The sequence below is a fragment of the Microcaecilia unicolor genome, chromosome 3 (genome assembly GCF_901765095.1).
Source record: "Microcaecilia unicolor chromosome 3, aMicUni1.1, whole genome shotgun sequence".
Taxonomy (NCBI): Eukaryota; Metazoa; Chordata; class Amphibia; order Gymnophiona; family Siphonopidae; genus Microcaecilia; species Microcaecilia unicolor.
In genome coordinates, this window is record NC_044033.1 from 342,531,159 (window position 1) to 342,589,207 (window position 58,049).

The 58,049-nt window shown below is 44.1% G+C and overlaps 1 protein-coding gene across 1 annotated transcript; it reads left to right on the forward strand.

Annotated features, from left to right (window-relative positions):
- Positions 1-16,988: 16,988 nt before the first annotated feature.
- VNN1 (vanin 1) lies at positions 16,989-54,112 on the forward strand. Its single transcript, XM_030198468.1, has 7 exons — positions 16,989-17,275; positions 24,174-24,304; positions 29,632-29,824; positions 33,181-33,472; positions 48,243-48,613; positions 51,634-51,804; positions 53,641-54,112. Exons 1-7 carry the CDS (start codon positions 17,063-17,065, stop codon positions 53,770-53,772), a joined length of 1,503 nt encoding a protein of 500 aa, XP_030054328.1. The 5' UTR covers positions 16,989-17,062; the 3' UTR covers positions 53,773-54,112.
- Positions 54,113-58,049: the final 3,937 nt, after the last annotated feature.

Genomic DNA, 58,049 nt, shown 5'->3' on the forward strand with positions numbered 1-58,049 from the left:
TCATCTGGTCAATTGGGGCACCTTTTTGAGGCTTGGTCGTGAAAATTAAAGGACCAAGTAAACCTGGCGCTTTTGCGAGATCGCCTGCCATCTCCCGATTTATGTCGGAAGATCGCCGGTGATCACTTTTGAAAATAAGCCTGATAGTATCCCCCCTCCTCCCCTCCCAATATACACGGATAAGCATACACAAACACGCATGCTTTTGCAAATGTCAATCCTTGGATAAAGAAATGGGGAAGATGAACCTTCCAAGTTGATTCAGTTATTCCCACGGCTTTTTGTTTAGACCTTGAAGCAGTCAGCAGTTTTACAATGGGTACCTTGTCACATATTCTTTCCTTGTGGCTCATAAATGGATAAGACTCGGTGTTCTGCAATTCTGTCTCCCATGTGGTTCCAGCTAGACAGGCAAAACTTTTCCTGCTGATTAATAGAAGTCTGGAGCTTTGCCATCCTGAGCCAATTCTTTTCTCTGAGAAAGAGAGCTTCCCTTCCTAAATACAGAATAAGTACCTACAGCTTAGAAACAGAAATATGCATACCAAAATTGAACTGGAAAACTCAGTGAAGCTGGATTCTGCATGCCACACACTCTTGCAGAGATACATACAAAAATTAATCTTCTCCTGTTCAAAATACATATGTTAGAAATTCCTAAAACAAAATAATTTTCACAAACTTCCATAAAGGTTAAAAAAAATTATGTACAGTTTTGGAGAAAACCTGTGTCACCACAGCGATTGCATCAAAATGTATCCTGCTGGCAGGCCAGAACCAAAATCTCATCCAATACTGCTCAGCACTGGAACAAAGAACTGCCCTGGGTCTTGGGGGTTTTTTCACTTTTTTTTCTGTACTCTGTAATTTTTATGGATAGGTATGCAGAAAAATGAGCAAAGACATGGAAGAACAAAACTCCACAAAAAAAAAAAAAAATAGCAACAGCCAAACAAGAGTGGAGTAAAAATGCATAAAAAGAGTTGTGTAATCCAAACAGCCTTTAGTAATGAGACACGACACGGTCACAGACCTGACACGAGCACTGTGTTTCAGCTATGAAGTCTGCATCAGGAAGTCAACGTTTCAGATGGATGTAAAAGAGCCTTCCGATATCTACTGAAACAAAACTGGTTCATAATGTGGTAAAACATAGAAAGCAATAATTAACGTGTCATATGAAAATATTACGTTGTGAGCCCTGTTCTTTGCTAGCTCTGGTGGTTGTTTTGTTTCAGTATATATCATGTTGGGTCTCATTAATAAAGGCTGTTTGGATTTGCACACCTCTTTTTATGTTTTTACTCCACTCTTGTTTGGCTGATGCACAAAGATGAAAGATGGAAAATGCACAAGTGTTTAAAGCTCACTTAGGGACCTTTTTACAAAAGCTTAGCATGCCGTAATGAACATTAGCATGTGCTAAGTGCCACATGGCTCATACTTATGAAATAGGACACACACCATTTAGCTCATGCTAAAGTCCATTATTGTGTGTTAAGCTTTATTAAAAGGGCACACTAGAGGGTGTGGTTGCCTTTTAATAAGTTGTAATAAGCGTTAGTATGTGCTTATGGCAGCTTAAAAGGGCTTAGCGCATGACACACTGAGGCATCATGTGGTAAGTTTCAAATGTGCGCACACAAACCACACGTGAGACGATTTTAAAAAGTTTTCTGGGAGGGGACATTTCTGTGCTAATCACTGCATCTGTACTGCCATGTGTAGGATTAGTATGTGAGCCATTACTGCCTACAAAATAGGTGGTGGTAAGGACTCATGCACTAATTTTTGGTAATGGCTGCACGCTAATGATAATATTAGGGTGTGGCCATTTGGAAAATTGGCCATTTGGTGACAACGGTAAAAATGACCTTGCATGAGAAAGGCCTGCACATGACCTTCTGAAGCAACTTTCCATCGCAGCTTTGTAAAAGAACCTCCCACTGACTAAACCCCCCTATCTACTAAGCCACACTAGGTACACTAATGCCAACACAACCCATTCACTTTGAATGGACTGTCAGTGTTGCCATGTGGCAGCCGCTAGCATGCCTTAGTAAACCGAGGGGTAAACGTTTACAGAGTCACCTCTTGTATATCAATTTTATCTTTCGATCATAATGAATATGCATGAAAGAGATTTGCATATAATGGAGGCAGCGTATACAGATCAAGTTCATGCATATTCATTGTGGATATCCTGAAAACCTGGCTGCCAAGGGGTACTCCAGGACTGGACTTGGGAAACACTTCTATAAAGTACTCCTAAATTTAGGTATACTTTATAGAATACGCTTAGGTGTATTTGTTTTTCAGCACCAATATTTTAAGCGTGATATATAGAATCTAGCAGTAAATGTACAGGATGCCAGCACTTTGACAGGTCAGTACACACTTAGGCATATAAGTGGTTGTAAAGGGTGAGTGTAAGTGGCATAGCTAAATGCAAGGTAGGTGTTTACATGAGTGAAGTACGGGAGGGGCATAGGTGGTGCTAGCAGTCATGCTGTAAGTTATATGCAACCTTGCTGCTTGTACCTGCTCATAGCTGCACCAGGTCTATTATGGCTGATGTAACTGCAGACAGCAGAGGGAGTAGTGAAGGTAGCAGGGCTCTTCCACAAAAACACAGCGGACACAAGTTCTAATGGTCAAAATGTTTATTCTTCAAAACCCGACACAGTACTGTTTCAGCGAAAAGCCTGCATCGGGGTTCTGTATGTAAAGTCACTGCATGCTTCCACGGGATTGTCATCTTTTTAAAGATAGTTATTTTGACCTCTATTTTCATCAGTGACTTTACATACAGAACCCTGATGCAGGCTTTTCGCTGAAACACAGTGCTATGTTGGGTTTTCAAGAATATAGATTTTGACCATTAGAACTTGTCCGTTGTTTTTTTTGTGTGTGAAGAGCCCTGCTACCTTCACTACTCCCTCTGCTGGCTTATCTTCAAGTAGTGACACATGGTCTTCTGCAGTACCCTGTCTGATGTAACTGCAGACACATAAATATTAGGTGTACTGGTGCCTGGTTATGCTAAGACTCTATAATGGAATTTGGGCGCTTTGATGCTGATATAGAGTAGGATCTGTACACAGCAGTGAGTGGATGCCCAGTTATGCTAAGATCATTTAGGGGTCAATTCTCTGAGTGCCCACAAACATTCTGCAGGTAGGGGGAAATAAGAAAAAGAAATAGAGATGTACAAAAACAAAATTACAGGAATAGCTGTTCTGTACCCTTGTGCATTGGTTAGGCCTATCCCACGTAGATTATTGCAGCGGGATTTATGTGGGCTGCAAGATCTCTTTGAGAAAGTTCCAGACAGTCCAGAACACAGCCGCAAGACTGATTCTGGGGAACAACGATTTGCACATGCCCAGCCTCTGCGCTACAACCTACATTGTCTACCTGTAAAGGAACGTATTATTTTTAAAGTCTGCTCCTTAACCCACAAAATCATCTATGGCCTTGCTCCGGACTATATGCTGAACTTGATTGATCTTCCACCAAGGAATGCCACGCCTGCAGCAAGGTCATATCTCCAACTACACTTCCCAAACTGCAAGGGCGTCAAATATAAGCTGATTTTCACATCATCTTTCTGCTACTGGAGTCCTAAACACTGGCATGCTCTTCCGCAGCACCTCAAAACGCAAATGGGCCACATCCTCTTCAAAAAAATTGCTGAAAACTTACTTCTTTGTCAAAACGTACTCCCCTAGTTACTCTCCCCTAGTTACTCTGCTGATTAGTATTCCCATCGCATTCCCCCACCCTGCTTAGTTCCCCAGAGTTAGCTACTGCTCCCCTTGTCTATCCTTTGTCACCTTTAACTGTATTTACTCAATTTGTAATTTTTCTTAATTTATCTGTAAGCCACATTGTGCCTGCATGTGTGGGAAAATGTGGGATACAAACAGTGCTTTTTTTGTGCCGGTACGCAATGGTACGGCATACCGGCACCTTTTTTTTTGCTCCCCCCCGCCCCGTGACGGACGCAGTGCCAACCCCCATTTCCGGCCGCTGCTGCTTCTCCTGTTGAGCAGCAGCGGCCGCTACACACAAAAAAAAGATTTTAAAAAAACTTCAAACCTGGCTGAAACGCGGCACCCCGGCACTGTAGACAGCCATTAGGCATTGGCTGTTGCCCCCCGCAGCCGCTCCTCCTCTTGCCTCTATGTCACTGCGCTCCTCCGGGGTCTTCCTCCAGGGGCAGTGACGTAGAGGCAAGAGGAGGAGCGGCTGCGGGGCAACAGCCAATGCCTAATGGCTGTCTACAGTGCTGGGGTGCCGCGTTTCAGCCAGGTTTCAATTTTTTTTAACTTTTTCTTTGTGTAGCGGCCGCTGCTGCTCAACAGGAGAAGCAGCAGCGGCCGGAAATAGGGGCTGGTGCCGCGTGCATCGCGACTTCGCGCCGTTCGCGGGAAACTTGGCAGGGAGAGGGAAACCAACAGAAGGAAGGATTGGGGAGAGAGAGAGAGGGAAAACAACAGAGGGAAGGATTGGGGAGAGAGAGAAAGAGGGAAACCAACAGAGGGAAGGATTGGGGAGAGAGAAAAGAGGGAAACCAACAGAGGGAAGGATTGGGGAGAGAGAAAACGAGGGAAACCAACAGAGGGAAGGATTGGGGAGAGAGAGGGAAAACAACAGGGAAGGATTGGGGGAGAGAGAGGGGAAAACAACAGAGGGAAGGATTGGGGAGAGAGAAAACGAGGGAATTCAACAGAGGGAAGGATTGGGGAGAGAGAGAAAGAGGGAAACCAACAGAGGGAAGGATTGGGGAGAGAGAGAAAGAGGGAAGGATTGGGGAGAGAGAGAAAGAGGGAAACCAACAGAGGGAAGGATTGGGGAGAGAGAAAAAGAGGGAAGCCAACAGAGGGAAGGATTGGGGAGAGAGAGGGAAAACAACAGGGAAGGATTGGGGGGAGAGAGGGGAAAACAGATGGAAGGATTGGGGAGAGAGGGAAAAACACAGATGGAAGGATGGGGAGAGAGAGGGAAAAACACAGATGGAAGGATTGGGAAAGAGAGAGGGAGGATTGGGGAGAGAGGGGAAAACAGATGGAAGGATGGGGAGAGAGAGGGAAAACAGATGGAAGGATGGGGAAAGAGAGAGGGGAAAAACAGATGGAAGGATTGGGAGAGAGGGGAAAACAGATGGAAGGATGGGGAGAGAGAGGGAAAAACACAGATGGAAGGATTGGGGAGAGAGGGAAAAACAGATGGAAGGATGGGGAGAGAGGGGGAAAAACAGATGGAAGGATGGGGAGAGAGAGAGGGAAAACGGAAAGATGGGGAGAGAAAGAGGGAAGACGCTGGATGGAAGAATGCAGAAAGAAATAGGGGAGAGAAAGCAGAGCTGCTGGATGGAAAAGGGGAATAGAGAAAGACTGGAGAATAAAAGGAAGGGCATGGGGAGAACAAGGGTGAGGAAAAGATGAAAAGCCACAGGTAGATGAAGGAAATTAAAGAATGGATAGTAAGAATGAATTAAATCTGGACAGAGAGAGCCTGAAAAATATTGAAGAAAGCAAAGAAAAAGTAGACAAAAATGACAAATGGCACAGAAGAGTTAAGCGAAAACAAAGGAAAGCAGAATCACAGACTGGGACCAATATGGAAAGAAAAACAGTCACCAGACAACAAAGGTAGAAAAAAAATAATTTTATTTTCATTTTAGTGTTTGTAATATGTCCAATTTGAGAATTTACATTGGCTGTCTTATTTTGCACTGGGTATACGATATTTTTTTTCTCCTATAGTACTGTAATATTTTCAATGATGTCTGTTTATATGCGCCATGGCTGGTGTAGGGGGTGTGGTTAATGTGGGTGTGGCTATCATAGGGGTGGAGCCATATGTGGTGACCCCGCCCATAATGAGTACCGGCACCTTTTTTTCTACAAAAAAAGCACTGGATACAAATGAACCATAAATAAATAAACAATCGAGTGGGATGTTATCAAAGTGGACTACCATTGACATGGGTTATTTTACCACAGGTTCCCATTTTATATAATGAGATCCTGTGCTAAAATAGTATGACTTCTAAAATAACTCTCCTTAGCAGTAACTTCTCCCCTAAATGGCATACTGTAGAGCAGGGTTTCTCAGCCCAATCTTTGGGACATACCTACCCAGTCAAGTTTTCTGGACACCAATAATATGTATGAGATAGATTTGCATACAATGGAGGTAGTACATGCATATTCATCGTGGATAGCCTGAAAACCAGATTCGCTAGATGTGTCCTGAGGACTAAGATGACAACCCATGCTCTAGAGGAAGAAGCAGGGCCGTGCCAACCAAGTAAGCGGGGTAAGCACCGCAGGGGGGCGCCTGCCTTCAAGGGCGCCGCGCCGGCTGCGGTGCTGCCAGTCGAGTTCTATTTCAAAATTTAAAAAATAAACCGTACCACGTTGGCACGTCGGCGCCTATGCGCATGCGCTGCTGCCTTCCCACGCACAGTGCTCGGGCTCGGATCTCCTCCCTCCCTCCCCATCAGTGCCTAGACATGTCCGCCTGCGAGCTCTACACCTGGGTAAGTGAAGCGGGAAATCTATCTCCAGCTGCTCAGCGAGCGGCGGGGGGAGGATCGCGATTTATCTCTTCAGCTTTGCTTAGCAGGCGGGAAGGCATGGCCTTAGCTTCCTTGCTGCTGTTTCCTGAACTAGTACCGGGGCAGGTGTTGCTTGCGGTGTGGCAAGTTCTCACTCTGACTGAGTCGAGGAAGACCAGAAGCGGATGGAGGGCCTTGGGGTGGAGCTGCTGCTTGTCACAGCCAATGTGGACTCCATGTGTGACAAGCTGGGTATCGGGGGAGGGCAGGGTCTGCCCTGAGGAAGGCCTGTAGTGTCCACGCAACTCCGGCTCCTGCAGTTGTGAGTCTGCAGCGGGGGGTGGGGTGGGGGGGGGGGGGACACAAAGCACAAACCAACTTGCCAAACTCTCTTCTGACAGTATGTCTCCCTGGACGTAGTGAACAAGTTTGTACTCTCTGCTGACAGTACTCTTTCCTGGACACGCTTGAACAAGTTTGTGCTATAGTGGTGATGCTCAAGCAACCACTGCACTCATACAGTTGACATTTTTGACAGATAGGACTAGCTGTTCGTTTATGTGCTATTAATTTTACTATTATTTTGTGCAACTAGATTTTGTTTGAGTTTATTATATTTGTTGTGACTCATGGCTTTAGTACTGGGCGCCTGCCTTCAAGGGCGCTGCGCTGGCCGCGGTGCTGGTGGTCAAGTTCTATTTCAAAATTAAAAAAATAAACTGTACCGTACCGCATTGAGAGAAAGGAGATGCCACACGGGGGGGGGGGGGGGGGGGGGGGGAGGGGTGCCAACTGATAGTCTGCAGGGGGGCGCCAGAGACCCTAGGCACGGCACTGGAAGAAGTTATAAATAATGCACAAGATGCAACCATGTTTTTTGATGGAAAGGAAGGTCTGAAGCAAAATTTGAGGCTTTGCATGAATTAGCAAAAAACTATGGCCTAATTGATAGCTAAAGAATATGCCACCCAGGCCTGCAGGATTATTTATGTTTTTCTGTGGTACATACTTTTTATTCACAAATTGCTTTTTTTTCCAAATCAGTTCAAGGCTTGGTGTTAGTTACAACATTGGACTATTACCTTGATCAGATCATACCCCAGTCCTTCTAGGTCTCTCCAGTATGATCTCTCTCAGATTTATTTATTTATGTAATCATTCATTTTATTTTTATTCTACTACACAGTTTCTAGACTGCACTATCCTAGGTGTTTTACCAAAAAATAATATAATACCTACAAACATACACATAACACAGAATCCAGCATAACAACTTATATAATCTTTCACTAGTTAAAAGCCTGAGTAAAAATATATGCCTTGAGACATTTACCAAAAATAAAGTAACTGCTTCATCCATAGTTTTGAGTGGTTTACAATAAAACATACATAAAAGTAATTACAAAGTAAAATAAACAGACAACAGCAGATGTTCCAGATCAACTTTGATATTGAGTCTGCCCTTGGTACTGAATAATTTGATCTGTCAGGGAGTGGAAGAGTTATTAAAGACTACTTAGTACATAATACCAATGAGGAGCCAGAAACAGGAGATGTATGAGATGCACTGGGGGCCCCTTTTATTAAGCCACGTAGGCACCTATACGCGCCAACACGCGTCAATTTTGAGTTACCACGCGGCCATTGCCATAATTTCATTTTTGACGCATGTCCACTACACAAGCCAGAAAATATTTTTATTTTCTGGTGTGTGGGCGGTAATCCGCATTTTATGCACGTAGATCATTACCGGCCAGTTACCGCGTGAGACCTTACCGCTAGGTCAATGGCTGGCGGTAAAGTCTCAGACTCAAAATGGATTCGTGGAAATTTTCATTTTGCCGCATGTCAGCAAAACTTTTAAAAAGGCGTTTTTTTACAAGTGCGCTGAAAAATGATTGTGTGCACCCAAAACATGTGTCTACACTACTGCAGGCCATTTTTCAGCGTGCCTTTGTAAAAGGGCCCCTAAAAGCAATGATGGGGGACTATTTATTGAGATAAGGATCAGAGTGAAAGGGAAGAAGGAAAAGAGGATGAAAGTTTAGAGAGACCTTGTAGGAATTAGAGCAGAAGCACAAGCACCATCGGTATCAGACACCAGTTCGCGAACTTCAGTCCGAAGCCGGGCTCGTCTCGACTCCATGGAAACGTGGCCATGGTGGGTACGCCGAGAGGAAGACTCCCGCACCGGCGGCGATGAAGCTCCCTCCATCGACGTCGTCTGGGAGGCAGCCGAGGCCGGTACCGCAAGCGATACCGGGGTCGGGGACCTCACCATGGGCGAGGAGCCAGCCGCTGCTTCTCTCAACGGCACCGGAGGCGCAAGCACCCTCGGTACTGGAGCAGACGGGCGCAGCAACTCTTCCAGGATTCCTGGAAGGATGGCTCGGAGGCTCTCGTTAAGAGCGGCCGTCGAGGAAGGCAGTGGGGCCGGTGCAGGCGGCGAGCTCAGAATCTGCCTGGGGTGCGGAAGCGGTACCAGGCTGTCCGGAGCAGAGCGCATCGACACCTCTTGTATGGAGGGCAAGCGGTCCTCCCGGCATCGATGCTTAACGGGTGCTGAATCCTTCGGAGCTCTTGGTACCGTGACGGGAAGGCGACCGATGATGATGCTTCTTCGCCTTTGCTCAAAGCACTTCACCGGTACCTCCCGGTACCGAAGAGGAGGACGTTGAATCCAAACGCCTCCTCGGGGCCGGGTCCGAAACAGGTCGACCCCGGGGGGCCTGTACCACGGGAACCCTAGAGGCAGGCAGAGACCTACTTGAGGGCTCACTGCTACCAGCAGGGGAATGGACAGCCCTCACCTGCGCTCCAGATGGTGATGCACCCTCCGACGACATCGATACTGTCGATGACCTCAGTACCGCAGGTGTTGAGGTACTGGATGAGGCTCCGAACAAAAGGTTCCACTGAGCCAATCTCGCTGCCTGGGTCCTCTTCTTCAGCTGAAGACAAAGAATGCAGGCTTGGGGACGATGGTCAGCCCCCAGACACTGAAGACACGAAACGTGCCTATCAGTGAGCAAAATCGCCCGGCTGCACCACATGCACTTTTTGAAGCCGCTGGCAGGCTTTGATGACATGGGCGGAAAAATTGCGCAGGCGAAATCAAAATTTGCGATGATGCCAAACAGAGCACCAAGAAAAAAGGAAAAAACCCGTACGGGTGGCCAAAAAGGCTGCTTCCGACGAACGAAAAGAAACTTAACGGGAAAAAACTAAGAACAAGAGGAAAAGTTTTTTTTTAACAATAACACGAATGGAGAAGTTCAAGAACACTTTCCGAAGAGGATAAAAGGCGGCAAAAACGCGCGAGGCGTCTCCTTGAGGCACAGAACCACCGTAAACAGCCATTCAGAGCCGTGGAAAAAAAGAAGACTGAAGGGCACGCGCTCGTTTCGGGCGGGAAGACAGTCACGCATGCGCGTCATGCATGCGCACGTGAGGACTAGAAAACTTTGTTGCTAGGGAAGATCACCGATGCTGGGGCTGCCGTTGGACGTCACCCACATGTGAGAACAAGCAGCCTGTTTGTCCTCGGAGAAATATAGATAAACTGAGAGCTTGTTGGTTAACAGGTCACTTGTCCAGGCCTTCAGTGATACCCTATTTTTTGGAGGCCGGGTAACCCTGTGTGATTTATTTTCTTATTTGGGAGTAGTTTTGGATATGCAGTTGCGATTTGAACAGTAGATATCGTGAGTGATTCGCTCAGGGTGCTATGCTTTACATAGGTTGTGGAAGGTTTGCCCTTATTTTGATGATGCAACCTTGAACCTGTTTATACACTCCCTAGTCATTTAAAATAGTAATGTAGTCAAATTGGAATTGCCTATTATCTCCTTAAACAATTGCATACTTTGCAAAATGCTGGTATTAGATTATTAGTAGGGATAGGGTGGAGAGAACAAGTTATGCCTTTATATGTCGGTTACCATTGGCTCTGCATGGAGTTCAGAACTTTGTATAAAATTTTGATATTGACTTATAAAATATATGAAGGACACCCACTTTCTTGGTTCCATTGATTCAGTTTTACAATCCACAGCGGACTTTGCGTTCCGTGGATTCTATTTTACTGGCTTTTCCTAGGACGCAGCAAGCACACCTCTCTGTAATGTGAGGCAGTGCCTATTATTGGTGTGCACCTTATTTGTGGCATCAGTTATCATATTCTTTGTGGATTGAGACTTCTTTGAGTTAATTTAAATCAAAATTGAAATCCTATTATTTCTCGCAAGCCTTTGGATCTTGCGGTTAACCTGGGTCATATCTGAGAAGACTTGCAGAATGCTGGTAGTTGGGTTAAGTGGAATAGGGAAGATTTGTTTGTCCTGTGTGAGTGGTGTGAGTGTGTCTTTCCTTTACTGATTTGCTTTCTCTTCTGATTAATTTTTTTGGATTGAAACCACTCTGGTCTTATGAAGAATGGTATCCCTTGCATCAGCCCTATTTTCACTAAAAGATTGTCATTAGCTTTCCAGGTGGGAAGATGCCCTTTTAATCTCTTAGATAAAGTTATGTGGTTCCTGAGTTAGTCCATTTTATTAAGGAAATTAAAACAAAACAGAAGAAAAGGTGATAACTTTTAAAAGTGATAATACATTTTTTTGACTAGGTTTCAAAAAGTTAAAACTTCCTTCCTCATGTCAGGTCAATATGAGCAAACGACAGTGTTAAAATATATGAGTAAATCATAAAAGCATTCCAATGACATTCTTAAGGAGAAAGGGATAGAGGAGGGAGAGATGAATGTGTGATCCCAAGGTGACAAAGAAGAATTTTATGGTTTATAATGTGGTAGGAAACCCAGAAGGTTGATGCTGACAGCACTAGCCATCTCGGCTCTATCTGCTCTTTTGATGGGACAGTGTATAGGACTGAACAGCTCCATTCACAGGCTTGGGGACTCTTGGAAAATGTTCCCAGCCCCTCCATCTGGGTGATATTATCAAGTCATGATTCCTCCCTCTGACTGGCATTACTTGAGTGGTGATGGCCCATAGAAGTTATGAGCCTATTAAAGAACCTGAGGAGAGCTCTGTGGAGGTAAGTTATTTGGGTTGCTGGCAATACTGCCTAGATCCATACGTTGAATTAGGTGGTATATCAAACATGCAATAAACATAAGCATAAACCCATAATGATGGGATTTGGACATTATAAGAGATGCTGGGGAGTGCCTGTAAAGGAGTCTTAATGCACAATCTATTGTTAATGAGCTCAAGTTCATTAATGATTTCAATGAGTAAGAATATCTGGTTATTGCCAGTCATAGAAACCTGGACTACTTGTGAAAGGATGTTTTAGTCTCTCAATATTGTTCTGATGACTGAATTTTTTTCTGGTGAAAAGGGTAGGTAAGTGAGTTGGTGGGGGTGGGGGTGGGGGGGGGGGAGTAGCTGTATATGTTATACAATTTGGAAATTTGGAATCATGAGATGGTAGTTGTACCAAAGGGGATGGAAGCTTTGTTGAGTTATATTAATTGGCAAGGGCAAGGATTATTATCAGTTATGTTCTCCCCCCCCCTACCCCCACCCCTTTGGGGAAAATGCAGAGTATATGGGATCAAGTGTTGGATATGTTAGGAGATTTGGTTTTACATTTTTACCTCTTAGTGGATTGTGTGATTTTAATATGCAAGTGGATGTGAAAGGTGCAAATGTTTGTAATTTTTTGAGAAGGATAGCAGATTTGGCCTTATGTATGTAGGGCTGCCAACTCAATAGGCTGGGTATGTTTTAGGTTTGTTGTTTTGTTCTGATGTTGAGAGAGAGAGAGAGAATTTTAATTTTGATATAATGGAGGTGTGTCCCTTTTCTGATCTAATTCTTTATCTGTTTTATTAGATTTGGCAGGAAAAATGTGTGCAAAGAAGGAACAAGGGCAGGGGAGAAGTGGGTTAACTTGAGAGAAGGTTGAGATAAAAAGGTTGAATGTGGGGTTAAGTGAAAAGGTATTTTTAGATGAATAATAAAATCTCTGAATAAATGGGTATACAACTGAAGTGAGGGGCTAGAATTGACTTTGAAAAAGATCACCCTTAAGTGAAAACAGAAGAGAGATGGACATTACAGCATTAAATCTTGAAAGCATTAAAAAAAAAACCCTTTGCATAAGCAAGAACAGGAATGGGTGGGAAACCCTAAAGTTATAGGTAGGAAAAATGGAGAAAATTGGCTAAACATTGACTTCAAATTTTGAAGGCTAAGAAAGCTTTTTATAGCACATCTATCTCCTCAGCTGCCAATTGTACAAAACAGAACTGTGAATTACACAACAAAACAAATCTTATCTTCAAAAGGCAGCTGCCAGTTTCTCACAGGAGACTGCTAGTGGAATTGGTTATTGCAGAAGGAAAAATCCAAGACTGAGATAGGGATTAGTGGAAATGTTCTAAGTTGGATTAAAGGCTTTCTTTCCTCTAGATCTTATCAAGTAAGCACCAACTCAGTTTTATCACCTCCGTGGAAAGCAGACTGTGGAGTCCCGCAAGGTTCGCTTCTATCTCCCACACTCTTCAACATAATGGTGATCCCATTGGCCAAGACCTTATCTAACCTAGGTGTTAACCCATTCATTTACGCAGATGATGTAACAATTTATATTCCCTTTAGATACAATTTGACCAAGATCTCTACTGAAATTAACCATGGCCTGAACATTATGCACTTGTGGGCATCCTCTTTTTTCAACTTAAACTTAATGCTGAAAAAACACATTGCCTTATCCTATCATCTCAACACAATAAGTTTAAACCTTCAATCTTAATAACTCCCAACCTTACCCTTCCCATCTTAGAGACCCTAAAAATACTGGGAGTTACCCTTGACCGCAACCTTTCACTTGACAGTCACATAAATTCCACTACTAAGAAAATGTTCTTCTCGATGTGGAAACTTAAACGGAAAAAACCTTTTTTTCCCCGAGAGAAGTATTTTGTCAGCTAATACAGTCAATTGTATTATGTCACCTGGATTACTGCAATGGAGTTTATGCAGGATGTAAAGAACAACTCATTAAGAAACTTCAGACCGCCCAAAACACAGCGGCCAGATTAATCTTTGGCAAATCAAAATTTGAAAGTGCTAAACCCCTTCGAGAAAAACTACACTGGCTTCCTGTCAAGGATCGTATCACCTTTAAAATATGTTCACTAGTGCATAAAATTCTTTATGGTGAAGTCCCAGGCTATATGACTAAATTAATCACCCTTCCACCCAGGAATGCATCAAGATTCTCCCGTTCTTACCTAAACCTTCATTATCCAAGCTGCAATGGACTCAAATACAAGTCCACATATGCCTCATCCTTCTCCTTTATTAGCTCACAACTATGGAATGATCTTCTGAAAGCAATAAAAACCAACCAAAATCACTACATTTTAGGAAATCTGTAAAGACCATCTTATATGGAAAAGCCTACCCTAATGACTCATCTTGTGTCTCCACCCCCTGGAAACAAATCAATTTAATGACACTTTTTGGACATATTCACTCTTCCCTCCTTTCCCCCCGTCTTCCTTATTCCTTTTTTTTCTTTCCCCATCCTCTTCACTATTTTCTATTTAGTTTTTATCTTGTATTAGTTTAATTTACCGGATCGGCTTTTGCCTTTGAGGTACGATGTAAGTCACATTGAGCCTGATGCACTTGGGAAAATGTGGGGATGTAAATGTGATAAATAATTTTTTATTTTTATTGATTTTTACAAATTCCACAAAAGAAAATACACATTATATTAAAAGCTACAAACATCTTACCAAAAATGGAAGGAAAAAATTATATAATATATACCACATCATGGAGAGCTGAACTTAACCATGTGAGCTAGGAATCCTATTATTCAATTTTACAATGAGAGTAACAGAAACCTCCCGTCCATACCCATCACTAACTGTTCACTACTTATTCATCAAGAAACCTTCCAGTTGAGCAGGGTCACTATACACATGGGGCCCAATATTCAAAGGGGCCCTTTTACTAAGCCACGGTAAAAAGTGGCCTGCAGTAATGTAGGCGCATGTATTGTGCACGCAGCGGGCCAGTTTTTACCGTATCTACTATAGAAAACATTTTTTTTTTTTTTAAATCATTTATTTATAATTTTTTCATTTTACAAGGATCACTTGCAAAACAGTAAAACAGAGATGATTGTACATTAAAACAATATTAGAAGAAAAAAACAATCTCAACAAGATAAATGGATTTTATACAATCTTTCTCTTTCTTAGACCACAAAATAAATAGGGAGAGTGAAACAAGACAAGGAGATCAATTTAAGCAACAGCAAACAAAGAAAACGTGGTATTAACCCGATTATCCCGCTATTATTTATCTAAATCATTATTCCACATTGATCATCTGGTTGGTTTCTTCAAGACCATAACAGTGCATAGTCCATCAGTTTCATTGGAAACATACTTATTGTCCAATATTAGTGAAAGTAATACACCTGATTTCATTTTTTTTCCCTTTTAAAACCAGAAATTGTTTAACAATACAAACCCTTGAATCTCCAATCCAATTCCCGCTGATTAAAGTAATCCCAGTTTCACAGGCTTCACTCCTTTTGAATTAATATATTAAGAGGAATCATTTCAGAGGAAAAAAAAAAACATTAGGAGTCATACCCGGAACTCTGGGAAAACAACAATCTCGATATTAATCATCTACAACAATATTCATTTTGTTCACATTTTTTCTGGTCTTTTATCATTTTCAAATCTTAACCGTTTCCTACTTCAGTAGAACTTCATTTGCTGTATATTCTCAAAGGATTCGATTAGATTATCCATGTGGCTCATTAACAAGACTATATCTGAAGCAAAGTCATTCTCTACCACCGTCAGGAGAAAACATTTTTTTTTTTTTTTTTTAATGGGATGAGAAAAGGGCCTCCAGTAAAAATGAAACTAGCATGCACCCAAAACCAGCCTGAGCTCTTAACACCACTCATTGATCTAGTGGTAAAGACTTGTGCTCTACACGCATGCCAAGTGCCGATTACTGTTGGAACCGGTGCGTGCAGGAGGAAATAAATAATTCATCCATGCATTATGGGCGCGTGCCAAATCTGAAATTACCGCCAGGAAGGTACGCTGGTCTGGCGGTGTATGGTGTACAGCACTGCGTATGCCTTGTAGCGCTATAGAAATGTTAAATAGTAGTAGTAGTAGTAGTCTCATTTGGGCATGCGCCGCACATGCATAGAGCCTACCATGGCTTAGTAAAAGGGCCCCAAAGTAATTTAAGTGGGCAGGAGAGGCTTCAGCCTGCTTAAATCGCCTGGGGCTGCCCAACTGCCAATATTCAGAAGCACTTAACCATACAGTGCTATTGAATATTAGCTCTGACCAGGGGCGTAGCCAGACATTGGCGGGAGGGGGGTTCAGAGCCCGAGGTGAGGAGGTACATTTTAGCCCCCCCCCCCCCCCCCCCCGCTGCCACCACCAACTTTGACCCCCCCTGCCGACAACCCTCTCGACCCCCCCTCCCGCCGCCAACCCTCTCTCGCTGTCACCATTGGCTACCTTTGCTGGTGGGGGACCCCAACCCTCGCCAGCCGAGGGCCTCTTCTTCCTTCATTCTGTTTCTGAGTCTGACGTCCTGCACGTCAGACTCAGAAAGAAAACGAAGGAAGAAGACGACCTCGGCTGGCGGGGGTGGGGTCCCCTGCCAGCAAAGGTAGGCGACAGCGACAGCGGATTGACGGCGGGAGGGGGTCAAGAGGGTCGTTGGCAGGGGGGTCCAGGGCCAAATCTACAGGGGCCCAGGCCCCCGTGGCCCCATGTAGCTACGCCCCTGGCTCTGACTATCCATAAAAAAAAAAAAATTGGTAGGTCAGAGGCAGTACAGCGGATGGCATTGGAGAGGAGCTGGCGGTTATGTGAATGCCGGCTATATTCAATTCTGGGAACCACACAGCCAACCCAGCCAAGTTAGAACAGCTAAATAGGCCAGGTAACTATGCATGTCACAGCACTGAATATTGATCGGCACCTGCATAACTTTTTAAAAGTCTGGAGATCCCCCTCCCGCCCTCTGAAGCGTCCCCCTCCTTCCTCTCCCCCTCTCCCCAGTGCAGATAACCCCCCCCCCCATGCCTACATTCCATCACTGGTGGTCCAGTGGGGGCAGGAGTGAGTCCTTGTGGCTACCTAAAAAAATGGCTGTCACAACCTCTCACAGCAGCTTGCAGTTTTTGACATGCTCTGACGGAGTGAAATGCTCACAAACTGTCAACAGCCACTCTCATGTATACAGTTAGCATATTCAGTGATAGGAATTTGCACAAAGCTTCCCATTCTCATGGATCCATTGCCTGAAATAGGGCACAGAGGAATTTTGAGTTTATGATGATCACATGGCATAACACTTAATAAAACCTAACGTGGAACTGATAACAGCTGGACTTTGTTCCACTAAGAATCAGGTTATATGAAAGCAGCGCACATTTATTTCTCAGTGACTGCACATTTCAGTCATGTTTTCCTTTCAGCTAAACTTTTGCCTTTTCATTTTCCTTCTATTAGTCTGTAGGACTAGTTCCTTGGATACTTATGTTGCTGCTGTGTATGAGCATGCTGTTATTTTACCACCTTTCACTGAAACTCCTGTTACTTCTGAAGAAGCCTTGATGCAGATGAACAAAAATATAGATATCTTGGAAAAAGCAGTCAGAGCAGCAGCACAAAAGGTAACGTCTGCTTGATTTTTTTCATATATTTGCACAAAAGTAAATTATTGCACCTAGAGGGCAGTGCGCTAACTTGAAAATTTATGTTGCAAAGGGAACTTCACAGAAAATTGCTTAAAATGCAAAAATCCCCAAATACGGAGTTTGTCATGAATTTTTATGTGTGAAATCCTAATTGTAAAAAACAGTGGAAACTTCACAATGTTGCAACAAAATATTACATTCATAGGGGCCCTTTTACTAAGCGGTGGAAAGCACTTGCGCATGCTTACTGCATGCTGAAAAAGCAGTGCTGCTGGACACGCTCAGGAGTTCCACAGTAGTTCTTGGATCACTGCATACCAATCCCCTACTAAGAACTTCAGAGTAGCCATACTGGGCCAGACCAATGGTCCATCTAGCCCAGTATCCTGTTTTCCAAACAGTGCCAAGCCAGGTCACAACTACCTGGCAGAAACCCAAATCGTGGCAACACTCCATACTACAAATCCCAGGGCAATCAGTTGCTTCCCATGTCTGTCTCAATAGCAGACTATGGACTTTTCCTCTAGGAATTTGTCCAAGCCTTTTTAAAATCCAGATACATTAACCACTGTTACCACATCCTCCAGCAAAGAGTTCCAGAGCTTAACTATTCTTTGAGTGAAAAAAATAATTTCCTCCTATTTGTTTTAAAAGTAGTTCTGTGTGTGTGTGTGTGGGGGGGGGGGGGGGGGGGGGGGGGGGGGGAGGTTCTTGAAGCCAAATTTAGGCTGTTAGGTAGAATGCTTAAGTCCAGATCCTCCAGGGCAGCATTTTTAGAGATGCTCCCCGTTCCACGCGCAGGACCCAAAAGGCAGGCAGAGCTCCGAAGTCTCAATGCGTGGTTGAGATGATAGTGCAGGGGATGAGGGATTTAGATTTGTTAGAAATTGGGTGACGTTCTGGGAAAGGGGGAGAATGTTCTGAAAGGATGGGCCCCACCTTAACTGGGATGCGACCAGGCTGCTGGCGTTAACTTTTAAAAAGGAGATAGAGCAGTGCACTGGTCCCCCCCACTACCCACAACTATACACCACTGCCATAGCCCTTACGGATGAAGGGGGCACCTAGATGTGGGTACAGTGGGTTTGTGGTGGGTTTTAGAGGGCTCGCTGTTTCCTCCGCAAACGTAACAGGTAGGGGGGGATGGGTCTGGGTCTGCCTGCCTGAAGTGCACCGCAGTACCCATTAAAACTGCTCCAGGGACCTGCATACTGCTGTCATGGACCTGAGTATGACATCTGAGGCTGGCATAGAGGCTGGCAAGTAATATTTTTAATCATGGTTTTTTGAGGGTGGGAGGGGGTTAGTGACCACTGGGGGAGTAAGGGGAGGTCATCCCCGATTCTCTGTGGTGGTCATCTGGTCATTTCGGGCACCTTTTTGTGCCTTGGTCGTAAGAAAAAAACGACCAGGTAAAGTCGTCCATGTGTTCGTCAGGGACGCCCTTGTTTCTTTTGATTATGGGCTGAGGACATCCAAGTGTTAGGCACGCCTAAGCCCTGCCTTCGCTACGCCTCCAATTCGCCCCCTTGAACTTTGGCCGTCACTGCGATGGAAAGCAGTTGCGGACGTCCAAAATCGACTTTTGATTATACCGATTTGGATGACCCTGTGAGAAGGACGTCCATCTTCCGATTTGTGTCAAAGGATGGGCATCCTTCTGTTTGGAAAATGAGCCTGCAAGGGAGCTTTAGTGTGGAGCAAGGAGACTAGAGGAGAAATGAAGGCAGATGGGAACATAGAAGTGAGAGTTCAAAGGAGAGCAGGAAACAAAGGAGGGGTGAGGCAGGTCCACAAGAAAGTGGGATAAAGGATAAAGAAAGGGATGAGTGAGGGAAGAAAGGGATGGGTGGAGGAGAAAATGTGTGAGAAAAAAAATAAGAGAAAGATTGTAGGAGAGAGGTGATAAAGTGGAGGAAGATACATATAATAGAGATGTAGTGAAATGGAAGAATTAAAGAAGGAAAGGATGAAAGATGTGGGAGAAATGAAGGAGGGACACAAAGGAGAGCTGAGAGAAAGAAGGGGGTGTATGTCTAAGGGCTCAGCTAGTGAACATTGAGGGAGAGCAGGCGTGCTGTGTGTGCAACGCAGGTGGGGAAAGATAATGTGTGATTTAAGAGGGAAGTGTGGTTTGTACGTGTGAATGAGGGATGAATGTATTGTACAACATAAGTTAGAAAAAAGAGGGAAGGGAACAGGAAAGAGTGTAGTAAATACTATGCGATGGAAGAAAGAAATAACCAAAGGAAAGAATACAAAAATGATAAAAAAGAAAGGACATAATGGGATCAAGACAATGAATAAAGGGGTAACAGGGCAGCAACATCTAGAAGAAAGCCTGAGAGAACTGAATGGATAAGAGGAATTAGAGGGGGAAAAGATTTAAATGATTGAAAATATACTGGGTAACATTCAGCTTGTGGCAGGCAGCATTTTTTTTGCAAGGCTGATGGTCGCAGAAGGAATTAAACCCTAGTATTTGGTGACAGGCCATATGTATGATAAGCAGTCAGTGAAAGTTTTCTGAGTACCGTTGATATGTGTTGCTCCTAGCTAGATAATTATCCATGTGTAGGTGGCACTGCTCGTTTTCTGGTCCTATGTACCGGGTTAGTTATCTGGGCATCTGCGCTGAATATTGATGTTACCTGGTAACTTCCAGGTCCACCCTGATTCTGTCCCTGGACTGTCCCAGCACTACCCAGATAGTGTTGTAGAAGTCAGACGTAATATCCAGCAGCACTATCTGGTAAAGTGTCCCTGAATTTTATGCCCTGACCTGATTAGCACTATTTGTTCGGGAAGGAGCCTGTCCTTTCTGGTTAAATAGCGCTGAATATGTAAATAATGACATATAAATACAAGAGTAAAGAAAACATGAAAGAGATCATCAGAAAGGAACAAGAAATAAAGACTGAAGATGAGAATAAATGAGAAAGAAGTATAAAAGTCTGAAAATATATCAGCTGCCCAAGAGTACAAGGCAGTGATGGCCTTAGGTTTGTCAGGGCTTGGGCATGAGAATCATTTAGCTCTCTTAGAGGTTTGGAGGCTCATTTTCAAAGCACATAGATTTACCAAGTTCCATAGGTTGCTATGGGGCTCATTTTCAAAAGAGAAAATCTAAAAAGTGGCATAAATATGCATTTGGACATTTTTCTCACAAAAATGTCCAAATTGATATTTTTGAACCCAATTTTTAGATGTTTTTCTTTGAAGTCCATCAGAGGTGTGTTCAAATCACAAGGGGGCATGTTAAGGGTGGGATCTGGGTGTTCCTAACACTTGGATATTTTTCTGCCATAATGGAACAAAACAAAAACATCCAGGGCTATAAGTTGGATGTTTTGGTCTAGACCTGTTTTATTAACGAATAAGCCACAAAAAAGTGCCCTAAATGACCAGATGACCACTGGAGGGAATCAAGGGTGACCTCTCCTTTCTCCCCCAGTGGTCACTAACCTCCTCCCACCCCCCAAAATGTGATAAAAACATTATTTACCAACCTCTATGCCAGCCTCAGATGTTATACTCAAGTCCATTAGAGCAGCATGCAGGTCCCTGGAGTAGTCTAGTGGTGGGTGCATTGCACTGTAGACAGGTGGACACCCTACCTGTTACACTTGTGGTGGAAACTTTGAGCCCTCTAAAACTCACCAGATACCCACTGTACCCACATATAGGTACCCCCTTCACCCATAAGGGCTATTGAAGTGTGTAATAGTGGGTTTAGTTTGGGTTTTGGAGGGCTCAGAAGACAAGATAAGGGAGCAATGGTAAGATGTATACCTGGGAGCATTTATTTGAAGTCCACTGCAGTGCCCCCTAACGTGCCCCACTGCTCTCCTGGGATGAATATGTGGCCAGTCTACTAAGATTGGTGGCTCCTCCTACATCCTGATGACTTGATTTTCTGTGTTTTTCACTTGGATATTTTTTTCAAAATGAGACCTAAATTATAAACGCACAGAGCACAAAAACATCTAGCAAAAAGCCCTTTAAAAAAAAAAAAAAAAAACAACGATAGACGTTTTCTGCTTTCAAAATGGTTATATTCCCCCACATGAATTTTGGATGTTTTTAGTAAAACATCCAAAGTTGGACTTAGACATCATATCGAAAATGCTCCTCTATGTAACTTTGTAAGTCTAATGGGATTGTTTACTAAAGCGTAGCTCAAGTTTATCTGCAGCAGGGCCAATAGGAATAAAATGGGCCCTGCTGCAGATAACTCAAGCTAAGCTTTAGTAAACAGAGGGGTAAGTGCTTTGGAAATGAGCACCTTAAGCAAATTTGATATTTATTAATATTTCAATTTCACTAAACATTATCCCTAAAACTGCAATGAAACATACATCCTGAATATTTTTAATATTCTTTAGAGGAATGTTAATTTTGGTTTGATGTCAGCAGGAGCTGCCGTCCTGAGTGACCACCTCCTTCCCTCTAAAGATGACTCTGTATATAAGTACTGGAAGGTGTATTGCTCACTCCTGTACTGCTGCTCTTCTTCCTCTGTGTTGCAGCACCAGTGGCCCCACTTCTAACTCAGCAGCTCCAACTAACCACTGGTAGTGCTCCTCCAACCCCTGATCTCCCCCCCCCCCCCCCCCCCCCCACAATGGTTCAGTGAGCTTCTGTTTCAATCTTGTTGGGCTTTGTGGTACAGAAAATTTATGCAGTTCAAACAAATTGAAAAGTGTGTACTTGTAGTGTGACAAAATGGCATATTTCCCCTTTCTCCATTCATGGTCTCAGGTATGTCTGTTCAGGGACTGGATGTGAAAAGACATGCTGAAGTGTGTATTATTAGGATGACAGGGGCTGTATGAGGTACATCTTTCAGTGTATATGTGCATGCATGTATTGTTTGTGTGCGTGTGTCTTTGAGCCTATGCATAGGAATGGACAGATAGACAAAATGATGGATGGAGCCTCCCCAATTGGCAATAGCGCTTTGGTGAATTGCAGCTAAAAAAAAGTCTTGTTGAATCCTGTGGGAGGAAGAAGAATGCCACCATAGGCTACATGGAGATGCTGTATTAGATGCTGGACCACCAGATTCTTCACCTGTTTGGTATTTTGGGCATGGGGAGGGGGCACTATTTCAACCCTCACCTCAAGCAGCAAATTCCCTTCAGCTGTCCCTGGGTGTATGCATGTCTGTGGGCAGGATAATATGTATCTGGACAGTGTGAGTTTTGGGCTCATTTTTGAAAGAGAAGGACGTTCATCTTTCGACATAAAACGGAAGATGGATGTCCTTCTCTCAGGGACATCCAAATCGGTATAATCGAAACCCGATTTTGGATATCTCTAGCGGATGTCCGTTGCAAGGACATCCAAAGTTCAAGGGGGCATGTCGGAAGCATAGCAAAGGTGGGACTTAGGCGTGCCTAACACTTGGGCGTCTTTGACCCATAAAAAAACCAAGGACGTCCCTGACGAACACTTGGACGTTTTCACCTGGACCTGTTTTTGTTACGAATAAGGCACAAAAAGGTGCCCAAAATGACCAGATGACCACCGGAGAGTATCAAGAATGACCTCCCCTTACACCCCCAGTGGTCACTAACCCTCTCCCACCCTCAGAAAACATGATTAAAAATATTACTTGCCAGCCTCTATGCCAGCCTCAGATGTCATACTCAGGTCTATGACAGCAATATGCAGGTCCCTGGAGCAGTTTTAGTGGGTACTGCAGTGCACTTCAGACAGGCGGACCCAGGCCCATACCCCCTACCTGTTACATGTGTGGAGGAAACAGCGAGCTCTCCAAAACTCACCACAAACCCACTGTACCCCCCTTCACCCGTAAGGGCTATGATAGTGTTGTACAGTTGTGGGTAGTGGGTTTTGGAGGGCTCAGCACACAAGGTAAGGGAGCTATGTTCCTGGGAGCATTTTATAAAGTCCACTGCAGGGCCCCCTAGGGTGCCTGGTTGGTGTCCTGGCATGTCAGGGGGACCAGGGCACTAGAAATGCTGGCTCCTCCCATGACCAAGTGGCTTGCATTTGGACGTTTTTGACATGGACGTCTTTGGTTTCGAAAATCACCAAAAGTCAGAAAATCCATGTCTAGGGACATCCAAATCTATGGAAGTCCACATTTAAGGATTTGGGCATTCCTGACGGCATTTTCAAAACGAAAGATGGACGTCCATCTTGTTTCGAAAATACGGATTTTGCCATTTTGTAAGGACGTCCAAATCGGAACTTGGATGTTCCTTTCGAAAATGTCCCTCTATATGTCTATAAGAGGGATGCTTGGTGCTATGGGATTGTGTCTGGATAAGGGGAGATATGTGGTACATGAAGGGTAGTATAGGCTGTGCGGTGAATAAGGAGGGTTGTAGACTATGTGGTGTGTGAGGAAAGGTCTGTGGTTTGTGGCAGATTGCAGGATATAGGCTCTGTGGTAGGTGGGTAAACTTATATAGGGTATTTGGTGGGTGGGTGGTAAGAGTACAAAGGGTATGTGGTAGGGATGGGGGTAAAACCTGTGTGGTAGGTAAAGGGGAGTGTAAGGTGTATGTTGAATGAGAAATAGTATGTGGAGGGTGTGGTTTTTGAGGCAGTCGAGTAGGATGCGTTGCTCAACCTGCAGCACAGAGAGACAGAGACAGATGGGCATATGGCTTGTGCTATTATATCTATCTATCTATCTTTATATATCTATCTTTATATATAGTACTATATATAAAGAGATAAGTTTTGCTTCACAATTTTACAATAGAGACACATTACACTTGCAAAATTTATCATGTTTGTGTTACGGCTCTAGGTCTTTCTGTGGGCCTATTGACTATAAACACTGTCATGTAGCATGAAAGCATCTATGAACAGGATTATCCATTTTATTGTATAATAGGGGGCACATATAATCGTGACACCAGAAGATGGAATTTATGGCTTTAATTTCAAAAGAGAAACTATTTTTCCATACCTGGAAGATATCCCAGATCCACAAGTCAACTGGATTCCGTGCACTGATCCCCAAAGGTATGAACTATGAAAAATAATTATGGTATAGTTGGATAATTTTCTAATGCATTTGCATAGGAAATGCATTGCTTTAGATACAGAACAGAGCTATGATTAAACTGCATGCCTGATATATGCATTCCCAAGAACAGGACTACAATGGAGTCTGCAGTTATTTATGTATTTACTGTTTATATATTAGACATCTCTTGATATACCGCTCAAAATAACAAACGTTACATCATACTGGTTTACAATATCCTAGCAATCAAAACAACCTACAGATAGACAAATGCAGAAGACAACAGACCAACCGATACAAAAGGAGAGGAATGAATAGCACAATAGACAACACCTTAGACAAAAACAAGCATCAGAAAACAAGGTCACCAGCAGAACCAAACAGGCAAACCTGGACCACCAAAATAGTCTGATCAAATAGCCAGGCCTTTAGACACCTTAAACTTAACAAAAAGAATGTTCTGTACTTAAAAGAGGAAGACAAAGATTCCACCTTCTAGGAGCCAAATAAGAAAAGGAACATTGTCTCAAAAACTCACAGGGAAGTGGAAAGTGATGGGATAACAAGTATATGGGCCTGCAAAGACTGTAGCAAGCGAGTGGGTTGATACAGCAACAGTAAAGTGTCCAAACACACCAGAATACCTGTAGACAAAACATGATAAGTAAAGCATAAGTATTTTAAAACATAGCCGACTAAGGGCTCCTTTTACTAAGCAGTGGTCAGCCCACGTGGGCTTACTGCTCGCTATAATGGAAGTACCGCCAAGCTACTGCAGCAGCCTGGTGGTATTCCCCCCCCCCCCCCCCCCCCCCCGCACCATCATTTCCGGCACAAGAAACATTTATTTATTTTTGTATTGCCAGACTGTACTCAGTGGTAATCGGGCAGTGCTACACGCTGCCCGGTTACTGCCAGGTTAGCATGGGAACCTTTACCACTACTTCGATGGTAGGTAAGGGCTCCCCCCCCCCGAAATACTTGCCACGTGGCCATTTCTTGCAGGAAAGCGAGACCTTCCCTTTTACCAGCTATGGTAAAAGGGGGCCTTGGCGCGTGTGTAAAACATGCACCGACGCTAGTGCCGGCCCCCTTTTGCCGCAGCTTGGTAAAAGGGGTCCTAAAAGCAGGCAACGAATGTTATTCCATCAGTAAAGGTGTAACATGATCAGTCGATCTGGCCTCGTAGCTATCCTGATTATGAGCATACTTTTGAAAATTTGAGCCTCTGTGCATAATTTAACTTTGAAAATTGTGCACTTCAAAAAAAACAGATGTAGCTTGCTTGCCTGGGGTAGTTTTCAAAGCAGAATTATATATATATATATATATACTTTCATTTTGAAAATCTGAGAAGTCTGCACATACTTTGTACCCATGTGCATAGGTGCCAAATTTTCAAAATGATTGGGGCTGCTAAACCCAATCAAAATTGCTCCTCCCTGGATGAAGTCAAACAGTTTGCTGAATATTGGGGGGTGCCCAGGCACCCACAGAGCTGGTTTCTATGCATTATGTGCATAGCTATAAAATCACCCCTGTAGTAATTTAGCACCGTAACACAATAGATGAAAGCAAATGAGAAATTAGAAAAAAAAAACATGGTGGAGGTGTCTAAAGGGAGGGCACTGGAGACAAAGGGGTCCTTTTATTGAGCTGCAGTAAGCATTAGTACATGCTTACCGCAGCTTTAAAAGGGCTTACCGCAGGGTGTGCTCAGGAGTTCTGTAGTAAGTCCCAAATGTGTGCGCATTACCCACATGCTAAATATCTTTTATTTTTTGGCCAAGGGGGCATGTCTGGAGGTAGAGAGTGAGCATTTCTGTACTAATCAGTATTCCCGCATGCTAACTGATTAGTACAGGATTAGCACATGAGCACTGCCTACTAAATAGGTGATGGTAAGTGCTCACAACCTAATTTTTGTTCATGGATGCACGCTAATGGCAACATTAGTGCAAGGTCATTAATTAGGTAAATAGAAAAATCAACCATTTTCTAGCCAGAGAAAAAGTGGCCTTAGCATGTGACAGTGAAAGGACACCAAAGGAAGGTGCAGTCAAACTCATTAAGATGATTTACATATCCAAGTTGAATTTTGGAGAACCCACTTACATTAGGGGCTCAAATTCATAAAATATAAAAGTACATGAATAAATACATACAATACTTTAAAATATAGTTAAAATAAAAAAATGTGCTAATATATGACTGTAAAGATTAACTCAATCTAATTTCATCTATAAAACAATCACGTCTTCTATCAACTGTTAAAAATTGTCTGGATTGTCCTATTAAAGAATTTTTATACGTATAAGCATTAATTACCTAGAGAAGTGGTTACTGTGTATTTTAGATATGACTGCATTAATATAAATTGTTTAAATATAAAACATTGTAAAAATATTTCATGTGTAATCGCTATGAAAATAAATATTTTATCATGCATGTCACAATCACAGTGGGCTAACAAGATTGGTAGGATGACATTACTACAGTACCTAAGAGTTAATCATTAAAATCTGTGTGCATAACATGTTTCAAATAATTAAAAGAATCGTTTAAATGGAGCACAAATTAAAAGAAACCAAAGGTGAGGAGGCTTAATTTTAAAGCATCCTGTGCGGGAAAAGCTGCTCAAAGTGTTATGGCACTGTGTAACATCAAAAGAGGTCAAGAGTTCAATTTCCATTGCTGGCACAGTAATTGACAATTGTATCTAACTGGCCAATACATTTCTAAAGGGGGAAGTTACTAAACTGTGGCAAAATTGTACTCTTGTGGTAAAGGAATAACATAACTTGTGATCAACCTCACAAGCTGAGTTACTCTACTTTTCAGAACTATGAGTCTGCTAATACAGGAGCAGATAACCAGCAGCCCACAGGATGAATGTGGCCATGAACTTCAGAACTATTGTTAGTAATGTGTAATTTATCTTTAAAATCAAGCATGGTACTGGAAGATTAGAGGGTGGCTAATGTAATGCTGATTTTTGAAAAGGGTTGCAGAGGTGATCCGGGAAATTATAGATCATTGAGCCTGACGTCGGTACTGGGCAAAGTGGTAGAGACTATTAAAAAGAATAAAATTACAGAGCATATACATAAGCATTGATTAATGTGACAAAACCAACAATCTACTACATTTCTTTGAAGGGGTGAAGAAACATGAGAATAAAGGTGAGCTGGTTGATATTGTGTATCTGGATTTTCAAAAGGCATTTGGCAAAGTACCTCATGAAAGAATCCTGAGGAATTAGAAGGTCATGGGATAGGAGGCAATGTCCTATTGTAGATAAAAACTGGTTAAAAGATATGAAATAGAGAGCAGGATTAAATGGTCAGTATTCTCAATGAAGGGTAGATGGTGGGGTTCCGCAGGGGTCTGTGCTGGGACCGCTGCTTTTTAACATATTTATAAACGATCTAGATATGGGAATAATTAGTGAGCTAATTAAGTGCCCCTTTTACCAAGCTGTGGCAAAAGGGGGCTGGCGTTGGTTTTGGCGCATGTTTTACATGCACACCAAGGCCCCCTTTTACCGCAGCTGGTAAAAGGGAAGTCTCACTTTTCTACAGGAAATGGCCATGCGGCAAGTAAAGAACTTGTTGCTTAGCCATTTTGGGGGAGAGTCCTTACCAACACCCATTGAGGTGGCGGTAAGGGCTCCGGCATTAACCTGGCAGTAACTGTTTTGGGATCTTGCCAGGTACTTGTGATTTGGATTGGCCACTTTTTGAAACAGGTTACTAGATTTGATAGACCTTCAGTCAGTCCCAGTATGGCAACGTTTATGTTCTTGTGTTCATCATTGAATTTTATACGGTTTGTGAGACCATGAGATGTATACACAGAAAAAGTCATTAACCAGTGTTTTGGCAGTTTGAAATACTGCATTTTGCAAATATTTTCAGAATAGCCACTGTAGACTGTTTCCATCATTTTTAGTTGAATTTGTAGTTATTTATTTATTTATCACAGAAGTTTTATGCAGCTCTGCATATTTCTGGTTTCAACACTGCCTAATGTTTCAGCCTGCCAGAGATAGCAGTGACCTTCATGCGGCTCTCTGTGTATAAAGATGTCCACCCCTGTGCTAACACATGGTCCGATGCTCCTCCGGAGCTAGGGTTACCATATTTGGTCCCCCCCCAAAAAAGGACACATGCCCCGCCCCGCCACACCCCCGCTCTGCCCCGCCTGCCCCCTTTAACACCCCACCCCGCCCCTATGACATATCACCCCACCCCTTTCCCGCCGTCACACCCTCTCTAAGGGTGTCCTATCCTCCCCTCCCCTTACCTTACTCTACTGCCCTGGTGGTCTAGTGACCTCTTCGGGGCAGGAAAGAGCCCCCTCTTTCCTGCCCGGAGTGCTGCCCTACATTCTGTTCCTCTTGCAATGCTGACGGTCCCGGCGCCGATTCAAAATGGCCACTGAGAGTTGAAGCGGCCTTGCTTCAACTCTCAGTGGCCATTTTGAATCGGTGCCGGGACCGTCAGCACTCAGAATTGCAAGGGGAACAGAATGCAGAGCAGTGCTCTGGGCAGGAAAGAAGGGGCTCTTTCCTGCCCCAAAGAGGTCACTAGACCACCAGGGCAGTAAAGTAAGCAAAGGGGAGGGGACTAAGATAGGACACCATTAGGCCCGCCCGCCAGCCTGTCCGTTTGTCCAGAAATCCAGACAAACGGGCAGGCTGGCAAAACTCGCCCAGTTGCCCAGCCATGTCCTCAAAAAGAGGACATGTCCGGGGTAAAACCGGACATATGGTAACCCTTTCCAGAGCTCTTCTTAAAAGGGCTGGCACTGTATATTAGAAGTGCAGTCTGTGTCCCCACCACCTCCTCAAGGATACATTAGGTATGCAGCATTCAAGCCCTGCCCCTACCCTATTGGTTTCTCTGGATCCCTCCCTGACAAAACCCTTCACCCTGCTTAGGCCTCTCATGCCTACTTCAGTTAATTGATGGTGGTCTAGGAGGTATGGGGAAGGAGCCAAAAGGAAGACTTTCTTGAGGAGTCCAGGAGAAGCCAACAGGAAGTAGAGGAGAAGCTTGAATGTTGTGTAGCACATACAGTACCAAATGAAAATAAAAAAGGAAATATTTACCTATATGAAACTACTGACATGGTGTTAGGGTAATTTGGAAATGGCTGGGCTGTGTTACTAGAAAAATCTGTATGTGTCTATGTTGAGTTGATTTCATTTCCAGCTGTGAACCTTTGATTGAAATTAGCCTTTTAAACAGTTTAGAATTCAAGTTCTGAACTGATAAAGCACTTTTAATTCTTTTTTTTTTTTTAAATCACAATACATTAGGTTTGGTCAGGCACCAGTCCAGGAAAGGCTCAGTTGTATGGCAAAGAACAACCATATATATGTAGTTGCAAACATGGGAGACAAAAAATCATGCAATACCAATGATCCCAGGTGTCCCAGTAATAGCTATTATCAGTACAATACTGCCATTGTCTTTGATTCTGATGGGAAATTGATTGCACGGTACCACAAGGTAAGAGAGAATGTTATATAATGCAGAACATGGGTAGGAAAATTGCTGTATTACTGTTTATCCATCTGTTTTTCTGTCTGTATCAGGCCTATTTAATAAACAGCATTAAGAATGCACTTTAATATTGATTTGTAATGATCTTTACTGTCCCCTCATGAATACATAATGCTGAGGGTAATTTTCTATGGCATTTAAATGTAAGGTACTAGTTTACGTACAGAAATAAGATTCCATAAAATTGTTAATAAAAAAAATCATTTCAGTATTTCATTATATTTCCTTTTTCCTGCTTTTTTTTTTTTATTCATTTTCTTTACCAGGTATTTCATTTATTTCATTCTATCATTTATTTCATTTTCCATTAAATGTAATGTGGTAAGATGGGGAAGCAATTCTTTCTATTTGTGATTTTAAAACTGGAGTTTTCAATCTAAGGGCCCCTTTTACCAAGCTATGGAAAAAGGGGACCAGCGCTGGTGTTTGCACGTGTGCCGAGGTCCCCTTTTACTGCAGCTGGTGAAAGGGAAGTCTATCTTTCCTGCAGGAAATGGCCATGTGGCAAGTAAAGCACTTACCGCTCGGCCATTTTGGGGAAGAGCCCTTACCGCCATCCATTGAGGTGGTGGTAAGGGCTCCCATGTTAACCCAGCAGTAACCAGGCAGTGCACGGCACTGCCCGATTACTGCCAGGTACACCCCGGTGCTACAAAATAAATACATTTTTGTAGTGTGCAAATGATGACGCATTAGAGGAGGGAAGTACCGCTGGGCTGCTGTGGTAGCCCAGCGGTGCTTCCTGTATAGTGAGCTGTAAGCCCACGTTGGGCTTACTGCCACTTAGTAAAAGGAGCCCTATGGAACTTTGTAAGCCTAAGTGCTTTGAAAATGAGCCCCATAGTGTTCATTATGAGCTTTAGTTACATTGTGTTGCAGGGTTCAGGCACTTAATTTGGGTCGGTAGGGTAAGCCTTTTCAAACAGGTTGGTCTTTAGTCGTTTCCAGAAGTTGAGATGGTCGTACTTTGTTTTCACAGCTTTTGGTAATGCATTCCACAGTTGTGTGCTTATGTAGGAGAAGCTGGATGCATAAGTTGATTTGTATTTGAGTCCTTTACAGCTTGGGTAGTGAAGATTTAAGTATGTACGTGTTGATATGACTGTATTTCTGGTTGGTAGGTCTATGAGGTCGGTCATGTATCCCAGGGCTTCGCCATAAATAATTTTATGGACTAGGGTGCAGATCTTGAAAGCAATACGTTCTTTGAATCACGTTTTTCCAAATATAAGTCTGGTTGCTGTGTTTTGAGCGGTTTGAAGTTTCTTTATGAGCTGCTGTTTACATCCTGCATAGATTCCATTGCAGTAGTCAGCATGGCTTAGTACCATTCATTGTATTAGGTTGCAGAATGTTTCCCTCAGGAACAATGGTTTCACGTGTTTGAGTTTCCACATTGAGTGGAACATTTTCTTGGTTGTTGAGTTCACTTGGCTCTCGAGTGTGAGGTTACGGTCGATAGTAACCCCGAGGATTTTCAGGCTATCTGAGATAGGGAGGGTGTAATCTGGGGTATTTAAATTTGTGGGTTTGTTCGTGTTGTGTTGGGATGAGAGGATGAGGCAATGTGTTTTTTTCTGTGTTGAGTTTTAGTTGGAATGCATTTGCCCCTGAGTTCATGGAATTCAAGCTGAGCTTGATTTCATTGGTGATTTCTGTCAGGTCATGTTTGAAAGGAATGTATATTGTAACGTCATCTGCATAGATGAATGGGTTGAGACCTTGGGTGGATAAGGACTTTGCTAGTGGGGTCATCATTAGGTTGAAGAGGCTCGGTGATAGTGGTGATCCTTGTGGTATTCCACAATCTGCTTTCCATGATGGTGATGTGTTTGAGTTGAATTTCACTTGGTATGTTCTGATGGTTAGGAAACCCTTGATACAGCTGAGTATGTTTCCACCAATCCCAAAGTAGTCTTGGAGTCTTAATAGTATATTATGGTTTACCATGTCGAATGCACTAGACATGTCAAATTGGAGGAGAAGTATGCTTTTGCCTGTTGCTATTTCATGCTTGAATTTGGCCAGGAGGGTAGTTAGTACTGTTTCGGTGCTGTGGAGGGGGCGAAAATCCGGATTGTGATTCATGTAATATTGAGAATTTGTTTATGTAATCAGTAAGTTGTTTGGTTACCATACTTTCCATCAGTTTGACTGTTAGTGGGATAGATGTTACTGGGAGGTAATTGGTGAGTTCATTTGTATTTTTCTTGGTATCTTTTGGTATGGGGTGAGTAGGATGTTACCATTTTCCTTAGGGAAGAGACCTTGTTGGAGCATGAAGTTTAGGTGGGATGTGAGGTCTGTTATGAAGCGGTCGAGGGCGGATTTTATTAGGTAGCTGGGGCAGGTGTCCAGTTTGCAGTGAGTATTGGAGTACCTGTGGATCGCATGGGTAATTGTTTCGGCCGAGAGGAGAGCGAAGTTTGACCAGGTTCGGTCCGCTAGGTATTCTCCTAAGGTTGGGTCCATACCATTGTTGAATTTTTCGATATCGGTAGTGTTCTGAGGAAGTGTGCTACGTAGTTTTACAATTTATTCATTGAAGTATTTGGCAAGTTGGTCTGCCATTGGGGTATCTGTGTTGGTTGTGGTGACCATGGTAGTGTCTAGTAGTTTGTGTACGAGTTAGCATAGTTTCTGCGTGACTTTGTAGTCTGGTCCTATTTTAGTTTTATAGTATGACCTTTTGGTCTGTCTTATTGCGCATTTGTATTTTCTTTGTATTTGTTTCCAAGCGTTGAGTGTGTGATCATTTTTGTTTTTTGTCCATACTTGTTCAAGCTTCCTAGTTTGTGTTTTTAGTTCTTTCAGTTCAGCGTTGAACCATGGTATTGAGTTATGTCTTCGTGATGTTCTTCTTCGTAAGGGTGCTATTTCGTCTAGTATGCTTCTGCATCTTTTGTCCCATTCAGAGAGGTAGTGTATGGAGTCCATATGTGCTGTCCATTCGTTATTGTATATCTGTTGCCAGAATGTTTTTGGATCTAGTAGAAGCTACCTAAGCAGCACCTTGGAACTAAATTACTGTGAGTGCAGATATATAGAAAAGGAGATGGTCAACAGATTTGCCTTACTTAGAGGGTCTTTTACTATGCCATGGTAGCATTTTTAGCTCACAGTAGAAATCAGCTGGCAGTAAACGCTGAGACCCCATTATATTCCTATGGACGTTTTGGTGTTTACCACCAGTTGATTTCTACCGCAGCTTAGTAAAAGATCCTCTTAGATTCTAAAATAGTTGCATCTTTATGGTTTGCAGTAAATTTAAATTCATTGTTGTTGATATAATTTTTTTTCAGTATAACCTCTTTATGTCTGAAGAGCAGTTTAATCGTCCAGTTGAGCCAGAGCTTGTAACCTTTGACTCACCGTTTGGAAAGTTTGGCATTTTCATCTGTTTTGACATCCTGTTCCATGATCCGGCTGTAGCCCTAGTGAGCAGACTGAACGTAGATACAATCCTCTTCCCAACAGCATGGATGAATGTCCTGCCACACTTGACTGCTATTGAATTTCACTCAGCTTGGGCTATGGGAATGGGAGTCAATTTTCTGGCTGCCAATCTTCACAACACCAGCATGCGTATGACAGGTAATCACAACCAATATGTATGTAATGGGAGCAAAAACTCTTTATGTAGATTGAACCAGATTATAATGATCATAATATTGGTCATAAGGTAAATTCTATAAAGGAGGTGCTAACATTTATATGCCAAATAAGCATGAAAATAATTAGAATACTGTACCAGCATATATGTGCATATGAGTGCATAAATGTTTATAAATATCAAAAATTTGCCTAAGTGCTATTTTGTAAATATATACATATCTGATATAATGGGCTAGGTTCTATGTATGATGCCATAAAAATCGATGCCAAAAAAAAATTAAACCTAGGTGTATTCTATAAACTGCGCCTAAATTTATAGAATATGCCTAGGGTCCATCCACGTGACTAAATCTAGTCGCAGGAATGTACACCAAGTAAAACTTGGTATAAATGACAGCAACTAAGTTAGGCATGGAGCAGGTGCATTCCATAACAGCACACATAATTTTTAGTAATGCCTACGATCTGCCCATTCCACGCCCATGGCCACACCCCTTTTGACAGCAGGTACTAGAATTTACATGAGAATTTACAGTGTACATAGAATACACTGAGTAAGTTATGCGCTTGAATTCTAATTAAAGCCAGTGTCAATTGCTTGTTAATTGCCAATTATCGGTGCTGATTGGCTTGTTAAGGTAATTAATTTGCGAACGGAATACAGAATACAACCAGAATTGCACGTGCAACTCAAGTCACACTATATAGAATCTGGAGGAATGTGTGTTTGACGGTGGGTTTCCACATGGATGCAGCATGGTCAGGATTCACATGCGCAAAACTTATAGAATACTACATGGGTGGCTGCAGGGGGGAAGGGGGAGAGGAGGGTCACAGGACATGGGTGGCTGGAGGAGGCAGGGGAGAGAAGAGTCGCTGGACATGGGTGGCTGCAGGGGGAGCTTGATGTGCTTGGGGGTGTGTTTCATGTGCCGGTGGGGGCTTGGGTGATGCGCCGAGGGGGGGTTCTTTGTTTCCGCGCTTGTAGTTTTTTTGATGTGCCGCTCCCTGACACTTGCTCCGAAGTGGCAGGGAGCGGCGCACTGACAGCTGATTCCCAGGCAGGGGAAGGAGTAGGGAAATACACTCCCTGTGTTTCCCTACTCCTCCCCTTGCCTTGGAATCAGCTGTGAGTGACGTCATCCTGGCTAAGGAGCCTAGCTCAGCAACTCCAGGAGCCATGGACACAGGCAGTCCCACATTAGAATGTTGGTGGTGAGAATTATTATATAGGATGATAGGGTGTGAAGTTAGTTTGAACCATCAGTGTATTGTACTCCACTACCTTCCGACTGTGTGCAAAACTAACCTATTTGGAGAAATTTCCCTGACAGAAAGAAACAGAAACATTTCTCATCATTTTGGGTGACAGAAATTAAAAGGAATTTTCAGTTACACCTTGATAAGTTGCCTATACATGCAACATTTTATGATCTGCAGAAGGAAGTTCTCTTTGGTTAGATATAAGTACTTCAGCTCTCTGTTGAGAGACTGAGATCATGCACTACATACCTTGTCTCAGGGGTGAGATTTCTTTCTGTTATGGTATGCACAAAACTAACCAATTTGGAGACACTGCCCCTGAGAGAAGCCAAATACTATATCACTGCTTTGTTAGGTGTGATATTTAGAAAAAAGGTTGAATTTTTCACAAGTTTGAAATGTTTGATCTCTGTACTACTACTACTACTACTTAACATTTCTAAAGCGCTACTAGGGTTACGCAGCGCTGTACAATTTAACATAAAAGGACAGGCCCTGCTCAGAGAGCTTACAATCTGTCACCTTTGCCTTGTGAGTATTATATTCGGCTGCCAATCGTAAGCATTCAATCAAGAATTCTTACTGTACACCACCTAGAGTGAATTCCTTCAAAAAGGCAGTAACTAAATCCTAATAAATAAAATAGATAAGAAGCATTCACTACTTGTGAGTCAAATATATACCACAATGTCAAAGAGACAACAGAACTAAGGTCTTTAACATTCTGGCAGCAAAATTCAAATAATACCACTAGGTGGCAATACAGTACCAGGCAAACCGAAATCATGGTGCAGATGTAATTTGGCATTCAATAAAATTATAGAGTTTTTAGTAAGTGTCCTCACTTAAACCTTACATTGTCACTCACATTCACCCTCTCACCTCCTATACAAATTAATTACCACAAAACCAAATATATAGTGGCAAGACATTGACCGCAGCTTTATTAAACATTTAAACCATTTACAAACATCAAATATTCTTCCCTACCCTTCACACACACATTTAGATGTTGTTGAACTAGCTGTTCCTTCCCTTCCAATTACTTATTCATTTTAAAATACCCCCAACACCCACTCTGCGGTGTCGCAGGAGCTTGCCCAAAATCTTGTGGCGGTCTCACACATGAGCCAAAACATAAAATGGCTTCACAGAGCCTAACCAATTCCAACAAACTTTCTCTTTTACAGCCTCAATCAATTTTAACCCCGCACCTAGCTGCAACTGCAAACCCCCTCCCCCCCCTCCCGCCCTTACCCTTTCAAACTTTCTTTCAAATATTAACAGAAACACCCTCCCAAAACTCTACCCTTGGGAGGGAAGGTTGGACCACAAAACCAACCTGAACCATCACTTTCCTCCACCCGCTCCTTCCCACAGAATGAATCCCTGCCCAGCCTCAACATTCCAATCCCTCACCCATCTACCAAACTTGCTTCTTTTTCCTCCAATCATATCCATTGAAATTATCTAACCTAACACTACCCACTCCCGCTGTTACCCACTCCTTTTTCCATCTCATTACTTTTACCATTCACTAAAATCCCATAACTTCTTCCCCTTTCCCCATAATAACTCAACACGGCTCAGGGCTGTTCTGATAATGTTGTGCACCCCACGCATAATCATGAGGCTTCCTTATCATATCATTTTCCTGTGAGAATAAGCATGTATGGAGCTGACAAGGGATCAAATTACACTTGTCATATTCAGTATATTGTTGAATTAATTTTTACAGTCTGACAATGGCAGATATGTTGCCTGTGGGTGATGTCATTATGTTTTCACTCCAAAATAAACTTTTAAATAGCAGAACTTTATTTTCACTCCTACTTATGCTATTGTTCGTAAATGGTAAATGCAAATGCATTAGGGGTTGATGTTCAAAGTGATTTAAGCAGGCAGAAGAGCCTCCTGCCCAGTTAAATCACTTGTGCCTGCCTAATCACTGCTATTCAATAACACTTAAGGGAATGGGACTTATTATACTGCCTTTCTGTGGTTTTTCCAACTACATTGAAAGTGGTTTACATATTATATACAGGTACTTATTTGTACCTGGGACAATGGAGAGTTAAGTGACTTGCCTAGAGTCACAAGGAGCTGCAGTGGGAATTGAACCCAGTTCCACAGGATCAAAGTTTGCTGCACTAACCATTAGGCTACTCCTTCACTCCAACAGAACAGTACTGCTGTATTTCAGTACTAATTACCCCTATACTGTCCAGTTAGTGTAGGGGTGGTCTGTAGACAGAGTCCGGGTAGAGCAGGTAGTTAACCGGTTAGTCACAGTATTCAGTCTACTAACTGGCTAAGTAAGCAGATGTGGAGGGGCATTTTCGATATGACATCAAAATCTTACTTTGGACTTTTTTCGGGAAACATCCAAAAATTGAGTAGCAAACGTGACCATTTTCAAACCGGTAAAAATTACCATTTCCTGGGCCATTTTTGACAAAAAAAAGTCCAAGTGAAAAACGCATAAAATCAAGCCTGTGAGATGTAGGAAGAGCCAGCATTCTTAGTAGACTGGCCACACAGACATCCCAGCAGAGCAACAGGGCACCCTAGAGGACACTGCAGTGGACTTCATATAAAAGATTCCAGGTACACATCTCACTTTTGCCCCTTATATTTATGGAAAAATTAGGTTCTTACCATGATAATTTTCTTTCCTTTAGTCATAGCAGATGAAGCCATTACGTATGGGTTGTGTCCATCAACCAGCAGGGGGAGATAGAGAGCACTCAACTTTTCACAGTGCCTCATGGCCAGCTAGCTCCACTGCCTCTTCAGTATTTGAAGCTTCCAAAGCAGTATGGCAAACCGCAATGGGAATAACATGAACTTTCCTCACAGCGAACGATGGCCCCTTAACAAGGGCATGCACTCAGAAAAGGAGGGAATGAACTCATCCTCCTGGAGGGAATAAACTCATCCTCCTATAACTGTAACAAGAATCTTGAAGACTGTTTTCTGACTCCCCAAGGAAGGAATATAACTTCAGGAAACAAGAACAGCACCTAAAATCAGAATCACTGCAATACAGACGATCATACAGGGAGGGCTCATGGCTTCATCTGCTATGACTAAAGGAAAGAAAATTATCATGGTAAGAACCTAATTTCCCTTCCTTGTCATCAAGCAGATGAAGCCATTACGTATGGGATGTAACAAAGCAATCCCTAAATAGGGTGGGAACAAGCCACACCACGCGCTAGCACCTGTGCTCCAAAACGCGCATCCCTTCTGGCAGCCACATCCTGTAATGTCGGGCGAAAGAGAGCTTAAAAGCCCATGTTGCAGCACTGCAAATCTCATGAAGAGATAATGCTCCAGTTTCCGCCCAGGAAGAGGAAATCGCTCTTGTGGAATGTGCCTTAAAGGCTTCAGGCGGAGCCCGGCCAGACAGCAGATACGCTGAAAAGATAGCTTCTTTGTGCCAACGGGCAATAGTGGCTTTAGATGCTGAAGACCCTCTGCGAGGACCTGCAAACAGCACAAAAAGATGATCAGAGATCCTGAAAGCATTTGTAATTCGCAGATACTGCAACAGAGTCCTGCGCACATTCAAAAGGTGCAACTGCCCAAATGAATCTGGAAACTCCTCCTCAACAAAGGAGGGAAGAAAAACAGGCTGGTTTAGGTGAAACGCTGAAACCACCTTAGGCATGAAGGAAGGCACGGTCCGAACCGTGATCCCTGACTCTGAGAATTGCAGAAAAGGGTCTCTACAAGACAGCGCCTGGAGCTCTGACACCCGTCTCGCCGAGGTAATGGCCACTAAAAAGACGGCCTTCAGTGTCAAATCTTTCTCTGAAGCACGACGAAGTGGTTCAAAGGGAGCCCCCTGAAGGGCCTTCAATACTAACCCCAGGTTCCAAGCTGGACAAGGTGCCCGCACGGGAGAACGGAGCCGAAGCACCCCTCTAAGAAACCGTGCCACATCTGGATGAGCAGCTAAGGACACACCTTCAACCTTGCCACGCAGGGAGGCCAATGCTGCCACTTGCACCCGCAGGGAATTATAGGCCAAGCCTTTGTGTACACCGTCCTGCATAAAGTCCAGAATCAGCGAGACAGGAGCCCGCAACGGAGAAAGCGTTCTTGAAACACACCAGACTTCAAACTGGCGCCAAATCCTGGCATAAGCCACGGAAGTGGAGCGCTTACGGGCCTGCAGAAGAGTGGAAATTACCTTATTTGAGTAGCCTTTATCTCTCAATTGCGCCCTCTCAATCGCCATGCCATAAGACCAAAGCGGCAGGCGTCCTCCATGGCCACCGGACCCTGTGACAACAGGTGCAGAACCAGAGGTAACGGAAAGGGAGCCTCCAACAGCATCTGTCAGAGGTCCGCATACCAAGGCCTCCTGGGCCAATCCGGGGCAATGAGCACCACTTCTCCTGGATGCAGCCGAATCCGCAGGAGCACTCGCCCTATCAAGGGCCACGGAGGGAAGACATACAGCAAGCCCAGGGGCCAGGGTTGAGCCAAGGCATCCAATCCGGCAGAGCGAGGATCCCTCCATCTGCTGAAGAAGCACGGGACTTTGGCATTGGAACTGGTCGCCATAAGATCCATCACTGGCTTGCCCCATTTGGCACATATCTGCAGGAATACATTGTCTGCTAGTTCCCACTCCGCTGGATTGATCTGATGCCTGCTTAGATAGTCGGCTTGCACATTGCTCTGACCTGCAATGTGAGCTGCTGACAGGGACTGTAGATGCAGCTCGGCCCAGTGGCAAATTTGTTCGGCCTGCGCGGCTAGAGCTCTGCACTGAGTGCTGCCTTGTCGATTTATGTAGGCCACTGCTGTCGTGTTGTCCAACATCACTCGGACAGCCAATCCTTCCAGGGTCACTTGAAAGGCCAGAAGAACCAGAAACACTGCTTTCAACTGCAGGCGTTTGATAGACCACTCCGACTCGTCGGGCATCCACAGACCCTGGGCATGCTTCCCCTGGCAATGTGCGTTCCAGCCCTTCAGGCTGGCATCTGTCACCACTAGGCACCAATCGGGGAGCGCCAGCAGCATTCCCTGCCGCAACATGCTGTCCGAGAGCCACCACGCCATACTGAGGCGGGCCGCAGGGAGCCAAGAAAGTCTGCACTGATAATCCTGAGATACTGGAGACCATCGTTGAAGTAGAGAATACTGTAGAGGTCTCAGGTGCGCTCTTGCCCATGGCACCACTTCCAAGGTGGCCGTCATCGATCCCAACAGCTGGACAATGTCCCAAGCTCGCGGGCGGGGTATCCTCAGGAGCAGACGGACCTGATTCTGAAGCTTGCACCGCCTTTGCTCAGGAAGAAACACATAGCCCGAGGCTGTGTCGAACCTGGCCCCCAAATATTCTAGAGATTGCGAGGGGGTCAGGTAACTTTTGGCCATATTGACGACCCAGCCCAGAGATTGAAGGACTGAAACCACTCTGGCTGTAGCTAGATGCTGAGTCTGCTCTGATGAGCCAGTCGTCTAGGTACGGGTGAACCCGGATACCCTCTCGCCTGAGAAAGGCAGCTACTACCACCATTACCTTGGAGAAGGTTCGGGGAGCTGTGGCGAGGCCAAAAGGCAAGGCCCGAAACTGGAAATGTTTTCCCAACACCGCAAACCGCAGAAACCTCTGGTGTGGGGGCCAAATTGGAATGTGCAAGTAAGCTTCTTTCAGGTCCAGAGACGTGAGAAACTCTCCTGGCTGTACCGTCGCAATGATGGAGCGCAGGGTTTCCATGTGAAAATGCCGCACTCTTAAGGACTTGTTTAGCTCTTTTAAGTCCAGGATCGGGCGAAAAGACCCGCCTTTTTGTGGCGCCACAAAGTAAATGGAGTAGCGGCCTAGACCTTGTTCGGCGGGAGGCACCGGGGTCACAGCCCCTATCTGGCACAGACTGTGCAAAGTCTCCTCTACCGCCGCCCGTTTGGCGGCAGGACCGCATCGGGACTCTACAAACACGTCTCTCACCGGGGCATCGAATTCTATTCGGTATCTGTCTCTGATCAGGTCCAAGACCCACTGATCTGCGGAGATTTTGGCCCACTCCTCGAAAAAGAGGGAAAGTCTTCCTCCGATGACAAGAAACGAGGAGGGGGCCGGCGCACCATCATTGAGAGGGTCGCCCCTGAACTCCCGGCCTTGAACCGGCATATGCGGAACGTTTGTCCGAGTGAAAGGAGTTTCTCTGCTGAAAGCGGGCACGAGAAGTGAACCCAGCAGCACGCCCCGGGCGGTACCTTCTAGCTTCACGGAAGCGAGGTCTGTAAGAGGAGCAGACCGTCTGACCCTTAGAGGAAGGCTTCGGCCTAACTTCGGGCAAGCGCTGAGGTTTGGAATCCCCCAGGCCTTTAACAATGTTTTCCAGCTCCTCACCAAACAGGAGAAGGCCTTGAAAAGGCAACTTCACCAACCTTTGCTTAGAGGCCATGTCCGCTGCCCAATGTCGTAGCCAAAGAATGCGGTGAGCCACATTGCTACAGCCATTTGTTTAGCCAAAGCTCTGACCATATCATAAAGGGCGTCAGCCAAAAAGGACAAGGCCGACTCCATCCGCGGAGCCACTTCAGATAAGGTCTCCGCTCCATCACCGGGCTGTTCCACTGCCTGCTGTAACCAAGCCAGGCAGGCTCTAGCAGCATAACAACTGCATGCAGAAGCCCGAACAGTGAGACCTGCCAAATCAAAGGACCACTTCAGAGCTGAATCAAGCCTGCAGTCTTGAATATCCTTCAGGGCAACACCTCCTTCAATAGGGAGGGTAGTTCTCTTTGTCACAGCCGTGACCAGGGCATCCACTTTAGGCATTGCAAAATGAGCCAAATGTTCCTCACTCAGAGGGTATAATTGCCCCATAGCCCTGGCAACCTTCAAAGGTCCCTCGGGATCAGCCCATTGAGCCGAAATAAGCTCTTGGATGGAGTCATGCAAAGGAAAGGCTCGAGCAGGCTTTCTGGTACTAGCCATCCTTGGATTAACAGAGGAGGCTGTGCCACTCCCAGGATCTTCAATCGAGAGGGCTTGTAAGGCATCTGAAATAAGCGCTGGCAGCTCCTCGCGGCAGAAAATCCTCACCGCAGACGAATCATCAAGCTCCTGTGGCAATTCTGCACCCGACTCTGGCTCCTCAGCCCAAGAAGTTCTGCCAGACCCCTCAGAATCCTCATAGCCCGACCACGAGGGGGGAAAAGGGGGGTGCACCACACTCAGAAGGGGAATTATCCCTTCTGCGTTTATCAGGAGGATAAGAAACAGGCAAAGCCAACTCCAAAAGGCCAGGATCCACTGGGGGGGGGGGGGGGGGGGGACAGGCAGAGGGTCCGAAGATTCCTGTGGAAGAGCTCTTTTAAGCATGTATGCCCTATCCAGCATTAAAACAAAATCAGGGGAGAAAACCGCTCCCTGACCGCCCGGATCCTGCCCAGGGCTATCAGCTCTATTATTAGCCTCACTCAGAGGACCCCCCCCCCCCCCCCCCCCCCGGATTCAGGGCTCTCCGTCGCAACGGAGGCCGCTACATGTGGAAAATCCAAAATGGCGTCCGCTGCCAGCTCAGAGCGCGAAAGATCGCCGCTCGCCATGCTCGGGCCGGCTCTACTGTCTGTACAGCACGAATTACAGAGCCCCGCTGCTGATTTGCGCTTGCCACATTTAGAACAGCGCTTTACAGTCTACACAGCCATCGCTGAAAACGGCGGTAAAATTCAGAAATGGTGGTTTGCGCCAAAAACGTCCCGATTGCGGGCCCACCCCGGAGGAGTCAGAAAACACTCTTACCTCACTAAACCGAGTATCACAGCTCCGGTCCTGCAGAAGAATCTCAAGAAAAAAAACCTCTTTTCCAAGATCGCTGCGCTAAAGCGCAACGCGACTTTAATTATTTATTTATTTTTTAACGCTGTGAGGAAAGCAGAGGCAAAAGAGGTAAATAAAATCACTCCGGAGGCTCAGATAAGTGGGAAAAGCAGAGAAAGGCGAACCAATGTGCCTGCATCCACTGAGTGGGAAAGGACAGTGAAAAGCAAGCTAATATGTCCACATCCACGGGGGCATGGGTAAGGCAGGGAAAGGGCTGACCTATGTGCCTTCAAAGTGAAGCTGCTATAGCCTCTAACACCCCGGTTAACAACTGGCAAGCCAGGAGCCACCCCCAGGCAGATTTTTGATGGAGCTCGAACAAGCTGCAGCCACCCTGCTTGGGGAGATAGAGAATACTGAGGAGGCAGTGGAGCTAGCTGGCTGGCCATGAGGCACTGTGAAAAGTTGAGTGCTCTCTATCTCTCCCTGCTGGTTGATGGACACAACCCATACGTAATGGCTTCATCTGCTTGATGACAAGGAATTATTTATTTATTAGGATTTATTTACTGCCTTTCTGAAGAAATTTACACAAGATGATGTACAGCAAGAATAAGGCAATCATAAGGCGGCTTGCTTCTGGTTTGGGAGGCAGAAGGAGGCTCACCAAATCAGTCAGAGCTGGGAGTTTCTTTGAGCCCAGAGGCTCGAACACCACCACCGCTGCTGAGGGGAATGGCCAATGAATCATCTCAGGCAGAGCAGGGAGTGGTGCAGGCTCAAGCCCCATTAGTAGCGGTTTCCTCAGTGTTACAGGGAGCTGCTGCGGTTTCTCAGCAGTGTTTCCAGAATGGGGTGGATTCCCTGACTTAGGATCAGCATGCATCAGACGTTTCTTTGAAGTCTGGTTCTTTGAATTGTTCCTCAATTATGAGTGAGGTGAACACTACCCTGGTGAGACCTTCTACTTTTAATTTTGAGACATTTTGGGAAGCCATATCACAATTGGAACGGTCTCTTGCTACTCAGTTTCATGTAATCAATGATAAGTTTGTAGAAGCGTTACAGGCAGGCTAAAGAACTAGGCACATTGAAAGAATGAATGGGTGTTGTGGAGGACTCATTGAAAGGTGTTCAACAACGTGGAGAATTTTTTAATGAAAGATTCTATGGATATTCATAGGAAACTGGAAAATTTAGAAAATGTACTACGTAAGAAGAATCTTCGAGTCTTGAATTTTCCAAGAGTACCTAACTTTTCTCCACAAGACTTGTTTAAAAATTTCATGATTAATATTTTGAAAATCCCAGCAGAAATATTCCTCCTATTGCAAGGGTGTATTATCTTCCCAGGGCAAACAACTGCAACCTTCGTGTAATGCCAGCAGTTGAATCAGATAGAGACTGGCTTATGCGTATGTGTTTCAAGATTAAAGATTATGTATACAGTGGGGGAAATAAGTATTTGATCCCTTGCTGATTTTGTAAGTTTGCCCACTGACAAAGACATGAGCAGCCCATAATTGAAGGGTAGGTTATTGGTAACAGTGAGAGATAGCACATCACAAATTAAATCCGGAAAATCACATTGTGGAAAGTATATGAATTTATTTGCATTCTGCAGAGGGAAATAAGTATTTGATCCCCCACCAACCAGTAAGAGATCTGGCCCCTACAGACCAGGTAGATGCTCCAAATCAACTCGTTACCTGCATGACAGACAGCTGTCGGCAATGGTCACCTGTATGAAAGACACCTGTCCACAGACTCAGTGAATCAGTCAGACTCTAACCTCTACAAAATGGCCAAGAGCAAGGAGCTGTCTAAGGATGTCAGGGACAAGATCATACACCTGCACAAGGCTGGAATGGGCTACAAAACCATCAGTAAGACGCTGGGCGAGAAGGAGACAACTGTTGGTGCCATAGTAAGAAAATGGAAGAAGTACAAAATGACTGTCAATCGACAAAGATCTGGGGCTCCATGCAAAATCTCACCTCGTGGGGTATCCTTGATCATGAGGAAGGTTAGAAATCAGCCTACAACTACAAGGGGGGAACTTGTCAATGATCTCAAGGCAGCTGGGACCACTGTCACCACGAAAACCATTGGTAACACATTACGACATAACGGATTGCAATCCTGCAGTGCCCGCAAGGTCCCCCTGCTCCGGAAGGCACATGTGACGGCCCGTCTGAAGTTTGCCAGTGAACACCTGGATGATGCCGAGAGTGATTGGGAGAAGGTGCTGTGGTCAGATGAGACAAAAATTGAGCTCTTTGGCATGAACTCAACTCGCCGTGTTTGGAGGAAGAGAAATGCTGCCTATGACCCAAAGAACACCGTCCCCACTGTCAAGCATGGAGGTGGAAATGTTATGTTTTGGGGGTGTTTCTCTGCTAAGGGCACAGGACTACTTCACCGCATCAATGGGAGAATGGATGGGGCCATGTACCGTACAATTCTGAGTGACAACCTCCTTCCCTCCGCCAGGGCCTTAAAAATGGGTCGTGGCTGGGTCTTCCAGCACGACAATGACCCAAACATACAGCCAAGGCAACAAAGGAGTGGCTCAGGAAGAAGCACATTAGGGTCATGGAGTGGCCTAGCCAGTCACCAGACCTTAAACCCATTGAAAACTTATGGAGGGAGCTGAAGCTGCGAGTTGCCAAGCGACAGCCCAGAACTCTTAATGATTTAGAGATGATCTGCAAAGAGGAGTGGACCAAAATTCCTCCTGACATGTGTGCAAACCTCATCATCAACTACAGAAGACGTCTGACCGCTGTGCTTGCCAACAAGGGTTTTGCCACCAAGTATTAGGTCTTGTTTGCCAGAGGGATTAAATACTTATTTCCCTCTGCAGAATGCAAATAAATTCATATACTTTCCACAATGTGATTTTCCGGATTTAATTTGTGATGTGCTATCTCTCACTGTTACCAATAACCTACCCTTCAATTATGGGCTGCTCATGTCTTTGTCAGTGGGCAAACTTACAAAATCAGCAAGGGATCAAATACTTATTTCCCCCACTGTATATGAATTCTCATATACATATTTTTCCTGATGTTTCTAAGGCAACGCAGAAAAGGTGGCAACAGTTGTTGCTGCTTCGTCCTAAGATTAAAAAATTGGGTGGTCTTTTTTTTCCTCCGTTTTCCTTGTAAACATTTGATTAAAATTAGGGGTCTGAATTATATTTTCTTTGACCCTCAACAATTGATTACATTTGTTACTAATAAGATGTTATTGTAGCTGATCCTCAGATAGTTCAGGGTTTGGAGCCCGCCTTTTGAGTAGAGGTAGGGCGGATTTGAGCACTACGTGGAGGCGTTTCATAGCTAGAGGAATTATTTCTTCTTTTTTTCTTATTCATTGTCTGATTTATGTAATCTCTGTACCCCCTTTCTATTGTGGACTAGTAGAAACAGTGGTATTGATTTTCCTCTGTACTAATAGTTAATATCATTGAATTACTTTTTTTTCTTTGCAAGTTTATGCTTGTAATATATAAATTGAAATTCATAAATAAAAAAAGGTATGCTACATTACAATGTCAACCCAATGCACAATAAATCGTTTTAAAAGACAGTATAAGGCAGTGTTTCTCAAACTGTGCATTGCAACATCCTGGTACACCACGATGAACTCACAGGGTGTCGTGAAAGGAAATGCACATTAATGGCCTGCACTTACCATGTCCGTTTCCTGCTCGCCCTCAGCATATAGCCTCTAGCAGGGGAAGCAGCTGCCCTGTGATTGCTGACACCTCTTGGGGCAGCGAATCCCAGGCCCTGCTGCTGCTGGACGGTGAGAAGCACTGAAGGCTGCAAATGGAGCAGCTGCTCCCCACATAGGAGGGGTGGAGCAGGGTGTGTGAGTAGCTGGGGACCTGGCACAGGCTAAAGGCCAGAAACAGAGGAGGAGGCTTGACTGTCAGTGGAGCTGCAAGGGGGGGGGGGGGAGAGACCTGTGAGGAAATGTGTGACTTGGGGGGAGGTGATCTGAGAGTAAATGTCTGCAATGGGGAGGCGGGGAGGTGAGACCTGAGAGCCTGAGAGGAAATGTGAGCTGGGGGGGGGGGGGGGGGGGGGGGAAGAGAGGAAATGTGTGGCAGGGGAGGGACACTGTGAAAAATTACTTAGACACTAAGAGCACCGTGAACCAAAAATGTTTTGGAACCACTGTTATAGGGTCTAAGCAAAGATGGAACATATAGATAGATAAGATAGAGTAACAGCAGTAAGAAAATAAGGTACTAATTTAAAGAAAGTTGCAAATGAGTTCAGAAAGGTGGTTGAATATTAATTTAGTTAAGGTAGGAATGGATAAACATGTTCTGCTATAGTATGTGCAGCCAGTGTCATTCCTTGTGTGTGTGTGTGTGTGTGTGACTAGCAACTTAGGAACTTCTTCCATTAAAGGTTTGGTTGAAGAGCCAAACTTTCATCTGCTTCCGGAAGTAGAAATAGTAATCTGTTAAGCAAAGCCTTTTGGGGAGTGCATTCCAGAGTGTGGGGGCTACTTTGGAGAAGGCTCATTTGTGGTATCACATCATGTGATGTCCTTTGGAGTTGGTGTGGTTAGGGATACTCCTTGGGAAGACCTTAGTGACTTTGGAGAAGTGTAGAGGACGATCCTGTTCTTCAAGCAGGGCCACCGAGAGACTGAGCCGGGCCCGGTGCAAGGCCGCCCCCAGTCCCCCCCCCCCCAAGGATCGCCGCCGCCCCGCCTCCCCCGCCCTGCAATCACTACTGCTGTCTCCTCCCTCTCCTTCTCCCAGGCCGCTGGCGCTGCAGTCCCCAATCTCCACCTGCCTACCTTCAGCTCCCTTCTGTCTGCTATCCGGTCCCCGGCATTTAAAAAAAAATCTCGAAATTGGCAGCGCAGCGCCTTCTGTGTGAAAGTGGCTGATTGATCGCCTTGGGGCGGGCCTTCCCTCACTGTGTCCCGGCCTCCTCTGATGTGACTTCCTATTTCCACAAGGGCGGGACACAGTGAGGGAAGGCCCGCCCGAGGCGATCAGCCACTTTCACACAGAAGGCGCTGCGCTGCCAATTTCAAGATTTTTTTTAAATGCAGGGGACCAGGTAGCAGACAGAAGGGAGCTGAAGGTAGGCAGGTGGAGACTGGGGACTGCGGCACCGGCGGCCTGGGAGCAGGAGAGGGCAAGAGACCCCGGCGCCGGGCCCTCCTTGGAGTTCCGGGCTCGGGAAATTTTCCCCCCTGCCCCCCCTCTCGGCAGCCCTGTCTTCAAGTACTCTGAGCCCTCCAAAACCCACCAAAAACCTACTGTACCCAACTTTGCACCACTACAATAGACCTTTGATGGGTTTTGGAGGGCTCACACTTTCCACCACAAGTGAAACAGTTAGATTGGGTTATGGGCCTGGGTCCCCATCTCTATGGTGCACTGCAGTCTATGGTCCACTAGGCTACTCCAGGGATCTGCTTGCTGCTGTAATAGGACTGGCCATAACATCCTAAGCTATCATAGAGGCTGGTATGTACTGTTTTATTCATATCTTTGGGGGAAAGGGTATGCATTTATTGACCTCATGTAAAGAAACTTTGAAAATATTTTGTGGAACATAAGACTGTATCTTATTTCTTTTTCTAAAATGCAAAGGGAAAATCCAAAACAAAGCAAAATGGTATAAGTGTTAATTCTGTATTCCTTCTCAGGAAGTGGCATATATGCCCCGGATAAACCTATAGATTATTATTACAATATGGACACAGAAGATGGTCGGCTGATGATTTCTGAACTGAACTCTCATCCCAGACTCTCACCCTCTTACACTGCTGTAAATTGGAATTCATATGCCAGCAGCATCAACAACCTCTCGCTGACCGCTGATGTTTTCAGTGGTTTTATTTTCTTTGATAAATATTCATTCACTGCACTCGCTGATGCTGAAGGAAACCTCAGTGTCTGCCAGGAGGACCTGTGCTGTCTTTTGAGTTACCGGATGGTGGAGAAGCGCCAAGACGAAATTTTTGTACTAGGTGTTTTTAATGGGCTTCATGTTATTGAAGGAAAATACTACCTACAGGTAATATTTTTATTTATGCTCTATTAATGAAATCCATAAACAAAGTATTTAAGATTATATGTACCTCTAGGCACATTGGTTTGTGTTGTTAATAATGACCATCCGTGAAGAAGTTTATATACTCTTCTAAGCAACTCAGCCACAAACTACTTTATGAAACCTAAAATCAATATGCTTTCAGATTGCTTTCTCATTAAACTTTCCTTTGCAAAGAAACAGGGAAGCACTGAGTATGTCAAGCTTTAGCAATTTAGCGTCAGGAATCCCAGAACATCAAGTAAGACAAATAAGCAATCAAGAAAGGATTTCTCCCTGGTTTAAAACTGTTTTCTCATGTACTGGCTATCTTACATACAAAAAATATGGCTATTTTTTCTCTGAACATCACAAGAACTTCCTGGACTCATATCCTGTATATAGCATCACCTTGAGTGAATCTAACTATTCCATAGCCCCACAGGAGTCTTACAATTTTATAGTACTATTGTGCAGGGCAGGCCTCAATAATTTTTCATTAAATCTAGGAGCTAGCCCAAAAACTTAGGAGAAGATAAGACCACTTTTGCTTCTCATTCCCCATCCCTCCAACATTGTCTGCAGTGAATTTTATTTTTTCTTGGGTGAAGGGGTGGGGGGATAGGAATGGGAATCCCCTGCCAGATGAGCAGTAGCTCTTTCAGAAACTGATTTACTAAAGCTCTTTTCCTATTTTATGTCTCTGGGCAAAGAAATGTTATTAAAACAATTCCTCAACATAGAAACATAGAAAAACATAGGCAGATAAAGACTATATGGCCTATTTGGTCTGCCCATCCATGCCATCGACTCTCCCTACCACTCCCTTAGAGATCCTATGTACTTTTCAAGTTCTCTTGAATTCAGATACTGTTTTTCTCTCCTCCACTTCCTCAAGGTGCCTTTTGCAAGTCACTAGCAAGATGTTAGCTGAGTGACAGCACTGCCTTGATAAGTGAAGCAAAAAGGCAACTGCCTCTTCGTTTCACATATCATCTGGCCTTGGTCCCCATCTCTCTCTCTCTCTCTCTCTCTTGCCCCACAAGTACCTGGCAACATCCCAAAATAGTACAATATATTTTATGCTGCTTATCCCAGAAATATGCAGTGGATTTTCCCCAAGTCCATTTAAATAATGTCTTATGGACTTTTCTTTTAGGAAGCTATCCAAACCTTTTTTTAAACCCCGCTAAGCTAACTGGTTTTACTACATTCAGCTGCAACGAATTCCAGAATTTAATTACACGTTGAGTGAAGAAATATTTTACCCAATTCATTTTAAATGTACTACTTTGTAGCTTCATCGAATGATCCCTTGTCCTAGTATATTTGGAAAGAGTAAAGAGATGCCTCACGACTACCCATTCCACTCTACTCATTTTATATACCTCTATCATATCTCCCCTCAGCCGTCTTTTTTCCAAGCTGAAGAGCCCTAGCCGCTTCAGCCTTTCCTCATAGGTTGGGTCCCATTTCCATTAAAGTTGGCAATTGGATAAACTCTGGTTGTGCTTGTCTTTCCTTGGATCGCTGCTGCTGTTTGGTTGTCTGTTCTAAGTCTGCAGTAGACTGTCTCCTGTTTGTTTCTGCTTTGATAGAATTGTAGCCTAAGTCATTTTCATGCCTAACTTTAGGTGTGAGCATTTATGTCTGCCAAAGGCTAGTGCAAATGCTTGTGCCTAACTACTCTCAGGCACAGAAATGAAAGTATTCTATAACTCCGTGCCAAAATATTGGGAATGCCCATGACCCTTCCTTGGCCACACCCCCTTTGGAGTTGCACAGAAGATGAATTAGATGCTCATATTATAGAATAGGGGCGCAGAACAGATAGGCACATAACCTGTAATTAGTATCAATTAGCACTTGCTAAGGCCAATTATTACCATCACCAATTTTACTAATTACTTTACATGCATATTGCACCCAAAATTGCATGCCCAAATTTAGACGACCTATACAGAATTGGGGGGGGGGGGGGGGTGTAAGGCACCCAGATAATCTTAAAAAAAGCTTTTATATATTTATCATGGTGCAAACATATAACTGCTGTTTGAATATTGACCCCTTGGACTCCTAAATTTGGCTGATAATAGGACACAAATTTAGGAGCCTAACTTAGGTGCCTAAATTGTGAACTGATATGAATAAATCTTAATTGGTGGTATATACATTTTTAGTAATGATAAATGGTCCCTTTTACTAAGCTGTGCTAAAAAGTGGCCTGCGCTATGATTAGTGCGTGGGTTTCATGTGCGCTGAGGACACTTTTAGCATGGCTGTAAAATGGCCACATATCCTATTTCCCCCCATTAATGGCCACATGCTTATTTCCCAATTAGCAAGTGGCCGTTATCATGGGAGCCCTTACCGACACCTATTTTCTAGTCGGACTCGGTAAAGGTTCCCACGCTAACCCCGTGCTAATCGGTTAGCACAAGGCAATGCAGCTGTGCTAACCAATTAGCACTGGACATGCCAACTCTCTTCCCCCAAACACACCCCAGTGTTAAAAATAACAGGTCATTTTTAGATTATGGAAAGCACTCACCGATCTGAATACTACCACAGGATTCCTGAGCACGTTCAGTGGTAGTGGATTCTAACTTGCGGTAAAAACACATTAATGCTTACTGCAGCTTAGTAAAAGGGCCCCAAAATCTTATGGGAATTAAAGACCTAAATATACATACCCCAGAGTAAGAGTGGTCCTTGAGGGTCTCCAGCTGATCAGATTTTCAAGTTATGCCTAATGAATATGCATGAGAAAGGGTTGCATCCACAAGAAGCAAACCTTTAATGGAGAGGAATTTCAGGAATAAGAAGCCATGATGCTTTCCAGGGGAGGTGATGAATTCAAGAAGACCTGTGCTATGTAGCCTATGGAGGAGAGGAAGCAAAGAGAACTGAGGCCTAAGGCATTGCAACAGAAATCAAACTGGACAAACTACATGGGTCTTCTTTCTGTTATCATATTTCATGTTTTATATTTCCATTGCATTCAGGTTTGTACACTGGTAAAGTGTAAAAGCACAAATTTGACAACTTGTGGTGAGCCAACAGAAAACAGCTTAACCACATTTGAAGAGTTCTCCCTTAGTGGTACATTCAGTACCAACTATGTATTTCCAGAGGTCTTACTCAGTGGGATTCACCTGGCACCTGCAGACTTTCAGGTATGTGTCTGTCACTGTTATAAAGTAAAGGAGTGGCCTAGTGGTTAGAGCACCGGTCTTGAAATCCAGAGGTGGCCAGTTCAAGTCCCACTGCTGCTCCTTGTGATTTTGGGCAAGTCACTTAACCCTCCATTGCCTCAGGTACAAACTTTGATTGTGAGCCCTCCTGGGACAGAGAAATATCCAGAGTACCTGAATGTAACTCACCTTGAGCTACCACTGAAAAAGGTGTGAGCAAAATCTAAATAAATAAAGAGCTTACTCGGAATGATTGTTTCCCTATATCTCTAGGTTTTCACCTAATGAGCTAACCTATTTTGAAGCACTTTATTTATTTAGATTTTGCTCACACCATTTTCAGTAGTAGCTCAAGGTGAGTTACATTCAGGTACTCTGGATAAGGTAGGAACTCATCTCACTATTGGGCTCATTTTCGAAAGAGAAGGATGTCCATCTTTCGACATAAATCGGAAGATGGACGTCCTTTTCACAGGGATGGGAGGGCAGGGGAGAGAGAGGAGAATTGCTGGACATGGATGGGAGGAGAGGGCAGGGGGAGAGAGGAGAATCAATGCACATGGATGAGAGGGGAGGGCAGGGGAGAGAGGATACATACTGGACATGAATGGGAGGGGAGGTCAGCGAAGAGAGATTCGCTGAACATGGATGGAAGGGGATGGTAGGGGAGAGAGAGAAGAATCGCTGGACATGGGAGGGGAGGGCAGGGGAGAGAGAGGAGAATCGATGCACATGGATGAGAGGGGAGGGCAGGGGAGAGAGGATACATACTGGACATGAATGGGAGGGGAGGTCAGCGAAGAGAGATTCGCTGGACATGGATGGAAGGGGATGGTAGGGGAGAGAGGAGAATCGCTGGACATGGGAAGGGAGGGCAGGGGAGAGAGAGGAGACATACTGGACATGGATGGAGGGAAGGGAAGACAGGAAGGAGATGCACATGGATGGGAGGGGAGGGCAGGGGAGAGAGGAGAAATGCTGGACATGGATGGAGAGGAGAGCAGGAGATAGAGGAGAATTGCTGGGCATGGATAGATGGAGGGGTTGGCGGGGAGAGAGGAGAAATGCTTTATATGGATACAGGGGAGGGAAGAGAGAGGAGAAATGCTGTACATGGATGGAGAGGAGGAAAGAAAAAAAAGAAGAAGATGCACATGGATGGAGATACGGGAAAGGGAAGAGAGGAGAAAAACTGTACATGGATGGAGAAAATAGGCAAAAGCTGGATCCACGTTATACCTCCTCCAGTCGATTCCACGAAGGAGGATCCAGCTTTTACTTATGGATGTAGGGCAAGAAATGAAGAAAGGAGGAAAGTAAAGAAATATATGGAAAGGAAGCCCTGGAAACGAAGTTAAGAGAACAGATAGAGAGCAGCAGAATCAGAGACTGGGACCAATATGGATAGAAAAACAAAGTCACTAGACAACAAAGGTAGAAAAAATAATTTTATTTTCATTTTAGTGTTTGGAATATGTCCAATTTAAGAATTTACATCTGCTGTCTTATTTTGCACTGGGTATACTGGAGCTATAACAGCTTACAGAAATTATTTATAATGAAAAAAAAATCACGTTATTTTTTTCTCCTATACTAGTATAATATTTTCAATGATGTCTGTTTATATGTGCCATGTCTGGTATAAGGGGTGTGGCTAATGTGGGTGTGGCTATAATAGGGGTGGGGTCATATGTGGTGACCCCACCCATAATGAGTACCAGCACCTTTTTTTCTACAAAAAAGCACTGTTCTTATTACTAATAAAATGAATAACTATTCCTCTATAACTAATGTCTATTTCTCTTTTATTCTTTTTAGGTATTAAGTGATGGTCGCTTGATAAGCAAAAGCAGCATATCCATCAAACCAGTTCTAGCCATCACACTTTTTGGAAGGTGGTATGAAAAGGATCCGGAACAACAACTCATGCTTCAGGGATCTATTGACTAACATCTTAATATTAGAATCCACCAGACACAGTGCTTTCTTCTTTGCCGCTTCTTTTCACTGGAACTCTGTGACCCTTTCTTTCTCTTCAATCAGGTTTTTTAACTCAAGCTAGTTTTCTGGTTTGCTCCTCTTTTACCATTAACCATACCCATTTGTGTTACCTTCCTCCTTTGTCTCATGGATCTTACTCCTCGGTTTGAATGCTACCTTTCCTATTTAAATTTGTAGTTCCTTTCCTTTCTGATTTTGTGTGAATTTTGTTAGCGTTGTACAATGCTGTGATCTGCAAGTTAGTTAACGGTAGTATAGCAAATCTTTAATAAATAATATTTGACACCTACTTTTAGTGGTTAGGTGACTTGATTTGGCTTATTATATTTCTCCTGCTGAGTATCTAAATTTAGGTGCCTTCATTATAAATAGAGTTTTTATATTTAGGTGTTTAAAAACTATACATTCATGTGTTAATTTTTCAGTTAATTCGGTGGGGAGGGGGGGTTGATAGTACAAAAAAAATTAGTGTTTGCCAGTGTTTTTGTGGCTCAGGTACGATTGCTGGTTTTCTTTTTCACTTGATCCTTCTGGTTCTAAGTGATGGTATTAAGGATGTACTATGAAAATGATAGCACCCCCAGCTCAGAAGGGAATATCAAGAGTTAAACATTAAAGATGTGAAACTGAGATAATTTTAAGACAGAGCAGGACAGATGCGTTTAACCTAGTTACAGACTGCTGACACTTGTTGAATTAACAGTTTTGTTCAGATTCTGGGAAGTCACTATGAACACGCATGTTTGAAAGGAAATAGGGAAGTAAGAGAAATATGCAGATGTAATATGGAAAAATGTATGACATTTCCGCATTTCTATAAATGTTAGATTTTACTGGAACCCCTAGCAGTTTTGGAAGTACCCTGAACCCTTGAACTTGCAGATGTAAGCAGAATATAATCTAGCCAATGATTTTTTCAAAGTTTGTGTACCATTATTATTATTTATTACATTTGTACCCCGCTCTTTCCCCACATACAGCAGGTCCAGTGTGGCTTACATAGTAAAAGAAAGCATCTTACATGGTAAAGAATACAGAAAATGAGCCCCTTAGCCTCTTTGGCCTTTCCTCATAGGGAAGTCATCCCTTCCCCTTTATTTTCATTGCCCTTCTCTGTACCTTTTCTAATTCTGCTATATCTTTTTTGAGATGCAGTGACCAGAATTGCACACAGTTTTCAAGATATGGTCACACCATGGAGTGATACAAATGCATTATAACATTCTCATTTTTATTTTCCATTCATCTCTCTATATAAAACGCACCTCCAACGTTCTATGAAGCCTCACTTACCCAACATTCTAAAAGTAAAGGGGGTGAGATCGCTTTGTGTCTGCCCCGCCCACGCGTCAAACGTGATGACGTCGAGGGCGGAGCAATGACACTCAACCAATCGCATCGCTCCGCCCTCAACGTCATCAAGTTGGACGCGAGGGACGAGCACACATCGAACACACACGTTGCTAGGGACTTCCCCCATTCCCCCCCCCCAAAGGTCGCCTCTTTCAAACACAACCCCCCCCCCGAGTTCGCAGCTTCCTCTCTCAAGCCCACCCTCCCCTGAGGTTGCCGTTTCACATATCCACCCTCCCCCCTCAAAGATCGCCGCTAATCTTAACAAAAAAAAAAAACACAGACAGCCTTCACCCATTGGCTGTCTGCGCTGCAGCCACTCATCTCTCACTGGCCCGGGAGCACAGGAACACGAACTTCAAAACAACTTCCTGGTACTTCCTGGTAGGAACAGTATTATAAATTGTGATGATCATAACTACTTGCATTATGAAAGGCATTACAAAGGACATGTGAAAAGAACGTAAAGTCCCATGATGTGTGCCCCATGATTTGTGATGTAACCAGTTAATTTATGACTTAATGCATTCTTAATAAAAGAGAAGAGGACCTGAGGAATTGTGAGACAGTTCTGAGTGGCCTCAATGCTATTATGTGAGACCCTTAGTTCTGTCTTCCAAAGGCCTTTGATTTGTGTATATTTATCGTGTGTGTGTGTGCTTTATTTCTCTTGACCTCTCCAGGGACCAGAATAAAGAACTAGTCAATCCCCTACTTGGTAGGGAAGGGCATAGAAATCAGCTTGGCCCAAAATAAACGCTTTCATAAGCAGAATTCCAGAGTTTAAGTACACATTGCATGAAGAAATATTTTCCCTGATTTGTTTTAAATGTACCATTAGTAGCTTTTTTGCGAGCCTCCTATTCTTTGTATTTTTGGAAAGAGTAAACAAGCAATTCACATCTACCCATTCCACTCCAAACAGAATTTTATAGACCTCTCTCATATCTCCCCTTAGCCATCTCTTCTCCAAGCTGAAGAGCTGTAGAAGGGCATTTTTGATATGACTTCTAAGTCCAACTTTGGATGTTTTGCTCAAAACATCCAGAATCTGAATAATGAATATTGTGATTTTTGAAACAGCAAAATCTCTTTTTTTTTTTGTTTGAAAATGACCACTTACTAGATGTTTTTGTGCTCAGTGCATATATCTTTTTGGTCCACTTTTTAAAAACACACAAAATCAAGCCATGGGATATAAGAGCAGCAAGCATTTGTAGTAGCCTGGCCACACAGCCATCCCAGCAGAACAATGGGGCACCCTAGGGGGCACTGCAGTGGACTTCATCTTAAAGCTCCCGGGTACACATCTCACCGTTGCTCCCTTATATTGTATAGTAAGTCCTCCAAAACCTACCAAAAACCTACTGTTCCCAACTGTACACCACTACAATAGCCCTTATTGCTGCGGGTATCAATCACCCATATGTGGGTACAATATGTTTTTGGTGGATTTTGGAGAGCTTACACTTTCCAAAACAAGTATAACACAGTGGATTGGCCTGGGTCCCCTTCTACACGTTGCCCTGCTCCAACCACTAGGCTACTCCAGGGACCTGCTTACTGCTCTAATAATACTGTTTCTTTCACACCTGTGGGGGTGGGTGGGAGGGTTTCAGTGACCACTGGGAGAGTAAGGGGGTCGTTCCTATATTCCTCCAGTGGTCATATGGATATTTAGGGCACTTTTTATGGATTAGTCATTATTAAAAAAAAAATAAAAAAAGGTCTAGCTCAAAGCTTCTTAGTTTTAGTCCTGGATGTTTTTGTTTTGTCCATTATGGCTAAAAAACATCCAAGTCTTAGGACCACCCAAATCCCACAATTAACAGGCCCTGGCACGCCCCTTTGAGATTTGGACTCACTGCAGATGAACAGCACAGAAAAATATCTGGAAAATGGGTTTTGAAAATTCTGAGTTGGATGTTTTGGTGGGAAAAATGTCCATCTGCCAGTTTATGCCACTTCTAAAACTTTTTTTCTCTTTTGAAAATGAGCCCCTTAGCCTCTTTGGCCTTTCCTCATAGGGAAGTCATCCCTTCCCCTTTATTTTCATTGCCCTTCTCTGTACCTTTTCTAATTCTGCTATATCTTTTTTGAGATGCAGTGACCAGAATTGCACACAGTTTTCAAGATATGGTCACACCATGGAGTGATACAAATGCATTATAACATTCTCATTTTTATTTTCCATTCATCTCTCTATATAAAACGCACCTCCAACGTTCTATGAAGCCTCACTTACCCAACATTCTAAAAGTAAAGGGGGTGAGATCGCTTTGTGTCTGCCCCGCCCACGCGTCAAACGTGATGACGTCGAGGGCGGAGCAATGACACTCAACCAATCGCATCGCTCCGCCCTCAACGTCATCAAGTTGGACGCGAGGGACGAGCACACATCGAACACACACGTTGCTAGGGACTTCCCCCATTCCCCCCCCCCCAAAGGTCGCCTCTTTCAAACACAACCCCCCCCCCCCCCGAGTTCGCAGCTTCCTCTCTCAAGCCCACCCTCCCCTGAGGTTGCCGTTTCACATATCCACCCTCCCCCCTCAAAGATCGCCGCTAATCTTAACAAAAAAAAAAAACACAGACAGCCTTCACCCATTGGCTGTCTGCGCTGCAGCCACTCATCTCTCACTGGCCCGGGAGCACAGGAACACGAACTTCAAAACAACTTCCTGGTACCTGCGTTCCTACGGAGACAGAAAGAGGAGAGACGAGCAGCAGCACAGCAAACAAATCAATGCATGAATGCTGCATGCACTGCCAGGGAGGCAGCACAGAAAAGAGGGAGGAGGGCTTGGGATGAAGAGGGGGGCTTGGGGGAGGGACAGCAGACTGGAATGTCGACGGTGAACACAGGGGGAGGA

What these genes read in the sequence shown, in the direction of transcription:
- VNN1 (XM_030198468.1), top strand. Translation starts at nt 17,063, where the DNA reads ATGTTTTCCTTTCAGCTAAACTTTTGCCTTTTCATTTTCCTTCTATTA. An exon ending in TGATTGCACGGTACCACAAG is followed by an intron (nt 29,825 to 33,180) that starts GTAAGAGAGAAT and finishes ATTTTTTTTCAG; the next exon opens with TATAACCTCTTTATGTCTGA. An exon ending in TGGCACCTGCAGACTTTCAG is followed by an intron (nt 51,805 to 53,640) that starts GTATGTGTCTGT and finishes TATTCTTTTTAG; the next exon opens with GTATTAAGTGATGGTCGCTT.